General features: G+C 40.8%; 1 protein-coding gene and 1 long non-coding RNA gene across 3 annotated transcripts; one reads left to right on the forward strand and one right to left on the reverse strand.

Moving 5' to 3' along the window:
* Positions 1-3,690: 3,690 nt before the first annotated feature.
* On the reverse strand, positions 3,691-49,363 carry LOC100702007 (fibronectin type III domain-containing protein 5). 2 transcript variants are annotated; one of them, XM_025903063.1, is made up of 8 exons: positions 48,830-49,363; positions 27,330-27,445; positions 19,213-19,314; positions 14,741-14,843; positions 11,818-11,907; positions 11,474-11,640; positions 10,207-10,265; positions 3,691-7,523 (listed from the first exon to the last, which is right to left on the reverse strand). In XM_025903063.1, the coding sequence occupies exons 1-8, from the start codon at positions 48,912-48,914 to the stop codon at positions 7,421-7,423; spliced, it is 825 nt and encodes a 274-aa protein (XP_025758848.1). In that variant the 5' UTR covers positions 48,915-49,363; the 3' UTR covers positions 3,691-7,420. The 2 variants fall into 2 exon arrangements, with proteins under 2 accessions (XP_025758848.1, XP_005452333.1); XM_005452276.3 differs by lacking the exon at positions 10,207-10,265.
* LOC109197022 (uncharacterized) lies at positions 48,492-55,738 on the forward strand. The gene is made up of 3 exons (XR_003216398.1): positions 48,492-48,716; positions 48,790-48,896; positions 54,522-55,738. It is a non-coding gene; the product is annotated as an uncharacterized LOC109197022 (long non-coding RNA).
* Positions 55,739-71,709: the final 15,971 nt, after the last annotated feature.

Genomic DNA, 71,709 nt, shown 5'->3' on the forward strand with positions numbered 1-71,709 from the left:
GCTTGACTTTTCTCAGTTCATGGGCAGTTATTTTGTGCCTTGGTTTTTCCACACGCTTCTTGCGACCCTGTTGACTATTTTGAATGAAACGCTTGATTGTTCGATGATCACGCTTCAGAAGCTTTGCAATTTTAAGACTGCTGCATCCCTCTGCAAGATATCTCACTATTTTTGACTTTTCTGAGCCTGTCAAGTCCTTCTTTTGACCCATTTTGCCAAAGGAAAGGAAGTTGCCTAATAATTATGCATACCTGATATATGGTGTTGATGTCATTAGACCACACCCCTTCTCATTACAGAGATGCACATCACCTAATATGCTTAATTGGTAGTAGGCTTTCGAGCCTATACAGCTTGGAGTAAGACAACATGCATGAAGAGGATGATGTGGACAAAATACTCATTTGCCTTATAATTCTGCACTCCCTGTAGTATCTGGTAGATTTGCAAGTCTCGTATTGAACGTGTGCGATCAGCTGGGCCCATCTGATGTGATCTGAAATGACCTGTGATTATTCAGTGTCTCCTATCATGAGCTAGGTTTTTCAGAACCTCACAAAAAGGTGCAGAGTGCCCATCTTTGAAGCAATCATTTAAAAGACAAAAAGATCTCAAGTTGCACATGTCCATCATTGCATATGATGGCAACAGCTGTGTTCCCCAACTGCTGTTTGCTTGGTTTTTTTTGTGGCATTTTTGCCTTTATTGGATAGATAAACAGTGAAGATAGACAGGAGAGTGGGGAAGAGAGAGAGCAGGAAAACATTCAGCAATGGACCACAGGTTAGACTCAAAGCTAGGCCGCCGCTCTCCCGCTAAGCTAAACTATGACCCCCCAACAACTGTTTTTCCAAGTGTGACTGTATCATAGCTTTACACTAGGGCTTCATGAGCAGTGTTATACTGCACAGCCTACACAGATACATTATAGTGCATTTACAGGATTTTCTTTCAGGCAATTTTGAAAGGTAACTTGTCAGGTCAGTTCTTCGGGTAAAAATATGGCCACTTTTGTGACCCTCAAAAGTCAGGCTTTAGGATCAGCTTACCTCACTGACCCATAAATCTTGCTTTGTAGTATGTTCCTCAGCTGGTGAGACCACTTGAGTTAAAACATGCTGAAAGGTTATGGATGTTTTTTGTCACATTAACTCACAAATTCCCTAAAATTAAATAGAAAACTTTACACCAATTATATCTTATTTACTGTTTGTGCTTTTCAATTACTTGATTTTATTGCTTTAAAAGTTTCCCTCTAGTAAATAAAACTTAAAAACAAAACAATAGTTTGTCTTTGCTGTAGGTTCCAGCAAACAAACTCATATTTTCATTCTGTAATTTATTAAATGAGGATATAAAGTGGATGTTTCACATTTTTAAAGCTTGAATTAGATATAATGACATCATGCGTGTGCTTGATGGGCTTTTCGGGGTTTATTTTAACCACATTTGCCATAATCCGGCCTTGTCATGCATGTGTTAGCAGTGCTAGCATCTATTCAGTCCCATGAGCTTGAGTGCCAGTGTCAGTAATGAGAAATTTCTAAGTGGGAATTATCAGCTATTCGCCCAGTTTGCACAAACAAGTTTCAAAATAATGTCCTTTTGATGAGTTTTAATTAGAGTGCACTGGGACCAGAGGGCCCCACAATGACCCGCCGGGGTTTTAATAATTATGGTAAGTATGAAGATAATTAACTGATGGCTGGAGAAATTAATCACATCGACCACTTGTGAGGAAGGAAAAGTTCAATTATTGATATGAGAGGGCTGGTCTGACTAATTTAATATATTGTTATTTAACGTTTTTTTGATGTACAGCTGATTGCGAGTGGAAGTCGTTAAACCTGAGGTTGTTTTTGAAATGCGGATGCACTAAAATGACTACCTGCAGTCGCTGATTGATTCTCCAGGGCGCTCTTGGTGACTTTTAGGGGGGTCCAAAAGTGAAAAACCTTCATTTAATGGGGGAAATAATGGTTCAGACCTTTCAGGGGCCACTCTTGAACCTTCTCCCATTGAACAAAAGGTGTCCTGACATTTACCTGGGTCATTGGCAGGCTTTGTGCCTCTCAGCGTGCAGACAGGAAGTTCTTTTAGCTGCGTTTCAATGGATACCTGCCAGTCAGCTGAGAATCTCAACTCTACAATCATTCTGAATCCGAAAGGAGAAGAGCAACATTAACATCAATAAAGAAAAAAATCCTTTCTTCTCAAACAAGGCTTTTTTGTTTCAAAGAGCCACCAACTGGCATGACCAAATATCTCAATGAGAGGAATGTGCACTGCAGTTTGACTGCATTTAGCGATGCTGGCTACTTCTGATTCCTCCTACGCAAGTGAAAATTGAGCAGTTTCTTTATGAAGAGTTTCCTAATCTTTTGCCTTCCTCAGACTGTGTCCATGATGTGTTTCTCCCTGGCAACAATGCCTCCTTTCACGTTGGACTCGGCACAGTGAGTCATTCAGCTGAATGTCCCTGGCTCTGAATGATTTTGAGTGGGCTGACCAAATGTGTTGGGAGATTCAACACTGAAACAGCTCTTTCTCTTTGAGAGACTGGATGCTTCACTGTCATTTTAGACATATTTTGTAATAGTTCTGCAAGGTTTTCATGCAGGCATGCAAGGTCAAAATGTTATAAGACTCCCAGGAGAGTTGCGGTTTCAATCCAGCAACACTTCCTGTTGCTGGACGTTTAAGAGTTTTACCTCTTTCCCCCCAGAAAGACGACATCTCACAACATCTCATGTGCCATTAATGACGAGTTCTGACACCTAAGTACATATCGAAAAACTACACAGTGGTGACAACCATTAAAATAAGGCAGACACCCTTACTAACAAGATTTCCCCCAGTAGGCCTTCTAGAAGTAACTAACTATTCCTTTAGGGATTTGAACACTTTTGAAGTATCTTGTTGGACAAAATAAAGTTTGATCTATCTTCATCAATTGAGAGATCCATCAACCAGCATCCCAGTTAATTTTGAAGTCCTACACCTACAGGAAAGATTGAAAAGATCTCAGGGAAGTTCTGCCAGACAGAAATCTTCTGTAGCCTCTTGAGACAAGTTTAAGATTGGTAGTTTGCTAATTGAAAAATCCTACATTGTAAAACTCAAGAGGTTGGGTGCCTCATTCAGAGGTTCAGGACTAAATATTTTGACCGGTAGAACATTGGTCGGCTTTATTTTCTTTACTAAATGTCTCTGATGGTGAAAAAAATATAGAGATTTGATAAATATTAAGGCAAAATAAATAAATACAAACTGAAGACCTCTTCAAAAGTATGTCTGACAGTCTGCTGAGATGGCTCTGGAGCTTGTGGGTTTGAATTCTTCTGTCCGTCAATGAGTTTTAGGCAAAACACAGCATGAAGACTGAAGAGCTGGAAGAAACTAATTTGAAGTAATTGTATAAATGAATCTAGCAGTTAAAGAAATGCCTCAGTATCAAGCTGTGTTATATTCTGTTCTTATAGACCTTATAGAAACTTGGAGTTTGGATGTTTGTGGGTTTCATCCTCTCAAACTCAGACCAGTGAAAGTCCCATTTCTGTCAGTATGAAGAAGTTTAACAGCACATTTAATCCTTGAGATCAGCCTTAATATGAGGGAAAAAGAGCAATTTCCACAACACATCTCAGTTTTTTCTACATGATAAACAAATGTTGGAGTAAACGAAAGAAATCTGGTGGCACAACTCTTTAATTGGAAGAAATAAATTGCACATTACAATTAAGTGTATAAGCGTGTACAATGGATACCGTGCAGTCTCTACACAGTGTATCCTGCGTATCCATTGGGCAAGCACAGTCCACTAACGCCTTAAAATCCAGCGTGTGCTGGTTTGGGAATATTTTAGCCTATTTATATGATCATTTGACTGGTGGCATGACAGATTGTTAATTTGATCTTTAATTTCACTTCAGCTTGAGAAACATGTGAGGGTCCCTTACCGAATTTTAATTGGATGGAATAAAATAATTTAAAAAATACATATCTGGCCAGGATGTGTGTGGGTCGAGCGTACTGTAGAGAACATTCGAACACCTTTTAAAGGCAAACCTTAGTGACTTCTTTAAATGTCAGTGTGGAGGGTGCTGTTATGTATGTCAGATTAAAATCTCATTAACTGAGAATGAATCCCTGGCACCTGCAGGAAAGTGGATGTTTTTTTCCCCCCTTTTAAAGAGGAAATGTGATGGGAGAGTGAGTACAACATTAAAGAAGAGGATTTATCCACAGTCAATGATTCAGTCAACAGCGCTTGATCGATCCTGTTCCCTCGCTCCTCTGCCTCAATATTACCACAGACTTGTCGCAGACTCCCTCAGAGCATCAAAGAGGATGACGAGCCCCGGGCAAGCCGTGATATTTCAGACTGTCGGTGAGGGCGACCTGCCCTTTACCTCCGCAGTCGCTGAGGATTCCTCCACTCCTCTGTCTTTTTGCTTTTAGGAGGAGGGGACAAAACATTGCAGGAACATATTTCACTTTTAACTCAGAAGGTCGACACGTGCCTGAGGTGGAAGGTCTTCCTTCCTGTGACCTCTGACCCGGAAAGCCTTACAGCTGCAAATCATGCTCCGTGTGGGGTGAATTAGTGACATTTCCCTTTATTCAAATGAAGCAGAAATATATGCTTCTTTTGAATGATATGCAGACCTTGCCTCTCGTTAACTGGAGGCCAGGTTCTGATGGTGTTGTTCATCTGCTAACATGTGAAGAATGGGATGAATGATCCTCTGAAAAGAGGATAGTATTAAGCTAAATTCTTTCTTGCTTTGAAAAATAGATGTTTTTAGATTCATAGTCGCTGAAGTTACTGAAATCTTAGAGAAAAAACTTTGTAAGAGATTCTCCATGTTTTTAAGTTTTTTTAAGCATCAGAGCAATCCAGTACATTAATAGCATTAAAACAACCAAAGAACAAAAAGCTCATTTTAGATCTATGATCTTGTCTTAGATCCTCTATCTGCATGGACAGAGATGCAGACGCACAAATACCACTGCAGCTTGCAGAACAAAAAACTGTATGTGATGGAGTTCAGGCGCCACCTTGTGTCCAATCTGCATACAGCAGTTATCAAAATTGATATTTGTTTAAGTCCATTTATAAAACATGGCAGATAAAAGCTTCAAACTCAGTCTTAGCTGCATCAAAAGGATTTTTCTGTTTGAGCAGCAAAAGTGTCGCGTGTTTGCGTGCACTGATGCGAAAACTGATTGATGATAACATCTGCACTCCTGCACACGGTGCCTATTGATTAGCTGGTGATCTGCTAATCATCCTAATGCACCAGTAGGCTCACACTGACAACATTTCATGTTAATTTCCTGCTTGATGAACCCATGGCAGAAAATAATGGTCTTGCAGATAATAGCATTTGATGCAGTTTATGTACACTGGCCTAAAAGCTTTTTCAGAGGACCTTTCCAAAGACAGACAATTTGGCTTTTGGCATGAGAAAATTCACTAAGTGTCCATATTGTGCATAATGGCAATGAGCTGTCATCTATCCAGATATATTATAGGCTTTAAACTCAATATACTGCAACCAGTATATTGAGAATACGTCATCCATCCCAAAACATGGGTTACTCTTATGAGATTACTTGTCAGTGGTTGGCTGTATTGCACAAACCAATAAGAATTAAGATCCACTGGGAACGAGGATCAAGTCATTCCGGTGTGCGAGTTTCACTAAAAACTGAACAGTTCTGTAGGAGGAGAACAAACAGCTGGGTGTGCTGTAGATGTTTACTAAATTTACACTTTATAAACAAATTTAGATGTAAAGAAACGTCTTTCTAAAAAGCCCAGAGGACAACGTCCAGGGATGTCTGGTGTTCGGAGAGTACCTCTAATTGCTTCACATTTTGTTTTCTGTTGGCAAACACAACCGCAAATGGTTTTACCTAGAGTTCATGTTGTTAATGGTGTGATTTACCAGACACTTTATTAGGTACACTGGTTTGGCCTTTCATGATTTGAATTTCCTGTTCAAACACATCCCAAATGTGCTCAATGGGATAGAGATCTGGTGACTGTGGAGGCCATTTGAGTACAGAGAACTCATTGTCATGTTCAAGAAACTAGTTTGAGATGATCTAAGCTTTGTGACATGGTGTCTTATCAGAAGATGGTACACTGTGGTCATAAAGGGATGGACATGGTCAGTAACAATGCTCTAAGCTGTGGTGTTTAAATTATGCTCAGTTGGTACTAAGGGGCCCAAAATGTACCAAGAAAATATCCCCCACATCATGACACCACCAAGGCAGAATGGATCCATGCTTTCATGTTGTTACACCAAATTTTGACTCAACCATCTGAATGTTTCAGCAGAAATCGAGAATCATCAGACCAGGCAACATTTTTCAAATCTTCTATTGTCCAGCTTTGGTGAGCTTATGTTCAGTAGGTCATTTTGACCATGTCTACATGGACTGAGTTGCTTCTGCTTGATTGGATAATTAGAAATTTTAATGCTTAATGAGCAGTTTATCAGACATGCATAATGAAGTGGCCATTGAGTGTAAGTTAAGCTGTAAAAATAGGTGTTTTTGAGGGACAGACAAGGTTTAGCGCTGTACTTTTAAGTGGCTCAGATGAAGATAACTTAGATTTGGCTTTGTTGGTCAGAACAAAGAGAGTCAAAGGGACAAAACAGAAAAAAGGATACAACTAAAAACTTTTAACAAAATCCAAAACAACAAGAGAAGCTGCTGGAAACTTCAGGTGATATATCTTGAGGGTTGTTCACATCATTTCTGTTTTGAGAAACTCTGAAAAAACAAAACGCTTAAACTAAATTTAAAAGGCGATCACACAATTTCAATGTAAAATTAAGACATGATTTAATTAAACTAATTATGAATCTTTTTACAATGTAAATTCCCCACCACCATCTCCTACATTCAAATGCTTCTGTGAATTAGCTTTACAAACACCTTCATCCTATGTACAGATTTGAATCGTGATGCTAATGCTGTGCATGTTTAACTACGGAACATGAAAGTAACGTGAATAAATCCTAATAAATATCAGACAGGATTTCAAATGTGTGGTTCTACAGCGGGTAAAAAGGAAAAGGGATGGCTGAACACCTCAGCGAGATGAGAGAACGTCTGCTGAAAACGAATGAGTCTGAGGCGAGTGGGACTTGGCGCAGGGCCGGACCGACATGCTGGCGAATATTCACACTTCAGTCTTTGACATCAGAGAGAAAATGGGAGATTAGTTTGGCTGCACTTCAGACGAGTCCAGCTTCCTTCCAGCTGTTTCTGAGCCCCCCGAGTCTCTGGCCACTAGAGAGCAGCAGCCATCCACGGTCTCCACAGCACAGCTCCTCGCTCTCATTTCAGTCTGATTTGCATGGAGTGGTTCCTTACGCTGCCCATATTTTACAATAGATTAGACTGAGTTTGTAAATCCTCCTCGCTTGTCCAAGAGGCTCCGATCCGGCACCCGCATCTCAGACCCTGATGATGCTGATGGAGGAGGAGGCCCTGTGCAGCTGAAACAGAAGAAGCACACCTTGAGACGTGAATCACAGACCACAGCATGTCATGCATGTCAGAGATTTACTTGCCAGTCAATGAGCGCAAGTGAGCAGAGAACTAACTGCTCCCAGGAGCCTTTTATTTAAAGACTAACCTATTTAAAGTAGGATGCTTTTATTTTTAATCCATCATTAGGCTTTAGTATTTAAACCTCTGCAGAAATCTGTGTGTGCAAATATGTCCCCAGGAAAGTAGACATTGCCCTAAATGAATTATTTTTTTAAAGGATTAAACTCACGAGAAGTAGCTAATAAACTGTAAGGACACTTAAAAGCTGCAGAAATGCCAGTAAAAAAAAGACTAAATTAAGATAAGAGTGGTGTTTTTATAATTGAATTAACCATTAAATCCGGCCAGTGCAGTTTCAGCTCCGTAAACGCTCAAAGTAACGCTGCCTTTCTCTCGCTTTGACACCACTGGAAGCCGTCCTGTATGAATAAACAGTGCGAGCCGCGCGCAGTGGGCGGTCAATTGACCCGTACATCACAAGCAGTGAAGTCGCAGGTTCTCGCAGCGGGAGAGGCCAATTAGAACAGGAAGTGTGAATTAGCTTCCGACAGACAGATGCCCTGCCAAAATGTTCCGGGACGTTCTCTCCACAAACATTCTCTTATACATATAGACAGGCGACGGATTAAAGGAAAATATTTTAAAACCGAGCACAGCAGAGGACAGAAATCTGTAAACTCCACATTTATGATTTAGAGTCACACAGGCTGTCTCTCACTTCAAACTCATCATGTCACATAGAAGCTTTTAAAGGACTCAGTGGCATTGCATTGTGAAGGGCCGTATTTTAACCCAAGCTGTGAACTTTTCCCAAACCAAACTGACTGTCTCTGTCACACTAAAGTAAAAACAGCATGTCAACCTCTTCGCAACCAGAAAATTGAACTAGAAAACTAGAAAAACTGGTGATTGCACTGCATTTTTTCATGATCGAGTGCTGCAAGTAGTTGGGACACCAAAAGCGTGACCACTTTTGATTGCCTGGAGGGAGGCTACCTGTCTCAAAACAGACTGCAATCACTCTGAGACAACTTGGCAAAAGTTTGCAAATGATCCTAAATGCAAATTCAGAAACACAGATTTCCAGCATGCAATCAATCTGAGTCAGTCTGCACCAAATGAGCATGAATCTCTGTGCAACACGACACTCAATTTAACTAGTACTCCCCTTGTAAAAGCAAGGCTGCTGAGCACCAAGGTCATTTTGCAGTTAAATGAGTCATGAGAGCATCTGCTTCACGAAAATCCACCATTTTTGCAACCTGACAATGAGGGACATGGCTGCACACACACAAAAAAAACCCCCACTGTGGTGCCCGAGTCTGACAAAAAGCCGGACACCAAGCAGCAGGTACACCGTCGAGTCGACATCTTCCTTAGTTGTGGAGTTTGTGTTGCATGCAAATGATGTCACAGGACTTTCGACCACACACGCAATAGAAAACGACCAAAACAGAGTTGACTCGAACCGAGCCGCATTGAGTTGAGCTGAGTTCATACTAGTTGAAAAGGGCTAAAAAAGAGTGCATGTGAATTCCAAGCTGACCCTGTTCAGTTGCAATCTGACTCTGCAGACTGTGGAAAAACACCTTCTCTGACTTTATCTCCAAAACATTTTTGTACTATGCTGAAGAAACATCAACGGAGGTTCATTTAAGGCCTGGATATACAAGTCAGTGTGACTTGTTTACAATGGGTGACCTGGCAGAAGGCAAAGGCTCTTGAGGAAATGTAGGTGGGGTTAAAAAAACAACATAAAGAGCATCTGTAAAAACCTCAAACACCATTTAAGGGATACTTCAGAAATTTTTTTATTTTTCTCCTTTATTGTGCAAATTTTTTCCTTTAATTTGTCACCAGTCTGTAATGACATAGTTTTATTTTTACTTTTCCGGCTAGACTAAACAGTTCCTAGAAACATTTGTTCCCATTACCTCAGTTAGCAGCTGCAGCCTATTCACCATTTAACAGTGGACATTAAATGGAATTTAATGGGTTTCTATTCATATAGTGTTAGTCTAGTCTTATTAACCACTCCAAGTGCTTTTAAGTATTCAATAACCCAAAAGATGGAGACAGCATATTCATCAGTATATGTATGTGAAAGGAAAAAGGCAGAATGAAGTGTCATAAACTCTCCTGAATATCTGGAAACCTTGATTTACTTTTTTTTTTGGAGAAAACTTAATTTTTCTTTGTTTGTTTTCCCAGCTGTAAATGTTCGAAATGTCTCAAACAAATGTTAATAATAGATAAAGATAATCCAAGTAAATACAAAATGCAGTTTATAATGATGACTTCATTTATTAAAGGAAAAAATTCAAACGCATTCAAAACTAGAGCGGTGTAAACAGTATTTGCCCCCTAAACCTAATAACTGGTTGTGCCATCCAGACAGACTACAATAACTGGCAATGAGTCTTTCACATCGCTGTGGAGGAATTTTGTCCCACTCTTCTTTGCAGAATTGTGTTAATTCAGACACAGTGGAGGGTTTCCAGCATGAACGGCTTGTTTAAGATCAGTGCAAAGCACCACAACCTGATTTAAATCCAGAGTTTGATTTCACTCCAAAAACATTTTGTTTATTTCTGCTGGTGTGTCTCTGACCATTGTCCTGATGCATACCAAGTGCTCTTGAGCTTCAGGTCTTGAACTGATGGTCGGACATTCTCCTTCAGGATTTTCTGGTAGAGAGCAGAATTCATGGTTCCATCAATTAAAGCAAGTCGTCCTGAAGCAGCAAAGCAGCCCCATCACACTACCACCACCATGTTTGACTGTTGCTGTGATGTTCTTTTTATGAAATGCTGTTAGTTTTATGTCAAATGTAACTAGACTTAAACCTTCCAGAAAGTTCAGTCCACAGAATATTTTCTTGGGGATCATCAAGATGTTTTTGGTAAATGTGAGACGAGCCTTTGTGATCTTTTTGGTCAGCAGTGGTTTTCTCCTTGAACTCTCCCATGGATGCCATTTTTGCCCAGTCTCTGTCTTATTGTTGAATCATGAACTCTGACCTGACACAAGTGAGTCATGCAGTTCTTTCAATGTTGTGGTTCTTTTGTGACCTCCTGGATGAGCCATCGAAGCTGTTAGAGTAATTTTGGTGGGATGATCACTCCTGGGAAGCTTCACCACTGTTCCAAGTCCCCTCCATGTGTGGATAATGACTCTCACTGAGGCTCACTGGAGTCCCAAAGACTCAGAAATGACTTTTTAACCCTTTCCAGACTGATAAATGTCACTGACTTAATACATGATTTAATAAAAGGGACAGTTACTTTTTCACAGCACCGGATCCAGGCTGCTGGATGGTTACTTATTCTATTAACTCACATAATCTGTGTCTTCTGTTTCCTTCCTCTTAATGACGAAAGTTTTATGATTTGTTGTAACCTTCCTCTGAGAGTTTGTAATGAGGCCGTGAACGTGCAGCCTTGCTTTCTCTACTCAACACCACAAGTGAAGAAATGTTCTTCTATCTGATGTTATTCTCTGCACCAGTAATCTTGCAGATGAGGAAATGGGTGATAAATGAAACGTGGCCATTAGAGGGCGCTGCAACCAGGACACCTGTAGCTGGTGTGTCTAATTAAAGCTGCTCGCATGTGCAAAAACAAAAACAAATCGTCTGCCTGCTCGCTTTAACCGAGGAGATGCTCAGCAACAACTGAGCGAGCGTTTGCGCTGCTCTCTGTTTTCAGCCCGGGTGTTTTATATTTAGCCGTGATGGCAGTAGCTCTAGTTGCTAGGAGATCTCTGATGCAACTACAAAGACTCTACAGAGGAAACAAAATACTCCTGGCAGCCAGGAGCGAGCGTGCATTATAGAGGAGTGCTGCAGTAAGACGAAGAGGGGAGGAAGAGGAGGAAGTTTTAGTAAATGAGTCACCCTGCTGCTGCGGACGGCTCCGTTGTGGTAGATGGGCGAGCTGCCAGCTGAGGCATTGTAGTAGGAGGAAGTGGCTCGGACCAGCGGCCGCTTGGCTTTCTCCTTGGTGCCGTTGGAGTCGTTGTCTTTGATGATGTCGTACTGCCGGCAGAAAAGGGCGATGACGGCTGGCGGTGTGGAAAGCAAAGATGAGTTTGCGTTCTCAAGCACTAGATTCAGGTCATATTAAATTAACACATGAAGTTTATTGTATACATTAAGGCAGTTAATGGAGTTAGAAATGAGAATTATTCAGAAGAGATGCTGAGAGTGTCCACTGGATGGTGTCTGTGGTGCAAGCTGACCTGCCCACAGCAGCAGCACAGTGGTTATGATCAGCAGCTCTCCAGTCTCCAGTTGTGGAGTCATACCCAGGCCCTCCATCGCTGGCTCATCTGAGGACAAAGACAGGTCCGGTCAAACTCTACTCAACAGGATATACTACACTTCTATCTTCTACCAGCAAATCCCATTAAAAAAAAAAAAAAAATCAAAGGCTCACAGTACATTTAATATGGACTATTTTCAGTAGCGGATTGATCCACATTTGCTGTTGTTTTCATGGTAATAAAGGAACATGTGAGTCAGTACAACAGTGTGACTCACTGATGTGTTTTTAATGGCCACCGCAGTGGAGCTCTGAGGCACACAGGAGTAACATGTACTCTATCACACTTTGTAAACACAGTACTTAATGGGATTTTTTCCCCAGATGTTTGTAGTTGCTATGGCTACTTTACAGGTATTATTTTTACTGCTGCTGTTCCACCCTTATACTACAGTGCTATGCAAAAGTCTTGAGTCAGCCCTTTCTTTATATCTTTCTAGGAAAATGTGATTTATTGAAACATGCAAACATGAGGCAAAAACAGAGTTTGTACAACTCTAATGACTCTGTTTTTGCCTCATTAGAGAGTCAGTCATGTGACCACCTTTATTCTTCAGCACAGTCTGAACTCTTTTAGGCAGCTTTCTTGTAATTTCTTTAAGTAGTCTTCAGGAATAGTTCTCCAGGCTTCTTGAAGGACATTCAAAGCTCTTCTTTGGTTGTTTCTGCCTTTTGTTCTATTCTCTGTCAACATGATCCCACACTGCTTCAATAATGTTGAAGTCTGGGCTCTGGGGAGGCCAATCCATGACTGATAGAGTTCAACTGTTAGTTTTTCTATCCAGGTATGATTTTACTGCATTGGCAGTGTGTTTGGGATCATTGTCATGCTGAAAAATGATGCAGGTGCCAATCAGGTGCAGTTCCAGATGGTACTTCATGGTGGATTAATATCTGATGATACTTGTCTTTGTTTATAATTAATCAATTTTGACAAGATCTCCAACACCACTGGCTGAGTTCTCTGTCTTATGGTTTATGTCTCTGTGTTCTATAGTTGCTCTGTCTCCCCTGTCAGCTGTATCCCCTTGTCAAGTCTGCGTCTCTGTATTATGTTTCCTGTTTTACTTTGAAAGTCCGTGTCTCATGTTCATATATCTGATTTTGCTTCCCTTGTCTCGTTAGCCCTGATTTGTCCCAGCTGTGTTTCCCTCCTGCCTCCCATTCTCTGATTGCTCCCTCTGTGTATTTAAGCCCTGTGTTTTCCGCTGTCTGTGTTGTGATCATGCTGTGTGTTCTGCCTGTCAGCCTGTTTGGGTTTGTAATTTTAAGTTTAGTTTTTGGTTTTGTTTTACAATAAATCTAAGTTTGAGTTTACCTTCTATCTCTGTGAGTCTGCACTTTGGGTCCTCCTTACCTCCACTCCTGCCTGCATACAGCCTCACCTGACAGTGTCAGGTCTTTGCTGGATTTTTTCCCCCTGTTTCTTAAGAACGTGACTTTTAGATAGTGTTCATCTGCTGTAGATAGTTTCTTAGGCCTGACACTTCTTTTGTCCTCCACTTGTTCAGTTTCATCAAATTTTTTAAGGACACAGTGCACACCACGCTGAGATATGCCAAGCTTTGAGCTATATCTCTTTGGGAATCACCTTGCTGGTGCAAAAATACTATTGTACTGTCTGTCAAACTGTGTTATCTTTGATATTTTTCACAGATTCAGCAAAGAAATGGAAACAAATGGTGTTTTTATGATAGGCTGCTAATAACAAAGTAACTAAAGATACAAAAGAACTATTGCTCAAGAAGCAAATTACAAAGAAAGTCTGATGCCTTGGAAGTAAAACATAAAGAAATGAGTGGCTCAAGACTTTTGTATACTGAATAACTCATACAACATTACAACTACATCATTTTATTATTATTGCCGGTGTCTGTGAAGTTTCTCAGTCATCCAGGTCATTGTAGTCTAAGGAGCTTGGAAAGAAAAGCGTCTGGACTTCTTTGAGTTGCTTGAAGATGTTTCACCTCTCATCTGAGAAGCTTCTTCAGTTCTAGGGTCAAATGGTGGAGAGTCCCAGATTTAAACCCTGTGGGAGTTTTCCCCCAAGAGGGACAATGGACCCCCTGATGATCCTCTACCTAATCACATGAGCCAAGGTGTGAAAACGGGTGTAGCTCACAATCAGCCAGGGTTTCGGGTGGGCTCATTGTGAAACCTAACCCTACCCTATCATGTGATTTCCTGAGGTCAGATGGCCCAGGATGTGCGTGGGCGTTAAGGTGTCTGGGACGGGATCTCAGAACTGGATTATAGATGGCAGACAGTTGGTGTCGTAAACCACCGCCTCTGTTCATAGATGGTCGTTCACAGTGGACATAGATGGCTTCTTTCAGTCCTCTTTCAAACCATCTGTCTTCTCTGTCCAATATGTGAACATTGGCGTCCTCGAAAGAGTGACCTTTGTCCTTTAGATGCAGATGGATCGCTGAGTCTTGTCCCGTCGAGGTGGATCTTCTATGTTGTGCCATGCGTTTATGAAGTGGCTGTTTGGTCTCTCCAATGTAGAGGTCTGAGCGTTCCTCGCTGCACTGTACAGCATACACCACGTTGCTAAGTTTGTGTTTAGGAGTTTTGTCTTTGGGATGAACCAGTTTCTGTCTGTCTTAAAGTCCAGACGCTTTTCTTTCTAAGCTCCTTAGACTATTATTGCCAGTGTTTAACATGTGCATACACACCTTGAAAACTTGACTTAAAACAGCGTTTCTGAGACACCAAACTTCTGCGTACTTCATGCAACAATAAAATACCTCACATTTGTGTCTGTGCTGCTGTAACACGGCATGTCATGTGTTTTACTTTTGGAAGCCCCCCTCTGGAGTGTGTTTATGAGTACTCACGGTGGTCCAGGACTCCGGCTGGATAGTGGTCGGTCCTCTCCAGAGTCCTGAAGTGGACGGCACGGCTGGGTGGGCTGTCACCGTGCAGCCCAACGGACTGCACCTACATCCAACAAGGGAAAAAAAAGTATTTAGAAGGAATGTTAAGATATTTTTAAGCAAGGGTAGAGCCAAGCTGGTGACAGCTGAGCACAAACACTGGGTGCATTCTTACAGTGGCATTAACAGAGGACAACATTATGTAACGATGGTAAGAAACTGGCTGCCGAGGGTATATTTAGTGAACAAGCGGTGCTTTGGCTTTTGGCTGTGATCCTGAATGATCATTGGAGGACGCTGAGTAAAAGCTTGAAAGGCAACAGAGAGAATATAAATTTGAGCTATAAGCTCATTTGGGGACATTTTCAGTCACTGGGAAAGCTTATAAAATTAGGCTTTGTGTAAAAAATAAACACGTGTTAATGGTGTTTCACATTCAAATCGAGCCGCAGTGGAGTTTTATAACAGGAAGCACTCAGTTTAACGCACACACAGGGAAATAAATCAATCACAGAGATAAAATTACATCCACACGAGGTCTCATTGTGCCACAGAGGCTCTCTCCACCTACACAACACAGCCAACGGCAGTACGCAGCAAGTTTTCTGTGGAGTTTATGAAGTAAGTCCTTGAATTTAGAGTGTTTGTTCTCCTCTAATTCTACAGTCTGATGCCTGCAAAGTGTCCTCTGCAAGCCCTAATCTGTCCCCTCATCCTGGATAACAACATCCAACTCCATTGGGAAATTCATCCTTTACTTTTTAACCTCCCTGCCCGCCAAAGGGAGGTCAGAGGTCAGATTCAGCCCCCTCTGGACCTCACTGGGCAGCAATGCATTGCTCAATGACACTTGCGCAGGACATCTGTCTGCTGACGAGCACATTGAAGCAAGTCCTGCAGCTGAAGGACAGTCTGCAGTCTGCATCAGTCTATTAGGCTATAATGGAGCATAAAAATTTTAATAGCACCACGATAATGGAGTCACATTAGAGACTCCCCCTTCAGAGAGGAGCTGCAGTTTTAGTTTAAACTTTCAGAACAGAGATGTGTCACTGTTTAGGTTAATCAAATACTGACACTTGATTTAAGAAAAAATGCCGTGTCATCGTCTAAGAAAGTTTCTCAGCTGTGATGCAGATGATCCATCTATTTGCTAACCATGCATTAAATGACACCGAAATAATTAACATAATTAAAATGGTAATTAATGTTTTTATGAGAGGTTCAGGAGTGTTTTTCAGCCCCCGATAAGCAATTTGTAGGGTTGCCAGGTTGTGAAAATATCAATTTATTTTACATTTATATGGACTTGTGCTTAAAATATGAGTTTATAATCAGCTTTCAGCTTCATTACACTGAGTAACACATAGATATACAGTTTTGGTCAGAAGTTTACTTCCACTCATCATAGGCATGAATGTCGCGGTAGTTTTGGGCTTTTAATTATTTAGAACTGTTCTATTTCTAGGCTGGGATGATTGTACAGCATAAGTCTTTAATGGCTTTGAAAAACAAGAAGTGAGTAAGTTTCAATTCAGTTATCTATTTATTTTGGATTTTCTCTAATCCAAACAGGCTCAAAAATGTACATACACTCTCTTAAATCTTTTACCAAGTGGTGCTGATGGTTCTGTGATGTCTTTTATCTCACAAGGCCTATTAACTTCTCGTTAGTGATCATGACTGTGTACAGCTGGTAGTTTCTCTTTGCAGTATTAAAAGGATTTGTTTGACGGCACTCATTGGGCTGACCAGTACTCGGAACAATGGGAAAGTCCAAGGAATTCAGTGAATATCCAAGAAGAAGAACTGTAGATTTGGGAAGGTTGTGAAGGTCTTGCAGCCATTTCTAAACAACTGCAGATTCCAAGACAAGTAATTCAAACAAATGTACATAAGTACAAGTTATTCAGATGTGTCACCACTTTGTTGCTACATCATGAAAATAATGTTGATCGTGGACCATCATTATTATTACCTAAGATAGAGATACCTCCAAATTCTTCAACTTCACCTCAAATCAGGACAATGATCCCAAACAGATCAAAACTAGTTTGGGAATAGATAAAGCAGGCTAGCATTGAGCTTCTGGAATGGCCTTCCTAAAGGCCCGACCTCAATCCTGTTGAAAATCTTTTGACTGGGCTTAAAAGCGGGGTCTGTGCCAGGAAACCATCCAATTAGAATGGACTGGCAGAAAGTATAATAGGTGATTTTTGAAGCTAAAGATATTTGATGGCTCTTCTTGGCAGAATTGACAAATGATGTTAAAGTTTTAAATAAAGGCGTAAATGTGTTTTCTAAAAATGTGTAAGTTGAAAAAGTCATTATACTCCTCTCAATATTTTTTTTTAATTTTCGGAACAAGCTGTGTCAGGTCATCAAGGATTTATTTATATGTTACACTGCATGTCCATGAAACAGGCTAAAATGAGCTTTCAAGGTGTAGGTCTTCAAGAGCAGGAGGTAAAACTACTTGTTTCAGACAGAGGATGAACTGAGGAGCTCTATAAACGACCAGTCACAGTTTTTTAAACTGTGAATCATGTAAATGTACTCTAGCTGACTCACAGAATGAAAATAAAGAAGAAGAGGATGATGATAGGTCTCTTTTTTCCATACACAGAGGCAAAAAATCTCCATTTCAAAGCACTTAAAAAGACCAAATCGTCCAGTTTTATTTCTAAATGTGGAGCTTTGTTCATATATCATTTAGACCTCAGGTCTATTTGTACAAACATGATGAACATTTTCTTACCTTATGGCTCAATACTATCAGTCCCTTTTTGCAACAAGCTGAAAATTCTTTGGTCTGACATCTAAAAGATTGTCCTGACCTGGACAGACACATACTCTTGTGACTCAGCTTCATTTTTTTAAGGTGCACAGAGAAGAGCATTAATCTGAAGACATTAAAGCTCTTTTGCAGCAACTTTTGCAGAATACAGGACAACTTTATTGTTTGACCCACATGGTTTGCGTTACCTTCCATTATTGTTGTCAACTTTTTAAAATTTGCAAAGTTAGGAGGACACAGACGGTTTTTCTTTAGTTGTTTCCCATTTTATCCTGCTGGCCGATGTCAAGTCTACTTCCTTCCTTTTTCTATTCCTCTGTTGCTTTAGCCACTTCCTGTTTTATTCTGAAGTCTCAGCCAGTCTTGCACTTCAGTCAGACGTACTTCCTGTCTGTTTTCAACTGCTTTTTCATCATACCCGTGTTCAATCAGTAATCAATCTCCTAATTTTTGAGGTTTTGTAGACATGTGACCGCTAACCACATGATGTTAACTTGTGCACCATTTTTGGATACGTGGCTAAAGCAAAAGTGCCACTTGCTGCCTGTTTTCCTCCATCATTTTTCAACTGTTCCTATCATAACAGCCTAAAAGAAACATTTGAAATAATATCAAGAATGTGCAAGCTGGCAGACATGCCTGTGAGCCCCCAGCAACCATCTGTAACTAAGGAAAAATGAATATTCCCCATCTACCTGGCAAAAACTTTGTTGTGATTGATTTGGTTGCTAGCAGATTGCTGTGGCCGTAGTTTGAATTGTAGTGATGGGCTTGCCTACAAACACCTGCTCTCTAAGGCGCCGTGAAACTGTGAAAAGTGTGACACAGACCAGAAATGGAGAAGGTTTGCCTTCAAAACAAAAGTTGCCTCTTTTGAAGAACGCTGGCTTCTCTTTGAAACTTCTCCATTTTCAGTTCACATCGCACATTATCAAGTTTCACTACCACTTGTCTAACAGTGAGTGGTTTGTAGGAATATATGGAAAAAATACAGGCAACTGGAGCAAGCTTAGGCCTCACTCACACAGACCTAAAGACACAGACCACCCCCTCTCGGTAAACACTGGTTGCTAGGGAGCAGTGTGTATTCCCCAACTGATTGGCAAGTGGTTGCTGGAGGTTTCTGGCAGTGAGACATCACGTGAGAAACCTCCTTAAATTTGCCAGATTGCCTTATTGCATTTCTCAAACTTCCCAGCCATCATTCCTGGTTTTCCAGAGTTTTTTCTTGTTTCCTGGTGTACAGCTGTGGGCTGAACACTTCAGCTCTGTTCACGGTGTGTCCTGCATGTCATTCCTCCTCCTGGGTTTCACAACTGCTCCAAAATACTTCTGAATTATCAACTTCTTCTTCTTCTTTTGCTATTTTGTGTTTTGTAAGCCTACATTTGCATAAGACCTTTTGTAATGGCAGTGTTTATGGGTTACATAGCCAATAAAAATAGTTAGTTACACCATTACACACCTGCCTTTTAGAAAAAGATACCATCCAACTAATCTATACATCAGTCTAATTAGCTATTAGCTATTAAATAGCTATCATTAAATAGGTAATAAGCTATTAAACTTCACCACAAATCATCCACTGACGCAGATATCTGATTCAGAGTTACGTGCGTGTGTGTGTTTCTCTCACCTGGACACTGTAGTGTGTGTCTTCGTCCAGGTCCCACAGCACACACCAGCGGCTGGACGTGTTCACCTCTCGTATGGAGCGCTGCATCAGGCCGTCCTGCCTCTGGAGACAGGATACGTGAACACATTAGGAACACGTGCCACAGGTTTGGAGGCCCATCTCCCCCCACCACTTCCCCTGCCGGTGGCAGACGCCCTCAGACATCGGTGCGTTGGTGGTTCTTTGTGTCCGGGGTTGGGCGCCCAGGTACCCACCGGCTCACTCCTTGGCGGCTGCTTGTCGGGGCCTGGAGCCTGGGGCTCGCTCGGGCCACTTCGGGGATGGGGTGCCCTCGGCCTCTCGGCCCGGGGCTCGGTCACTCAGGCGCAGCTGGCTGCCGGCGGAGCTCACGGGCACGTCACTGCAACCCCCCCCCGGCTTCTGCTCCGCGGCTGCTGAGTGACCCCTCATCTGGGACTCTCCTCAGCTCTTTCTGGGATAGTGACGCGGCTGCCCCTCTGTTGGTCTTCCTTGGTCTCTTGTGTTCTGGGGGCCTCTGGATGTCTGGAGTTTTGATCTCCTCCATACCTGCTTCATGCCCTGGAGGTCGGGGCAGTGGCCCCCCACACCCTCTAGCAGATCATTACATGAAGGAACCTTTTAAAAACAAGCGAGTTCATGCTCACAGGTGTACACACGGGTGATCACACACACAAACTACACCCTTTTGAGCTCCTACCTCAAAGCACACTGTGCGCTGTCGATCTCACGTGCTGCACCATAATGTTTAATATTTAGTATTTACTGTCATATTCCCATATATCATTGTGATCTTGTTTATTACTCTTGTCTTCTTCTGCTTGCTTTCTCTTTTTCTTTCTCAACAGGTGATCCAGGTGATTGATATGTATTTTGTTTTTTTTGTCTGCTTATTCTGTTGGTTTTTGTTTTTTGCCCTTTTTCCCCGTCCCTCTTCTCAGGTTGTTTTTTTTTGTTTTGTTTTTTTTTCTTTCCCTCTTTCTTTCTCCCCTTTCTTTCCACCAGTCAAGTCTGTCCCGTATTCAGCAAGTGAAAATAAAATAAACAATAAAAGGTGAATCAGATGGACCATTACGGCAAGGCTGGGATGGTCCATTTGGTAAAGTAAATCCGTTGGGCATCTTTCTTCGCCTTTAGACAATAATTCTGATGGCAAAAGAACCAAACGGGACAGGTTAAAAAAAAAAAAAAAAAAAAAAGGAACACGTGCCACATGTGGTGGATGCTTTTGCACACACAAAGACATTAATGTGCCACACTTACGGCAAATTTAAATCAAATCTCGGGATCTGATCAGCGTATCCGGCTGACAGCTTAAGTATTATGATCTAATAAAAGCAGTAATGGCCTCGTACCTTGCTCGAGGCAGATAGTGTTGTCTTAAAAGGAGAAGAATCTTTTCTGTTTTCTTTTAAAGTAAACTTTGCTAAACTAATTTACCAGAAAAAAAATCATCATTATGTCACATTTAAAGGCAGATACTTGAAATGCAAGCAGAATCCCTGCAGTAACAAGCAGCTTCGCCTCATAGAAATTCACCTCACACCCATACAGTCCCAGTGGGAGAAATTAGGTCTGCAGGCAAGGTAACACCAGCAATAGTCATTCAAAAGAAACAGAAAAACACATGTTCAGGCAGAGATGCTCTATTAGTATAAGGAGCTGCAGAATTAATGAAGAAATGTCACCTTCTGGATCAGCAGGTAAACAGATGGTGGCCCTGTGGAGATAAATTTTAGTTTTTAACAGCTGTCTTTAGTGAAAATTTGGGGATGGGTGGATTTATAAATTGTAAACACAACACAGACATATTATCATCTCCATTTTTGCAATCAGAAGGTAAAACACAACAAGATAATTATTAATTTAGAGCCATGCTTTAATTCAAGTCCACAATTTAATCAGTTTTAGCTCCATTTTTTGTCTCCACCACCTCCCCGGGGAAATAGCTGAGTTTTCAGCTGCTTTAGCACTGAGAAGATCACATTCACCGTGTTTATTTAAAGATGTCCAGTGATAAAAGGTGCCTGCACAAGAAGACAAAGTCACTGGAAAGACAACACAAAGCAGCATACATCCATAAGGGGCGTGAGAATCGAGGCAAGAACATTTTCACAAGGTTACCCACCAAAGTCTACACTTCATATCTTTAAAATGAGCTCTGGATTCAGAAGGGCACATTTGGTAATATGTAAATACACTGTGCATGTGGATTCAAAATAACAATCACAAATCAAATCCTTCATGTTACGTGAACATAAAGACTGGTGGAGTCCCAGGACCCTGAATTGAATAAGAGGAAGAAAATGGATGGTTAATAATAAAAATGTCTGCAGAGGATTCTCTGCCAGGCACATATCTGCACTATAGAGGTGTATGGAGTAAATAAACTTACTAGTAGTTCAGTAAAATTAAGGAAATGGCAAAAAACAAACAACAACAGAAACACAAGAGCTGCTGCAGCAGGCTTCCACTTGATGTGGCACCATGGTAACAGCAATTAAGATGCATTTTGGTTGTTAATTCCCCTCGGACACAGAAAACAAGCTAAGAGTTTCCAGCATAATTTGCATTTGTGTTTGTGTGTCTGGAATTGCTAGGCCAACACAATGAGACCTGATTTTAGCCTTTAAGGGTGCTGATCTTGATAAAACTGCACATGTGGCAACGCTTGATTGCAGTTCTTGCGGCCAAGTGTGGCACAGCTAGTTATTAGATTTAATTTAATTAATTTAAATTCAACTCAGTTTTATTTATTTGGCGCCAAATCACAACAGCAGTTGCCTCAATGTGCTTTATATTGTAAAGTAGACATCCTATAATAATACAAAGAAAACAGAGAAAACATGAGAATCAGACCCGTACGGTCTTGGCAAGAATGGGAATGAAAAACTCCCTTTTAACAGGAAGAAACCTCTGCCAGAACCAGGCTCAGTGAGGGAAGGCCATCTGTCACAACTAGTTGGGGTTAAGGGGAAAAAAACATGATGAAAACATGTTGTGGAGAAGAGACAGAGATGAATAATAACTAATGATTAAATGCAGAGAGGTGTATAAACACATAGCAAGTGGGGAAAAAAGTGAGTGAAGAAGAAACACTAAGAGGGCAATTACTCTTTCACACATGCCCAGGTAAGTTTGGATACATTTTTCTTCTCCTAATAATCGAAATTATAATTGAAAAGCTGCATTTTGTATTTACTCTGGTTATCTTCTTCTGATAGTAAATTTGTTTGATGATCTGAAACACATAAGCGTGACAAATATGGAAAAAACATAAGAAATCATGTTTTTGTGTGGCTAAGTTTTCCAGACAACACGAGACTTGCGCGAGACTTTAATTGCTCTGATTGGAGACTCTTTATGAAGGAACCTTTAACTGTCTTCTTTTTAACTGCAGACATCCTGATGATTGCTGCTCAGAGATAATTGGTGTTCACACAAAAGCACCGGCCTGCATTCTTGTTTTTGAGATTGTAGAAAATGGCTCATCATATATTCAAGCTTTTCATTATTGTCATCTCCGGCCATTACACACCAATTACACCAAATATTCCAAAAAGCCACCAGCTCGGCGTCAGAACAGGTCATAACGAGGCTTTTTTAACAACTGCTTGGTAAGCATCATCTAGCGACAGCTAGTCCAATTTTCAAATGAGAAAGTTTCCCAGATTGCGAACGTGCCTGCGGAGCACTGAAGGCTGAGGAAGAGTCAATAAATAGAAAGCTGGCAGGACGCTCGAGGCTCTCCAGATGTCTCGAGTGGAGAGTCAAAGTGGTGTTTGCTGCTCCTCTGGCAGCCCTGCAGGCGGCGAGTCAGCCAGGACGCTTTGATCGTCCTGCAGCACTAAAAGTCCGTCATATAAAAGTATATACTGAATCCACGGGGGTTAAAAGGGTCGTTAATCAGCACCAGTGACTCAGCTGTGATTGAGGCGTTACCATTTTGGAATAAAAACTCCAAATCCATCTAATTTTGAAAAGTGCTGCTGACGTAACTCAAGATACTTTCTAATTTTCAGGCTTTGTCAGTTTACCTCTTAGGCACATTTAATTCTGCAGTTTTAAGTAAGACACTAAACCAGGAAATAAAAACTAATGGACACTTGTCACAGCCATCTAAAGGTCTGTGCAAAAGTCTTGAGCCACCCCTTTTTCCTTTATATTTTTGTGCCACAAAGGTCGGCTCCAAAATAGATAACTGCCTTTAAAAAAGCTGGTCATCTTTTTAATATATAAATTTTCTAACTGTAGTTAACATGGGAATACCCTCTCAGCTTTTTAAAAACGTAAAAGTAAAACAGATTTTTTCTAATTCTTAACAAGCAAAAGAGCGTTTTATACTGTTTGATGACAGAAGAAAGTAAAGCCTGCAGGTTTGAGGTGCCTGCTGAGAGTCAGTCTTTATATTTTCACGGTAGGTAAAATTAAACGTTCTACATTGACAGAGTCTCTGGTTTTAGTTGATTTCATAAGTGTTTTATAATCCCTGCATCAATTTACAGGATGGCAAAAATAGGATTTTTGAAGTATGCAGTCCGGTGAAAAACTAAGTAAACCCCATAATTCAGTAGTTTGTAGAACCACCTTGATCAGCGACAACTTGAAATAATACATTTTTGTGTTTCATATCAGTCTCTCACATCGTAGAGGACTTTGGGTCTGCTCTTCTGTCCAGCGGTGCTTTGCTTCATTGAAGTTTGAGGGCATTTATTTATGCACAGCTCTCTTTTGCCACACCACAGCATTTCAATCAGGTCGAGGTCTGCACTTAGAGTTGGTCATTACTTTGATCCACACTTTAACTGCCTGACAGTTGTCTCTAGAGTACTTTGGTATGCAGAGGAGTTCATGATCGACTCAATGACTGTAAGTTGCCCAAATCATTACGCCTCCACCTCTATGCTGACAGCGGGTATGAGGTTTTTGTGGTGATACGCGGTGATACGCCCAAATGTCTGCTTTTACAGAGGTGCTCACACTCACTAATGATCAGTTTATCAAGTGGATTTGATTATCAACAGCTGGCTGCTACAAACCCTCTTAAGTCCTAATCTGTTCTCTTGGAATTCTCTACATTTGACAATGGAAGTAAATATTTTCTTGTTTTTGCAGGGGGTTTCGAGCTTTCTTTTAATTTTGGCAGCCGTCTTATAGTTTGATTTGTCAGGGTTCAGCTTCAGATACTTTAAAAAGGAACAGAAGGCGCCTTTACTTCAGTAAAATGCGACCGTGAAGTCTGCAGGTGAGCACGAAGTTTGGGTGCATCGCTATTTTTAGGTCAGGAAAGAAGTCAGCGGCAGCCTAATGCATTTCAGAAGGAAAGTGGTGCAGATAAACAAGTCTCTTCTCTGATGTTGTCACAGTCTGACAATCTTCTTCTGGTACAAACATCACAACACAAGTTTAAAACGGGTGCTGTCTGCAGGTTTTATTTGATAAGCATTGCCCTTGCACTAATCATCAATTAACCCTGTGTGTTTAATATTTGAAGTCATAGAAACCAGGACTGCTGGGAGTCTCAGACACAGAAACTTAAACTGGGTTACTTCATGTGTTTGTGTGTGAGGTTGTGTAACGTGTGAATCTTGGCAGCCAGCACCGTGGGATTTGGAACAAGTTTAGATGAGTGAAGCAACTCTTTGTCTGGGCACATTCACTCGTCCTGCTTCTCCTTCACAAACAGAAGGCTCGGCATGTCACCGAAAGATACTGTGAATGAAATAATCCCACAAAGCAGCCACGTTTGAATCCTAATCAAGACTCAAGCCTGATGCGAGACCACTCTTGCAATAAGGAAAATAGAAATGGTAGAAAACATACTTGATTGACAGAGCAGCCTTTTATATAACAGAATTTTTTTGCCCTTTTGTAGCAGCTCACTCTGATCCAAGGCAACCTTTGATGACTAACAGTGGAAAATACGGGCTCGGTAGATAAAACCTGCAGCATGGATACCCGCTGCATCCACCTGCTACCATCACCTCCCCCATTAATATTTGAGTAAGGGTTTTTTACATAAGTGCTTTCTGAGGTTAAAGCAGGAGATGTTTTACATCCCGATCCTGTGTTTTCTTGAAAATGCCAAAAGGTTGATGGATTCTGACTCAGATGTGAGGTGACTTGGGAAAAAAAAAAAAGAAAGAGTAAGAGTTGTTTGGCATCGACACCGCTGTGGATGTTTCTCCTGTGAGACGAGTCCTGGCCAAATAATTTCCACTAATGGAGACGACTCCCACTCAGAGCTCAGCTAATGTCTCATTCTCCTTTTGCCAAAACTGTAGGTGGTGAAGACTGATTAAAATGAGCCAAGCTGAGCTAGCAGCCGAGGTTTTTAAGAGATGTCAGACGGACAAAATGTTGTTATGTAACAGCAGAATTAATGTGAAACGTCTCTTACAGTGATGCAAACGTCTTGTACGTTAGGTGGCAGTTGTGTTCTTTAAAGGTGCTACGTGGAAGGACTGCAGCGTTTAATTAAATGAAATGTAACCAATTAATCGATTCATTCATGAAGGAAAAAGAAATACATTATGAACAATCATATTTTGTTCAACCACTCATTAATGCAAATATCTAATTAACCAGTCAGCTGGCAGAAACTCAATGTATTTACACAAGTGGACATGGTTAAGACGACCTAGTGAAGTCCAAACTGAGCGTCAGAATGTGGAAGATTATGTTAATGTGCCGTGGTTGTTGATGATTTAAGTATTTCAGAAACTGCTGATCTGCTGTGATTTTCCTGCACAACCATTTCTAGTGTTTACTAGTGATCTGAAGAAGAGAAAATATTCAGTGAGCATCAGTTCACTGAGGGAAAATGCCTTTTTGATGTCAGAGGAAAATGACCAGTGTGCTTTGAGCTGATAGGAAGGCAACAGTAACTCAAATAACCACTCATAACAACCAAGGTATGCAGAAGAGCATCTGAACAGCAGCAGAAGACCACACCTGTAAGCTGAGAGCAGTCTGTATTTCTTCTTCCAGATGTTTGGGTCAGAAGGAGGACAAAATACACTATTGTTCTACTGTCAGCTGTCTGAAAGGCACACAGACAGCTTTCACTTTGTGTATGGAGTTTCCCTTGTTGACTCTAAAATTACACAGTGAAATCTGTATGAAGTACAGCTGAACACAGTATCTATAATACTAGACCCAGCAGTAATGAGTGAATTCATGGCTTTAACAAAGCATGTGCTACCAATGTGTCTGTCGCTTTCAGCTATTTGTTGGAGTCTTTTTTTCCTGAATTAATTAAATACCTGCAACTTCATATGAACATCTCCGAAGCCCATTTTTGCATTGACACACCGTTATGCATATGGCACAACAGCTGTGCTACTTAATTATTTATGATAAATTACCCCAAACACGGGCAGAGCATATGACTTTTGTTAACCTCACACAGGTGAGCTGACACACCAGTGCACAGCTGTGGATGTTTTACTTGTGAGCGATCTTTTCCCCCTCAAATCCACGGCAGGATCTTTCCTCCTGGGGGATATTTAAAGGTCGATTACTTCAGTTATCAGGTTTTTCTTGCTAATTGGATACTTGGAAAGTCCTTCTTTTGGTTGTACCTTATGTAATTAAGAGATTTGGTTTTTTATTATTACCTACGTCAACCAGTACCCATCCTTGACATTAATGAGCTCCTTAAGAATTAAAATGTTTATGAGCAAATTCCTCCGAGAGGTTTCCAAACTTTCCCACCCCTCATGACTCAAAGTGTCTTTGAGCCGAATGCTGACTGCCTGCCCGGCTAATGAATGACGCAGCATTTTAATAAATCCCAGAAGACAGCAGCAGGAGGACAAAAGAGAAAGAAGTGAGCCCTCGTGAGATCGAGATGAGCACGAGAAATACATAATTCATCTTTGAAAAGTTTTCCAGCCCTGAGCATGGCAGCGATCCAGCTTTTCTGGGCATTCAATTCATAATTTGGATCCCTGCAAAATTAATCTGCCTTCAGCTGAATGAGAGGGCACATCAGGTTGTATTTGACATTCAGTTTAAAAAGAAAAAAAAGCATGGTTCATTGGCCGTGCGTGCTCAGTGTATGTATGCAGCGATGATACGAGGCTGCTGTATTGTACCTGCTGTGAGATGGCGTATCCAATGACGGTGTCTCCCTGAGGGACGTTCCAGGTCACCATGGCCGAGTGTGCCCTCAGCTGGGTCACCGATACATTCACTGGGGCTGCTGGCACAGCTGTTAACACACACACACACACACACACACACACACACACACACACACACACACACACACACACACACACACACACACACACACACACACACATTTATATTGTTTGTTAGGGACGGTCAGTGAAGGCCAGGTAACACATGCAGTCTGCAGAGCATTTAAACTGAGATGATCACAAATATGTGGACACACCAACATTACTTGCAATTCATTTATAAACTATGGGCTCCGTTCTTTTTTAAGTATTTATTTATGCCTTTATTTGATCAGGATAAACAGAGCAAGTGGAATGAGAATGATCAAGAGCCTTAATCGAACCAAGGAGGACCTAAACCTTTGGTCCATGCAATATATATCAATCAGTTATAACATTATTACCTGCCTAAAATTGCATTTGTCCACCTGACTAATCGAGGCATGGACTCCTCTAGACCCCTGAAGGTCTGCTGTGCTATCTGGTACCAAGATATTAGCAACAGATCCTTTAAGTCCTGTAAAATGTGAAGTGAGCCCTTCAGGGGCCAGACTTGTGTGTCCACCACATCCCACAGATGCTTGATTGGAGTGGATAGTAGGGCTGGGCCATATCATACTGTTCACGGTAATACCGGTATAATGTTAGGCAATGATAAGAAAATGAAATATCGCGATAGAATATGGGTAAAACGCTCATGCGCAGTGCCTTTGTTTTCATACACACATGGTGGAAAAAGCATGGCAGAGACAGAGAATGAGAAGGGCGAAAGCGGCTCGTTAAATGAAACAGATGAACCGGAATTGGTTTGTAAAAATGGCGCAGCTTCAGTGGTGTGGAGCTGGTTTGGCTTTCGTCCATCAGATACACACCAAAGCACATTTTTTGGTAGAGCATGCAAGCGGGCTGTCGTTATTACCGTTATTACCGAACCGATTTCATGTGGTACATGGCGCTCAAAAATCTGTCAAAAAATGTTTTAGTACGACTTTGCTAAGCTACAGTCTGAACTGTCTCTTACGCCTGATGGATTGTCAGAGCATTACAACTACCGTAGTCGGGAGCCTCGCGGAGTAATACGTACTGTGTTTCAACATAATATTATGGTATTGTGTGTATAACCTCTTTTTAAGTTTTGTGGATATTATACATGGTTATGCTGAGGATATGTCAGCCAGTTTCCACTGGAAATGCCTTTTGGTTAAACTGTCAGCAAGTAATTTGCATTTGCACTGTTAAATTTTTATATAGCTACATAAAAAAAACAGCTGCTTGTTTAAGTGAAAATACATTGATGGGGTTTTTTTGCACTAATAAAGTTGTGGAGTTGTAAAGTATTTTGTCTCGTGTCAGTTATATCGTCAGTTATATCGTTATTGCAAATTTTCAGATATATATCGTGATAAATATTACTGGCCATATTGCCCTGCCCTAGTGCATAGTGCATCCTGGTATCAGGTGTTCCCCAGGTAAATGACTCACATGCACCTGGCCATCCACATGATGTAAAAGAAAATGTGATTCATCAGATTAGGCCACCTTCCTCGGTGGTCTAGTCCAGGGGTGGGCAATCTCAGTCCATGAGGGCCGGTGTCCCTGCAGGTTTTAGATGTGTCCTCGAACCAACACAGCTGATTTAAATGGCTAAATTAACTCCTCAACATGTCCTGAAGTTCTCCAGAGGCCTGGTAACGAACTAATCATGTGATTCAGGTGTGTTGACCCAAGGTGAGATCTAAAACCTGCAGGGACACCGGCCCTCGTGGACTGAGATTGCCCACCCCTGGTCTAGTCTGATGCTCACATGCCCACTGTTGGTGCTTTTTGTGCAAGGGTCTGCATGGGCATCGTGAGTGATCTGCAGCTATGCCGCCACATACACAACAAACTGTGATGCTCTGTGTATTCTGTCAGAACCAGCATTAATGTTTTCAGCAGTTTAAGCTACAGTGGCTCGTCTGTTGGATTGGACCACTCGGGCCAGCCTTTGTTCTCCACAAGCATCAGTGAGCTTTGGCCACCCATGACTCTGTCGGTGGTTCACCGCTGTTCCTCCTTTGGATCGCTTGTGATAGATACTGACCACTGCAGACCAGGAACACCCCACAAGAGCTACAGTTTTGGAGATGTTTTGACTCACTCGTCTAAGTCATCCTCAACTTCGCTTAGATTCTTACACTTGTCCATTTCCCTGCTTCTAACAAGTCAACTGTTTTTCACTTCACCTGTCTGTGGTCATAACGTTGTGCCTTTTCGGTGTAGAAACATCCAGCTGCACCAGATGTTTTGTCATTTGCTTCCAATTACTTACAGGGGCATTAGCGAAGGCTGATGCTGATTTTCGATTTAAAATCTTTCCCATAGTAAAACTCAGCTAAAAGTTTAAAGTCAAATATTAATATCTCTGCATCTGCGAAGTGTTCTAAAAGCTTTCAAGTCTTTATCTCTGTCAGGAAAATCAATCCATTAAAGATGGATTCACTCATATGAATAATGTACTCCAGCCCCTTGGCCTTTCATAAAGACCGTTCTCCCATTTATTCATAAAGAAATACAATTTAAAAATGGCTTATGACCTAGAACACATGCTGTGCATTTGCAGAATTATAAGTGAAACTGTACTCAACTGTAAAATAGCATTATTAGGATAATAATTTAATGTACTCTGCCAAAAGTACAAAAGTATTCGTCGCTGTTTGATCGGGTCCACACCTGAGTGTCAGGACTTGCTCCAGTGGATCAAACAACAGATTTGAGAAGTCCATGGATCTATTCCAGCCCATATTTCGTCTTTCATAGAAATTCTAGCAATTATTTGCAGTCCCTTCATTTTAAAGAGGCCATATGCTAACTGGGAGGTAACTGGATATCTGTTTAAAATGACATGGATGGATAATTTGTAAAGGACAACCACAGGAACACGCTGACAGCTGCACAGGGTGTGTCTATATATAACCAAAAGTTATGTCCAACACCAGTCCCTTCATGGATGTTGAAAGATGAAACTATTTTGTTACAACTGACAAAAGTTTTTGATGTCAACAGAAACAAACATTCATCCGTTTAACCCTCGTTTCACTCTGGTGTGTGAAAGCCCATCAAAACTTAACCCTGTCATGCATGAATTATGACAACCTCAATCAGGATTTTTTTCTTAAGTATTTTTATTCATCTTTAGGCATAAAAAAAAAAAGATTTTTGAACTTCATTTTTTTAAACATGTACTTTTCAAATAGTTTTTTTACATGTTCACTTAGTCAGTCCTCTGGCTGACCAGTGGGTGGCAGGGTATGGAGTGACACATGTGTCCAATGTAGTGGTTTATGTGCAAGTATACCATCAACACTGACACGAATACAAGAAAGCAGCCTTTGAATAGCTGTCCACTGTAATGACCACTATGCGTGAAAGGGTTAATGCAGATATTTGGTCATAAAGCACAAAACCAAACACAGCATATTAGCACACACACCTCATACCAGCCGTCAGCACGGTGGTAGAGGGGTCATGAGGACATCTGTCAGACAGCTAAAGCTTGTGTCACGGGTTGCCAGGGCAAGCCGTGTGAGAGTGATTTAGGACCCAGGAAGCGGCAGCTCTGGTGCAAGTGAGTTTAATAAACAAAAGTAGATACAAACAGAACTGGCGAGGGTGAACATGAAACTAAGAAAACCTAAACTGGGCAAAACTAACAAAACTAACCAGAAATGAAGATGCAGGGAGGCACAGGAAAATACACGGGAAGACGGACGGAGAGAAGCAGACGAACCAGCAACGAGGACGAGGTAACACACACACACACACACACACACACACACACACACACACACACACACACACACACACACACACACACACACACACACACACACACCAGGAATCAAGGGATGGGAAACAGGAGGGGAACACACCTGGACGACATCCCAGCTGACGAGGCAGGGGAAACGTAAACAGAACACACTGACATCAGACAGAGACCTTCAAAGTAAAACAGGAAACACACCGACTGAACACAGACTGGGGGACGCCGAAATAGGAACATGAAACGTGAAACAGAAGAGTACAAAAACCCAAGATAACCAAAACCACAGAATAATCATAAACTTAACATAAACACAGAGTCACAGACTCCGGACTATGACAGCTTGGCTTAAACTGGGTCATGAAACAAGACAACAATTCCAAGTACAGCAACACATCTACAACAGAATGATTAAAAAGGAAACATCAAGGTACTGCAGTAGACCAGTCAAAGTCCAGACCTCAACCTGTCTGAAATGCTTTGGCAGGACCGCAAGAAAGCTGTGCATAAATGAAAGCCTGCAAATCTCAATGAACTGAAGCAATGCTGTAAAGAAGACTGGGCCAAAAGTCTTTCACAATGATGTGAGAGAATGATAAAGTCATGCAGAAAACAATTACTTTGAGTTACTGCTGATAAAAGTGGTTTACAAACTACTGAATCATGGGGTGTAATTAGTTTTCCACATGACTGCAGAGAGACCTGCAAAAGCGTTCTTTGTTATGGCTCTCTATATATCACAAGTTATTCCTGCTTTTCTGGCCGATTTATAATCTCGAGCTTGTTTTATATCTTGTCAATAGCAGGAAAGGACTATAGTGCCTATAAGGTAATTTAGGTAAGGCTGTAATTTGTTATCAGCCTTATGAAACAAATCATAAGATCGTGTTAGACTTTGATAATGATCAGAGTGTGATTTTAGGTGTTGGAGGGCCACTGCAGAAGTCTTTAGTTTGAGAAGAAGTCAGGCACAGGAAGGAATTACCAAACTTTAGATGTTCTCGCAGGTTGTATAACCTTTGGACAGAGTCAGAATAACAGTTTCCACCTGAGGGTGTGCTGTGCTATGCTACAAAACTGTTGGATCCAGCTTCATATATTATCATGACAGCGCTACCTGTCACCTGTCTCTCAAACTAGTCGTCTAACTCTCAGCAAGAAAATAATTACAGTGTTTTGTATTTCTTGTTTTGTATTTTGAGTTTGAATGATGAAGAAATCAAAGAAAAGTAAGAAAAACCAAAAGTCTTTCTAACTGATTAACCTGAACCTTGGAAACATGAGATAATATTTCCTTTAAAATCTTATGTTAGACAGGTCTTTTAAGATGTTGTTAAAAATGTTTTTATCCCCCAAATGACTTTCTCCTAAACCAAACTGAGTAGCTTTCTTCCTAAAACTAACCAGACAGAGGCTGAAAGACATTCTTTATCGTTTGCTTCCATCAGTGTCCTTTAGTACGACCGCTCCTCCCGCACTCTGATTCAGATTGAAGTGCCAACTAAATGGCTGAAATGTAAATGTATGTTCACACCCACGCACATACTGTACTTACAGGCGTGAATGATTCTCTGGGGGCCGGTTAAAACTGATGGGAAATCTGAAGCACTCACAAATGAAGTGTGTGATTTCTTTTCTCTTTTTTGTATTTTAATGTTACTAAATCATCAGGAAACATCATGACCTTCACTGAGAGTGAGACAGGGAGAAAGTAGACTATAAATGGGAGTTTAAAAAGGGATATTTGCTTTTAATGGAGAAAACAGAAATGGAAAACAGGGGAAATGAACATTTATGGGTACAGTAACAGAAAGTGGATGATTAAAGGACTAAGCTTTAACAGAAAATGGAAACTAAAAAGCAAACAAACCACAATTTGTTTGCATTTATTTAGTTAAATCTACGAAGAAAGTCAAAGAAAACAGTTTGACAGACAAAGTAACATTTTTCCCATCATTCCCTAAAAGCTATTAGCTGAAGATTTGTCTAAACCTGACAAGTGAAGGACAAAAGAAGATGTGTCAGGCCTAAAAAAACTATCTACAGCAGATGAACATTTTCTGAAAGTCACTCTCTTAAGAAACAGGAAAAAAACCAGCAAAGACCTGAAACAGGCCTAAGAGACGCATCTGAACCTTCAGCTGATTCAGCTACTGTTCACTGAAGCCTCATCAGAAATGGTCTCAGTGGAAGAACTGGACTGAAAATCAGTGGCAACTGTTGGAGTGATGAGTCACTAGTCACTAATAGTATGTATGGAGGAGGTCAGGTCAGAAGTACAACAGTGAGTGTCTACAGCCATCTGTAAAATACAGTGGAGGCTTTGTCATGGTTTGGGTCTGCATTACAGCCAGTGGTGTTGGAGATCTTGTCCAAATTGATTAATTATAAACAAAGAAAAGTATCATCAGATATTAATCCACCATGAAGTACCATCTGGAACTGCACCTGATTGGCACCTGCATCATTTTTCAGCATGACAATGATCCCAAGCACACTGCCAAAGCAGTAAAATCATACCTGGATAGAAAAACTAACAGTTGAACTCTATCAGTCATGGATCGGCCTCCCCAGAGCCCGGACCTCAACATTATTGAAGCAGTGTGTGATCATGTGGACAGAGAACAGAACAAAAGGCAGAAACATCCAAAGAAGAGCTTTGAATGTTCTTCAAGAAGCCTGGAGAACTATTCCTGAAGACTACTTAAAGACATGACAAGAAAGCTGCCTAAGAGAGTTCAGACTGTACTGAAGAATAAAGGTGGTCACACCAAATGTTGACTTTCAAGCTTGATAGAATTGTACAAACTTAGATTTTGCTTTATATACTGTATATAAATGTAATTTGCACGTTCCTATACATTGCTGAACCTATTCCACATTTTCCTAGGAAAACACAAAGAAGTGACGGGTGACTTGGGACTTTCCACAATACTTCAGACTAAAAAACAGGCAAAACGTGTTAAAAAGACAGAAAACAAGATGAAAGGAGCTTCAAAAAAGTGAAAAAAGAGAATACATAACACAACACCACAGAAAGCTGAAAAAGTGAAATTTACAGTCAGAAAACTTCCAGGAAAAAAATGAAAGTAAAAACAAGAAGAATTCTAAATAAGTCAGAGAAAGAAAGTTTGAAAACGAGAGACACAAAGACAAACCCTGGAACAATGAAAGGAAAAGACAGATGAGCAGCCATCCCTACTTTCATCTTACTGATGATAAAACATCTAATGGACTCAATAACTACTTCAAAAGCCATCGATGAGTCTAGTCTGCCCACTCCAGCTCCTCCTCCTTTACTGCGGGACAGGAATAGCACCCCACATTTCTCTCGTTAGTTTTCTCATCCTCAGAAAGCAATTAATGAGCACCCACTGGTAGAGTGTGTGTCCTTGTGTGTTGGTGTGTGTTTGTAGTATGGAAAAGACACAAATACACGATGATGAGGGAAAAGGAATCAGCGCAGCAGCCAATTAGGACATCAAGGCTAAAAAAAAGGACATTAAAATGCTGTGATTTTGCATTACACAGCACTAACTTGCATTCCTTTCTGAAAAATGATGCAGCATATTGTTATGCTTCAGCTTAAACTGCATTTTATTCAAGAGCAGCAAACTCTTATTTCATGGCGGAGGAAAAAATTATGGTTTTCAATCATTTTTATGCAAAACTGAGTCAAACTAAAGACTAAATCCTTGACTCTTACTTTCTGCAAACCAGCATTTATTTGTTTCTGCAGTACTCAAAAAACAAAACTTATAGATTAAGGTGTGTGAAATGGTGTCTTAAGTAGCATTATACTACCATTGTCAGGATGCTGTGACTTCTGTGCTACTGTTTCAAACTAAATCTGAACAAACCTCTACTCTGGACATCAAATATTTTTTGCAGAAAAACTAATTAAAAAGTGAGGTCTGCATTTCTTTTGATGTTGTTCTGGGGTCTTTTGTGACCTCTTGGATGAGTTATTGAGTCGCTCTTGGAGATATTTTTGTCAGCCAGCCACTCCTGGGAAGGTTCACCACCTTTCCATCTGTGGATAATGGTTCTCACTGTGGTTCACTGAGTCCCACAGCTTTGGAAATGGCTTTTCCAGACTAAAAGATCTCAGTGACTTTGTTTCTCATTTGTTCCTGAAACTCCTTGGATCGTGCAATGATGTCTGGCTTTTGAGGATCTTTTGGTCTACTCCACTTTGTCAAACAGGTCCTATTTACATGATTTCTTGGTTTGAGAATAGGTGTGGCAGTAATCAGGCCTGAGTGTGGCTAGAGAAATTGAACTCAGCTTTCCAAAGATGTGATATACCACAATTAGTTTATGTTATAACGGGGCCATCTGAATGTTGCAAAGGAAATTGAGACTCATCAGACCAGGCAACTTTTTTTTTTCCACTCTTCTGTTGTCTAATTTTAGGTAACCTGTAGACTCAGTTTTCTGTTTTTAGCTGACAGAAGTGCCATCCAGTGTGGGCTTCTGCTGTTGTAGGCCATCTGCTTCAAAGACCAACTAGTCACTTAAATCACCTTTCCTCCCCTTTCTGATACTCAGTTTGAACTTCAGTGGGTCGTCTTGTTAGTGTCCACATGCCTAAATGCATCAAGTTGTTGCCATGTGATTGGGCGATTAGATGTTTGTGTTAATGAGCAATTGAACTTGTGTACCAGAGTGTACAGTTCATCATAGAGTGTGCAGCAGCATGCTGTCATTTTAGAATGACACTAACCAGCAGTTCACACTCTCTGCAGTGATTCAGCTTTAGCTTAGTGAACATAACGCTGCCTTTTATTAATTATTTTTGGAGTCTTTCATTTCCTTTGAGGATGGCTTAGCCTTAGTTACATTACTACTACATCATCAGACAAGCGTCTGAACATGTAGCTTCATGCGGAATCAATTTAATCACCGGAGATCCATATTTGTGCATGCTTTCTGTTAAACTACATTAACTATGAATCATATATGTTGTTTATACTGGTATCCAACTGTCCTCTGAGCAGTCTTCTTCTCTCTGCCATCATTGCTCTCAGGGGAGAAGGTGGTGGGGGGGCAATTTTTGCTGCTTAGAGGAGGCAAAACTATTTAATGAGGGCTGCAGTTTTCTCCATACAAAGGTCATGTTTTGAAACATCCTCTTTATTTAATTCATTATGTTTTTCTGCAAATGACATTTTAGGCACATTCTGTATGATGCTGGGCTAAAAAATAACATCATATTTGAGATAACTGGATATTTCTCTCATGAACAGGTTTCCATACTGGGTAATAATTACCCGACTTATCTTCTGTTGCCAACTTTTTGTGCTTGTCCTCGTGATAAACAATCAACGCCAGTAACTTAAAACCTGGTGGAGGCGTTACTTCAAGTGTTGCAGCTGTCGAAGGGTGGATGTGGAGCCTTCTCATAGATTAAATTTGACCATATCAGGTTGGTCAGTTACCCGATTTTGTTCAGGAAATCTACCAAAGTCCCCGCCATTGATGGACAGTGATGAAGTTTTCCTGATTTTGCAGCTTCACACCAGCGCAATTGATTTGGACTAAAGCACTAAAAACACGATTCAAGTGGAGACTGTGAGCTTTAATTAAGGTTCTTAACAAAAGTATTGCATCGATAGCGTGAGAAAGTAATGGGACAGTTGACTGATGTGATTAAAAAGCTGGCGATCACCCACTTTAGTTCTCTACAGCCTCACAGCGCTGGTCTCTAGCCTGATTACGCAATCCTCATGTCAGTGCCACCTTGTCTGGAGGAACGACAACCAAAACAGAAATGCCAGCACTGCCTTTGTTTTGTTGTAAGACAACTACAAAGAACACAGCTCATTCCCAGGCTGGCGGAGGAGCCGAGCACGACAAGAACTCTCCAAACCGAAAGCATCTGGCTTGGCTCTGTGGACTGTGACCATGAATGTCAAGCTCTATCTCAGGCTAACAATCTAACCACAGCTCATTATGCAACCCAGCTTTCCCACACTCCCTGCAGGACACCCAGGCCTGCCTGCCAAGACCGCTTCAGAGTGGTTAAAGGGAAAAATCCACAAACTGTCTGTAGCATGACGCAAAACGATCATCAATCTGCGATAAGGCAGAATCCTGCTCCTTCTGTCTCCCTTGTCTGCTTCCATTTGTGACTTCTTACATTTCCCTGGTTGCCCTTTGACAGCTGACAAGGAAGGATTATAAATCTGTTGCATCCATCATGTGTAGGTGGAGTGAATGAAAGCATGGCAAGAAGCACAAGTAGGTGGGAGTCTTTTTTTTCAGTTGAGAAAAAGCAGCATTTTACTCAAACTGTCCTGTGGCTGCACTGAATTCTGGTCTATTTCCTGATGCTGTGGGCGTTAGAGTTGGCCAGTGTGCTCATTTTCTGACAAATTCCTCCCTCTATGATTACTGAAGACCGTGGATGCAGAAAAAAGCTCTTGCACTTTACAGCTGAGGACCTGAAAAAACAGATGTTTTTCAATTTCTCTTGCTTTAAAAAAACCCCCCAAAACATTTAGGTGAATATCCAAAGATTACAGTTACATGTGACCATGTGAGTTGTAGATATTTTTCTCTCAATGAGCCACAGCAGCCTGTGGTATTCTTCAGATGAGATGCAAATTTTAAAGCAACAACAGCAATGAGAACATGCTGTAGGAGATGAAAAAAACACATCCACATCCACTGAAAATGTTTTAACTTGGGCAAAAATATATGTGGTTGTACAGGAGCTCTATGAAACTAGAGCAAAACAGGAAAGCAATTGAGAGAAAAATCCTTGTGAGTTTCTTGTGAGATCACTGACAGGTTCAGGATGGGATACGCACTACCAAAACTAGACCCCCATGGAAGATTTCCCAATCTGGACCGATCTGTTTTTGTATTTAAGTAATTCACGTCTAAAGTTGGGTACAGTAGTAGGTTTAATCTTAGGGTCCGGCCTTTATCCAGCAACACAGCTATCCATGTCAGTTTGGCGATTCCCACCTTGAAAAAGGTGCAGGGCTTTTTTCCACCACAAAGTTATCCTACCATCAGAGCATCCTGTCAGGCTCTGTGGACTGTGACCATGAATGTCAAGCTAACAAGCTAACCACAGCTCATTATGCAAGCCAGCCTTCCTCCGCTCCCTGCAGGATATATAAAGACCTGCCTGCCTAGACTGCTTCAGAGTCATTAAAGGAAAAGTCCAACAATTCTCCATCAGTGTGACTTGGAGCTGCTTATTTCACATGGAGGCACCTTACTCTATAAGTCATTTCAAGGCCAGTTAGAACTCAAACCCATCACAGACTTCTGAGCATAACTGTTTCCAGATCAAATTTTGTGTAGCAAGACGTTAATGATGAAAACCCTCATCATAAGCATTCGACATCTTAAAGTTAACTTGAACATTAGACAGTAAAGTCTCCAATTGGTGACTTTTATGAACACTTCATGCTTTCATCACTTATATTTCAAGGTTAGGTCTGGCTTTCAGTCAGTTTTCTAGTTCATCCCAATGGTTTTATGAAGGGTTGAGGTCAGGACACTGAAGGCCACTCAAGTTCTTGTGCGTCAAGCTTCTTCTGGAGCTAATTTTCAGGGATTTCCTTATTATCTACATACATTTGTCCACAAACCTTTGCCCACATGGAGCATCTGGACATGATGCCAGATGAGGACTTTAAATAGACAGTATTTAGGCATTTAAAAAACAAACACATGTACACGTAATGAAAATATGCGGTGAAAGCGCATCCTCCTCCTCCTCACACCCTCCCTGTCTCTGCCAGTGACAGCCAAGATCCCCCCCGAACTCCCATCGCGCTACGGTTGCTAAATCCCAACCGCTTTCATCTGCCAGCGCTGCAATGGAGTGCTCACGCACTGAATAGACTTCTGCAATTACATTATACACAGCAGAAGAGAGGAGATGAGAGGGGAGGCTCGGATGGAGTCAGGAAGACAGAGGAAAAGAGATAGAGATGAAAGAGAGGTGGATGAAAGACGACAGGAATATGACAGAGCAAGGAATGAATGAGTCAGGAGGGGGAAAAAAGAGATGGGAGAGCGAGAAGAAAGAGCAATTATCCTGGGCAGATATCAAGAGATGGGGACAGCGGGGTTTTCAATCTTTGGGTTTGGAGAGAAAAGACAGACGAAGGGCAAAGTGAGATGGATGGACGGAGGGGGGGAGAAAGATCAATGTGCAGGGAAAAAAAATGGAGAGAGGGTGGAGGGACAACGAGGGTGGGGAAGTAGTATGTGGATATTGATTAAATGATGAAATACAGCAGTGATCAGATGGATGTTAGAGCACACACACACACACACACACACACACACACACACACACAGTTCCTACATGCCCTTGTTTGTCCTTCATGTTTGAGTCAGGTTTGTCTGATTACATATTTATGACCATTCATTTTTAACTTCTGGAATATTTCAGGACACATCTGGCTGCTTTTAAAGTCTGTGTTTCAAATGAGCCTAACTTGAGATTTTCATTTGTTTTCTAAGATTATACATACACAACAGGCAATAAAATAAACTGACTTAATAAAAAAAACATGTCAATAGCACTCGACTCTTTTTAATCAAAAACGCCCCCAAAGCAGAAAAGAGCTAAAACAGCGGTTGATTAAGGGCTTAACTAAGTTTAAATCTAGCTTAGTCAAGCTTTATTTATTTTTACTGATCATTTAGAATAAATAAACTATTGCTGTAATTACAATTATGTATGCACAATTATGTATTTAGAATTTTTAAGTTTCTTGTCAAGGAAAAGGCGACTCTCCCATTTATCTATAAATTATAAAAGGTATGATTCAACTGGAGCCTATCCCAGCTGTCAGCCTACCCCGCCTCTCGCCCTATGACAGCTGGGATAGGCTCCAGCGCCCCCCGCGACCCTGAAAAGGATAAGCGGAAGCGAATGGATGGATGGATGGATGGATGATTCAACTGAGCCAATCATCCAACCAACCAACCAACCAACCATCCAACTAACCAACCAACCAACCGACCATCTATACAACAAACCATCCATCCCTCTCCAGCTTATCTGTGGTTGGGTTGGTAACTATAGGTAATCAGAGACTAGTGATGCGCAATGAGCAGTCACTTCCTGTATGGACACCTCTTTAGCCTCTAGCCAATAGCCAATTTTGGAGGGCTTCCAATTAATCCAGGGTATCCGGTAAATGGATAACAAACAACAGACAATGTCTATTCAAATCTGATTCCTCAGATTCTCTACACTGTTCACTCTTTACATCAGGGGTGTCCAACTCCTGGCCTCAAGGACCGGTGTCATGCAGGTTTTAGATGTGTCCTTCATCAAAAACAGCTTATTTAAACGGCTAAATGACCTCCTCAACATGTCTTGAAGTTCTCCACAGGCCTGGGAATGAACTAATCATTTGATTCAGGTGTGTTGACCCAGGGTGATCTAAAACCTGCAGGACACCGGCCCTTGAGGCCTGGAGTTCCCCACCCCTGCTTTAGATAGATTTATAAAAGGGTCTCTTTTGTCCTCTACAATACTTTTGTCAACACGTACCAAAACCTGCTTAAACATGAACAGTCAGGCTGCAGGTGGATTACAGGTGTGAACGAGGAGGTTGAGAATTAATTTAGAGCCAATCAACCTCACCCGGATGTGGAAAACCAGGGCTAACCATCTTGGAGTCAGTGGAGTTATTATTTTGTTTTGTTTTTGGTTTTTTGATAATGTATATTAATAGAAGTGCCACCGCTTAGAATATGCTATGTAAAAAGGGTGGGTGGAATAAGCTAACTCTTTAGTCTACAGCTTCATGATCAGTATTTTGGGTTCTTCCTGTTTAATTCAATTCTTTGCTGCCATTTGTTTATGTTTTATTGGTATTTTTTGATTGTTCTTGTCATATCAAACTGTAGTATTGAGCAAAATAAGTCGAAAAAAAACTCTGGTTTTGGAGTCAACATTTTAAAATAAGTTTTTGTTGCAAAGGAGAAAATGCACAACTTTTTTTCCCTCTACTGATTTTCAAAAAAGTAAAAAAGAAACGCATGTTTGATGCTGCCAGTTATCAGCAAGAAAATGCAGCCTGTTCTCAATCCCAGGGTTTCAGATACCTTCTTTTGTCAAAGCATGTCTGGCATCTGCTTTTGCACACAGTGTCCTTCTGAGCCTGCAGCAGCATGTTTGACCTGCTAAAGGTTGAAGGTAACTAGTTTTTGTGGCACATTCCTTCAAAAGCCGCCCTGGAATTAATAAATGCCAAAAAACGTTATTGCATTTCTCCAAAGCAGACCTCAGAATGCAGAATAATCACCCCTTTTTCAGGTCTTGGAGTTTCTCTCACAGTCTCTCACAGCTCTGCTTCTGCTCAGTTTTGGAAACAGTAATCCTAATCCGGGTTTTAACAGGAAAATAAAATGATAATTTAACAGAGATGTGAAGTTCGGCCTGGATGTGCTCACTCTGGAGAATTTCCCTCATCTTCCCGTCCTTATTTGAAGTTCAGAAAAAAAACACCCACGCTGTGGTTTGATCTCTCCACACGGTGCTCTATCTGTGTGTTGTACTATGAAATGGACGAAAGCCAAATCTACTAAACGTGCATTTTATCGTCGGCCTCCGACCTCGTGTTTCTCTGCAGGACCACAAGATGAAAACAAAAACAAGTCCGGAGAAGGCAGCTCGTCCTGGAGTACAGTACTCTGTGATGTGTGACTCGAGTCGGACGTTCAGCTGTAAATCACGGCGAAGAAACAGTTTGACGATTGACTCAGACAGCCTAATCTCACTAATGGCTCCCTACCACTCTCTGAGATGGATGGATGTCCGTGGATGTGCACGATCTAATATAGTAACATCCTCTCCATACTGATTAAATATACAGTATGAGTGCATTATGAGACATTGTTCCCCTCACTCCTCTTACATAAGAGCGAGACAGAATGAAAGTTGTTGTTGCTTCACTTTGTGGTCGTTATGTCTTCTGTCCCTGGCTACCTTTGAGGTCATTTCATGCTGCACTAACTTTCTTTGGTGTCTCTTTGCAACTGTTTGTGTTGATTTCCATAAAAGTCTTTATTCACCACTCATTTCTTTATGTTTTGCTGAGAAAACAGGAAGTTAGGATTTATTGAAACATGTACAAACATATAAGGCAAAAAACAAAACAAAACAGAGTTTGTACAATTTTAACGAGCTGAGAGTCAATATTTGGTGTGACCACCTTTATTCTTCAGCACAGTCTGAACTCTCTTAGGCAGCTTTCTCGTCATTTCTTTAAGTAGTCTTCAGGAATAGTTCTCCAGGCTTCTTGAAGGACATTCAAAGCTCTTCTTCGGATGTTTCTGCCTTTTGTTCTGTTCTCTGTCAACATGATCCCACACTGCTTCAATAATGTTGAGGTCCGGGCTCTGGGGAGGCCGATCCATGACTGATTATTGACAGTGTGTTTTTCTATCCAGGCATGCTTTTACTGCATTGTCATGGTGAAAAATCTTGCTTTTGTTCATCAGATACTTATCAGATGGTATTACAAAGTGGATCCAAATCTGATGGTGCTTTTCTGTGTTCATAATTCATCAATCAATCAGAGTGGAAAAGTAGCCAATGTCCAAAGAAACACATTGAAAAACCTCCAGAAAGTCTTGAGAACTATTGGTCCAGAGACAGAAAGTCCGGCCCCTTGGAAGCAAAATATAAAGAAATGAGGACTGGCTCAAGACTTTTGCACAACATTGTATGTGTTCCTTTCTGTTCATTTTCAAACTATTTTTTGTCATTTTGTGTCAATTTTCATCCATCCGTGACTCTCTCTGGTCACTCTGTGACTTTGTTGTTCTGGATGTCTTCATCGTGCTTGTGATGATTTTGTGTTCCCGCAACTTCATTTTCTCCTTCTCTGTGAACCTTTTGCAAATCTTTTCAGTCCTTTTGTGTCATTTTTCCATCATTTTGCCTCAATTTCTTACTATTTGTTGTCATTCTTTGCCACTACTCATTTTTTAGGATGCTTTCCATTCTTGTAATAATTTTGCATGATTTTTCATTTGTTTTGTTTTTTTACAACTGTCTGTTTTTCTGCTTTGTGCATTTTCTTGAAAAGTTTTTTGTGATTATTTTCTGTTTCTTTTCCATATTTTTTGTGCTTTCTGTGTCTCGTTATGATGAATTTAGGGTCATTTCTGTGTTGCTTTTCAATATATTTGTTACAAGGACACTTCATTTTTTTGTTGTTTTTTCATTTGTTTAGTGAATCTGGAGACACTCAGCTTTTGCGGTTATTTTAAATTTTCTATTTACACTGTGCATTTGCGTTGTTTTCCATTACTTTTGTGCCTCTTTGTACACATTTTGTGCTCTCCATTATATTCTTGCATTACTTTCCTGTTTAGTGTAACTTTTATATTGTCGCCTTTGGGGAAATTTTCAAATAGTGACTTTTTTGTTACTATTTGTGTAAATGTCATTCACTGGATGTCTGGATGTGACCAGGTGCTCTACTCTTGTGATAGTTTTTGTGATCATTTTGTTTCTCTATCTACGTGGCAGAGCTATGCTTGTTGCTTTCCATACATTTTGTGTTTCTTCGTGATTATGAAAGATTAATTGAACCCTAGTGGCTGGCACTAAGAGCCCTCCTTACCCCTGGGCGTGTGCCCTGCAGGCCCTATTAGGAATCCTTTCATGAGAATGGCGATTTACGTTTGCTGGCATAGCAACTGTAAACTGTAAAGGGGTGGACATGGTTGGCAACGATTCTTAGTAATATCCCCCACACCATAACACCACCACCACCGCCTTGTATTAATCTTGTTTATACCAAATTCTGACCCTACCATCTGACTGTTGCAGCAGAAACCAAGACTCATCAGACCAAGCAACATTTTTCTAGTGTTACATTGTCTAATTCTGGTAATCCTGTGTGAATTTTAGCCTTCTATGTCTTCTGCTGCACTTGAGATGCTCTTCTGCATACCCTGGTTGTAAAAAGTTGGTATTTGAGTTACTGTTACCTTGTTATCAGCTCAGTTCTCCCTGAACCTCTGACATCTGACGAGTCACTTTCACCCAGAGAACTGTCACTCGCTCCAGCCATGTGATTGGCTGATTCGATATTTGCGTCAATAAACAGTTAAATAAGTGTACCTAACAAAGTGGGCAGCGATATGGCACAAGATAATAAATTTCTGTTCCATTTTGATTGAATCTACCAAAAGTTGCCAATTGTTTTCTGATTAATGGCCACACTCATCATATAACAGCACTTTTGAACTGGACCCAAGTGTCAGCAATTAGATGAGAATTTTAATTTGCCTTCAGGACGGTCAAGTTGGTCACGTCCCACAAGAACACTTCAAAGTGCTCAATCATGGAGCTGCAGTGATGTCATTTAAATCATCAGGTTGCCATGGAAAGATAAGGACAATCAGCACTGAGCTGAGGCAGTTATGTGAGGCTGAGCTGAGTATAAAGAGAGGCTTCGCTGCTGGAATAAAACAGCACTTTACCCTGCTCCTTTTAAAATAAATACCTCCTGTGTCTGCAGTTGGTGCATTTTTATGATCCCCCTACGAGCTCCATGCTCAGCTTTCTGCTTTGTTCTCCTTTCTGAAGACCCGTGTAGGACAGCTTTCGTCTCACTCCCGAGGTTTTCATCAAGGAGCGGTGAGATGCAACAGAGAGAAACACAACTGCAAATGGGAATTTATTCTTGGCTTTGACAGCATACAGACTAAAAATATTGTCGTTTTAGGTCCAGTTACTTGGCTAGACTTTTTAGCCATATCCCACGTAAGCTGGCAAGATCTTTGCCACGCGATAAAGAAAGCTCAAATATATCGACTCCTTTACAGAGCACACACACTGGCCTTTTAACTATAAGTTTATAATGAAGGTCAGAGCTGTTGGTGATGTCACAGTGGACTGCATTATATTAAAAAGTGTGGCTAATACTCTCCTTCCTCTGTTAGAAACCCTAGCTTGTAATCACTGTAGAGTACAGATGCAATAACAAACTCATATTGAAGTAGTGCCAATCAGAACTAGACACTGAGTGCATGCCAAATAAAGCAACAAAGTGGCCTCTGCTGAATTCTCTGCTGGTACAAAGACTAAAATGTCCCCCAAAGCTATTCAAAATATCAGCTGAGCATGTGCATGTGCAGCTTAAGCAAAGGACACAAACCTGCACGTTTTTAAATTTTAATTTTTGGAAAAATGTAAGTAGACTGACCTTGCACATCGCCCACATTTACTCTTAATATCCAAATTAGTTTAGACTAAACACTCCTTGACCTGTAACTGTTTTCTCAGTTTCCTTAATAAATAAGACTTGGGATAATATATTCTAATTTTATTCTGTCATTCTAGATGTGGGATATTATTTCAAGGTTGACAACTTAAGCAAAAATTGGTTAAAATGAAAAGACGACTGATTCAGCGATGCGTATTTCTTGCCTCAGAGGTTTTCAGAAACACATTTTGCTGGAGCATCTTCTTTATTCGTAAGAGGAAAATTAGCTCCAGTGTTTGTTGAAATCTGGGACCTCACAGTCAACATAAGCTATTCCTCTGCATGGTTATACAACCATGTAGGAGAAGGAGAGCACAGTGTAGTATTGGAAGTCAAGCATCCGTTGCAGTGATGCAAATATGCCCCTATGGCCAAGCATATCGTTATTTTGTCAGAACCACAGGCATCCAGGTTCATGCATGAAGTGTCCTTTCGAGTGTGCACCCAGACAGACAGGGTTGTGGCATCGAGCAAAAGGATCTGGCACTCCCAACTCATCATTTGCCAACATTCCTAAACCTAACCGAGTCAGGTTTTAGTGCCTAATGCTAACTACTGAAAGCAAAAGTTAAAGGTGACTGAAAAAACAAAACAAATAAGCACGTGAAGAACAAAATAAGCCAAAATGAAAACACACGATGCACTGTCTCCTAGCTGACAAACCTGCAGCCTCCTAAGGCAGACTCGGTAGGTCTCTAAAATAAGACCTTTATCTCTTTTTGTCAGAGCAGCAACACCAGATTCCTGAAATCAGGAGATGCAGCTGATAAATCAGCATTTCAGACCAGAATCATACAAAGCAAAAAGAAATGGTCATGCTCAAATGAAGACTTGTCACACGTTAAATGACTTGTCAGGCACAAGTCGTGAGCCGAGCAGTGTGTGGCTTCAGAGCCAGATGCTCAGTTCGAGGCTTCATAACAGGACTTCACTAACTGTCGGGAGATGTAGCAGTGACTACGTCCATCTTCAATCTGTGGTGAGAATGAGAACATGACGGCACCACCACAACAAAATATTAACTGTGGGTAATGTAACTCATTCCACATAATCCCCTGTAGTGTCCAACCTTCATAGGAAAGTTAAAAATCCGATACATTAGCTGATAGTTATTTATGAGTTCTTACTAACATGTCGTAACACTAATATGATATAATTGTTTTACTGACACAAAAAGTGGTTGATTATGTGTTTATGCCGGAAACTGCTCGGGTTGGCAGCTGGTTGTCGTTTGTGGTCTTCCAAACATGCGTTGTGCGAAACTATTCAACATCATTTGCTTTTTAGATTTCAATTTATCGGCTAATACTGATATATCAGCAAATAGCTAATATGAGGCCGTCCTGGCAGAGCTAATCCCCGGGATGCATTTTTTAATTTTTACTTTCAAACAAAGATATAAATTGGATCAAAAATGACTGATCATGCCTGTTGAGCAAAGATTTTAGATTTGCATATGTTGGAATTTTAATTTTCTGATTCAGGTTGGTCCCTAGTTTAACACCCAGTGAGCAAATTCCATTTGTTTCAGTATTAAAATCTTTTTTATTTGACTGAAGACTCTTCAGCCAGTTAACATTGCTTATAATCCTGCTCAGAGTCTGGGATAAGTTAACATCCACCTCTTTTTATGGACTTTGTGTGTATATAAGGTATGCAAAACAAGATACTTATAAAACAAGAACATACATAATCATAAAGGACAAAGCAGCTCATTTATTATAGTCCCCCGTGTGCGGGTAATGCATTGTTAAGAATGTAACTCACACTGAACACAGATTGTTCTGCCAGCCAAAGCCTTTTGTTGAAAAAGCACAATTTTCAATCTCATAAAACATAGAACAAATATTTTTACACAAAGCTATAACCAGGTGTAATATCACCTGCTGCTTCAAAGTCATGAATCAATCTTTTTAAAATAAGATGCCGGTCGCTTCCTGAAGTGCCTCTGTCTGTGATTTATGGTGAAGGAGGGAAAAAAGGCTTCCTCCCGCAGCTGTTTGTCATGACTGGAAATCTGCATTTAAAATTAATGGGTGGCAGAGAGCAGGAAAATGAAGCGTGGTTGATGAGCTCCCGTAAAGACATGACGTCTGTGACGTGAGCTGAGCAGGTAAAGGCCGTTTGGGGGGGATATAAAGACACAGCAGCTCATTGGATAAATCGATACAGAACCTTGTAAGCACAGATTAGCTGCTCTTTGGTATTCATCCAAATAGAAGCATGTTAATTCGGTGCTATTTGCCAAAGGCTACTTTGGACTAAACCTCACGGGAAGGCGCAGAGGAGGGGGGATGTGACCAGTGGTCTGGGTGATTTAGGTGCATTCCTGCAACAGCTAATTAAACAGAGCAAAGGAGGAATGAGAGAGAGAGAGATTGCTTTGAAATTCTAATCCCCTGATAGGGATTCAATTAAGGTTGGGGCACTTTTACAACAGCTGTTAGTCTAGTTGAAATATGAGGCGTAAACAGAGCGCAGCAAACGCTCCACTCACCTCAAATCAAACAGGTGGACACACAAAGCAGTGAGTCAATGTAGAGTCGCACCGCTGTCACATATTTAAAGCTGTAGATGATAACGAAATATTGATCATCTTTCCGGGCCAACAGCTTATTATTACTGCATATACTGCCAGTTTTTACAGGCTAACATCCAGGTTTTCCCTCTTTTATCCCACACGGTATTTACACTGATGGTTGTTATTTGTGTTTGGCATCTTTGCAAACTTTTTCAGTTTAAAAATGATGATGTGTGGGCTTTCAGCTGTCCATTTTCTGTGCAGAACACCACGTGAACAGTATCGATCATACAAAAGAATGAAAATAAAGAAAAATAAAAGCTTTTTGTGCAAAATGCAGACCTAGTGCCTGCACACTGGACTCATTCTCTTCCTATTTCTTCTTTTATCACGATTAACACACACACATATACATATACATATATATGGTTTTTTGTTTTTTAACACTGCATTTAAATCACCATTCCACTTCTTACTTCTTATCAGTCAGACGGAGGTATTTCGAGAGCCAAAGCAAGACGAGGCTCTTGTCCTTGCTCAGATATAACAAGGACATCAGGCTCTTTTTAAAAATTCGATGTTTTTCCAATGGAGTTTTGAATGGAGCGTGATTAAAAAAGACAAAGCTGCTTCAAATTAGCTTAAATGGAGAGAAACAGCGTGGTAGCCATGTGTTCAAACACCTGTGTCCCATCATGCCGCAAAATGTAATCATTATGTGAGTTATGCCAGCTGTTTGTACCAATCCTGTCACAATTTCCTAAAGTTTCTTATATTTAGATTAAATATGAGACACAGAGAAGGAAAACGGGACACTCACTTCCTCCGACCATCCCCGGGGTCTGCCAGCAGGCCAGCAGGAGCAGCAGCATCAGCCCGAGATCCAGGTGAAGAGACACGGTCATAACCTCCTCCTGTGTCTCCACGCACAAATACGCACACACCACCACCACCTCTGGCTCCTTCTGCACGCCTTCTTCTCTTCCTCACCTTCTCACCTCCTTTACCCCACCTCCCCCTGCTGCTTTTTTACTGAAGGTCTCGCCACGGGGTCACCACTGTTTCTACATCACCCGTCATCTTCTGCTGCTGCTGGTGGTGGGCACAGTTTTGCCAGACCGCACTGGTCGGACTCCCAACTTGCGCGAAGTAGGTCAGTAGGTGTGCAGCCTAAATCCCAGCCTCTGCTCTCTCACCGAGGGCACGGAAAAGCGCAGAGCGGAGCCGGGAGGAGCAGGAGAAGGTGGAGGGGGTGGGAGAAGCTAACAGGTAGTCTCCGTGTCTTGCGGTTTCTGGTTAAATGTCGGAGATTTCTCCGCAGCAGGTGGAAGGTCGGAGCTCGGTCATTTATGAGGAGAAACTGCGCTCATTCGGGGTTCGTGTGGATACATAAGAGGACGGTGGGGCTGATGCCGAGGCTCCCGACGTCTCTCACAGGAGGACGCAGGAGCCCAAAAGGTGGTCCCGTCTCATCCGGAGAACCGCAGGCTGGTTTAAAAATCTGGCAGATTGCGGGGAACCTCCGAGGATCAGAAAATATCTGTGTGTGCGTGTGTGTGTGCAGGAGCTTCAGCCGGGAACTCCTCAAGTCAGCCGCAAACACAGCCGATCTGCACCGACACAAATCCTGTCACTACACAGAGCATGGAGGATGATGAGGATGAGGAGGGGGAGGAAGGAGAGCGAGAGAGGGAGGGTGGGAGGGAGAGGACGAAGAGGTGGGTTTCTGTTCGCGGAATAACCTGCATGCTGCTAGAGACGAGCGCTCTGAAGTGCCAACTGTTGATTATGTAATAAGCCTCGCAGCACTGATCTGAATTCATTCCTTCAGAGATCAACAAGTACAGCCACGAGCCCATCTGCCTCTGACTGGTTTTAAACTGGGTGCTGTTTAACCCTCAATTCAAGTTACAGCCTCCCAGTGGTCTGTGACTCATACTCACTGGTTTTCTATTCGAGCTATAGCTGCCGTTTTGTTACCTTTAGCCATAGCCTGTATATAAAAGATGGACATAACCACTGAGGACTGTCAGAATTTTCAAATAGTTGTTAACTTATTTAAAAAAAAAAAAATAAGAAAAGAAATATCATTTGTGGAACTATTTTTTTTTTTTTTCTCTTAAGCTATACACTCACTGGCCACTTGATTAGGTACACCTTGCTAGTACTGAGTTAGACCTTCTTTTGTCTTCAGAACCACCTTAATTCTTTGTGGTATAGATTCAACAAGGTGCTGAAAACATTCCTGGGGATTTTGAGATTGTAGCATCACACAGTTTAATGCAGATTTGTCAGCTGCACATCACAAGGCAGGATGGATCCATGTTTTCATGTTGTTCGTGCCAAATTCTAACCATATCATCTGAATGGTATTAGAACAGGTGATGTCTTTGTAGTCTTCTATTGCCTAACTTTGGTGAGCCTGTGTGAATTTTAGCCCCAATTTTCTGTTCTTAGCTGACAGGAGTGGCATCTGGTGTGGTCCTCTGCTACTGTTGAGATGCTGTTCTCCACACCTTGATTGTAACAGGTGGTTATTTGAGTTACTGTTGCCTTCCTATCAGCTCAAATGGTTTATTACCTATTCAGGTTGTGTATCATGTTTTTAAAAAGCACCTAAGCAACTATGTACTTCTTTTCAAAAGTAATTAGTTACTTTAATAATCAGTAAAGAAACTGGATTACGTTTTTGGAGAAGTAATCAGTAATTAGTAATTAATTACTTTTTCAAGTAACTTGACCAACACTGTTGGTTAGTGAAGTCCAGTTTTGAAGCTCCAGCTGAGTGTCTTACTCGCCCACTGGCTGATGACTCATAAATGACAAGTGATTAGCCAATACAGAGGCTGTACTACCAAGTATTACTACCAAGACTTACTTCTAGAAGCGCTTTGGTATAAGAAACTCACTGACACCAAACCTCTTACTATTCTACAGGAAATGAATTTGTGAGATCTGCCTGTTTGCTTTCTTTTTTACATAAAACACAACAAATATGGTTATTTTTCTTTATATGATGAGTTGATTATTGCCAGCTGCCTTACAGCCACTAATGTGATGGAGTAATAATAACTTGCACCAGGTTTTCAGCATTTTCATGACTTTAGAAGCAGTTTCGACAAACAAATATGAGAAAAAATAAAAGAACACGTGCAAGTGTGCTGCACAATGTTTGAATCACACGTTATGCAAACAGCCCTAACCCTTTTATAAAGCAATACTGAACAAAAATAGCACAAACCATTTAGTGATTTTCTAAAATGTAGTATGGATTTAATGACTTGAAATACTTTTCAACACATGAACGCATATTAAAGCTTGCACAGAGGAAGACAGAACCCACGAAACTGCACCATTATGTCTCACAGTACCGACTGTAGTTAGGCAAATATAGTTTCTCATTGATATGCTGGTTTTTCACGGGCCACAGAATTGTCCTTTAATATTTTAACCACTACTCTAAAGCGACTTGGGGTTTGTTATTAAGAGCTTTATTTCAATTATAAGTCTCTTGAGATACATTATGTACAATTCAGAATAGTTTTTTCTTTAAAAGATTTACTGAAAAAAATGACGCAACTACATAGAAATACTATAATTCCGTGTTGCATGATTATAGAATTACACTATAAAGCCATCTCATTGTAACAATGTTATCCTAAAACTGTAAGTAGAAAAAAAGCTGCCTTTACATAAGCTAACTATGGGAGGTAGAGCTGAGTATACGGACATATATGGACTTCCTTCTGCAATATTACATTGAAGCTTTAGTTATGGCAGCTATGAAGCTGTAAAACCTACTCAGTAAACAGAGTGCATGCCTCTCAGCCCTCTGCAAAGCCTTTATATCACAATTATGGTTCTTCCCAGATGTTGGATGGTGTCAGAATAAAGTTAGCTCGATATGTTTACACGGTCTTGACTTTGTTCAGACTCATAACTGACTCGAAGTGAAGCAATCGATATTTTCAGCTGATATTTTAATTTTCTTTTGTATACATTAACTTTAGTGTAGTTACTGAAGCTTTACCTTCAATATGTGAATATTTATGAGCTTCAGGCTCTGAGTACATTGGGAAGGTTCAAAATTTGGTGCTTTGTCTTTATTACCTGCACCAAGTCATTGGTCATTCTGTCTGTAAATATGAGAGCTCAAAAACTTTGTCGTAGGCATAAAGTGTTCTCACACTGTGGTGAAGTATGCTTTGGAGTCTATTGCTGAGACAGGTACTTGCAAAATGCACCAAAGACTTGAATCCTAGTGAACAGATTTGGGACAAAAGCTTCATCTGAAGCGAACCTCTGGAAACAGTTGGAAACTATTTGGAACTCAATTAAAAAAAAGAAACTGTTCAAACATGCATATAAACAATGTCAGCAAGAATGTGAAAAGACTTACAAGCAAAGCTCTTATTCATAATTACATCACTTTGTGTGAAAACGTGCATATTAAAGCTGTTAGATTGTTTGACCACACCTTGATTGCTTCAGTTGAAATCCACTGTGGAAAATAACCGAGGCAAAGACGTGAAACCTGTGTCGCGGTCTAAATACTTGTGGACCCAGCAGTGAAATACCTCTCTAATAAAGTCCTTGTTTAGATGCTGTAGGGCAGCAGCTGTCTGTTCTGACAGCCTTCACTCGTCATTTATCCTGAGCTGAAGATTTCGATTTTTAGCACTGCGAGAGATACTTCACTGCAAAGCTACACAGGTTGACATTTTCAACATAACTTATTGATTCGAGATCAAAGGCAGCGCGAGCTTTTCTGGGATCAAACAGAGTCAAATGTCTTAAAAACCTCAGAAAGGGTGAACTAAGGAGAGATCTGAAAGTACACGTGTATTATACAGGGAAACAGCATGAGAATCAGACTGCTCACCAGTATTGGGAATGAGCCACATCCTGTTTGAAAAGTGAAATTCATGTACTCAGCTGCAGATAAACCCTTCTTCCTACTAATAATTCAAGAAGTCTTTCTGCTCGTGTCTTCTTAGTCAGTCTCCAGCAGTTCATCCAAACTGCTTCAAAGTTGGCGCGTCAGTGGGGACAACAAGTAAGTGTAGTGTTGAGTTTGATGTTGTCATGAAGAGTGTAGATTTAGACCAAGATGCAGACTCATAAACAGAACTGAATAAAAACAAAGCTTTATTTGGGAGAGCAGAAAGTCCAAAGGCAGCCAGTAACAGAACCTGACAAACTCAAACTGGAAAACACCGGAGGAAAGACCAACAGAGAGCAAACAGTGAGCACAGCAAGGAACTTATGGCAAACTTTATATATACTGAAGGTTAGTCAGAAGCACAAGACACAACTGAGGAAAACGGGTGAAGTTAATCAGCCATAATTAGACCGGGGATGAAAACTAAATACAAAGCACACCAAAAGACTATCAAAGTAAAACAGGAAGTAACATAACAGAGGAATGCCTAACATGAGACTGAAGCTTAACAGGGAGAACAGGGACAAAGTGATACAAGGACTATGACCATGAACATGACTTAGACAGCAAAGCTAAAACTTAGAAGGCCTGTGAATAAATCACAAAGAAACTAATCGGGTGGCATCTGCTGAAGAATATAAATCTCAAAGTGCCATAAACGATAAGCTAAGAGTTTATGGCACCAAAGTTGGGAGAGCGTGATGCATGATGCCTCTTTTGTCGTACGGCAAACAGTGAGTATAGCCAGACAGCAAAGTGATGGGTAGGTGGAGGTAAATGGCCTGTATTTGTACAGCGCTTTACTTAGTCCCTAAGGACCCCAAAGTGCTTTACACGTTCAGTCATCCACCCATACTGGTGACGGCAAGCTACATTGTAGCCACAGCCGCCCTGGGCCGCACTGACAGAGACAAGGCTGCCGGACACTGGCGCCACCGGGCCCTCTGACCACCAACAGTAGGCAACGGGTGAAGTGTCTTGCCCAAGGACACAAGGACCGAGACTGTCTGAGCCGGGGCTCGAACCGGCAACCTTCCGATTATAAGACAAACTGTCAACTCTTGAGCCAAGATCGCCTAGCAAAGACGTGCGCTTGCTCACTAGCAAGAGGCCGTTCATGTGTTGTTTAGTGCTGTCTTGCCTACGTTTCACCTCTTTCTGCATGACCCACATGGAGAGGCATTCGGTAGCGTTAATGTCACTTTCTCAGCGGTGAGACATAAGAAAATCTCAATGTTTAAAGAGTTAATATGAAAGTAAACCACCTTGTTTTGCCTGGAATTTAGGCAAAATAAACTTCCAGCTGTGCAGGGTAATGACAGTTAAACATGTAAAGATGGTGATCATTTTTTGAGTGTACATCCCAATTTTGTCATATTGCAGATATGTGCTTTGCCTCGTGCCTTAATGAGCTGGTATGTTGTGTGGACGTGGGGTTACAAATTTCTTTACTTTAATTTTTGGGGAGTTTTCGAGGATTAAGTGAAAGTTTAGTCAAAGATGTTTTATGTCTTAAAGTAACTTAAACTAATTAACGTGACACACAACCAGTGTTTTGCTTTGTTGACAGGAGCCAGGTGAGGTGATTCAGACATCTGCTCACAGTGCCTCCAGGACGCCTCCCTGTGGTGGTTATTTTGAGCCACTGGGAGGAAGACAAAAGTGGGGAAGATCAAAAGCATGCTGCAGGGTTTAAATATCCCATCTGGTATGGGAACGCCCTGGGATCCCCCTGTAAACACTGAATCATCTGCTGGAGAGATTTTTGATCTAAAGAGGCAAGAGAAGACCAGAAAGGGAGGGGGAGAGAGAGCCTGCAGAAGCAACATAGACGAGCATATAAGAGGAAAATATCTGAGGTCAATCAGCAAAAAGAGCCACAGATAAAAAGGCTGCAAGGCCTTCATTTTATGTCTCTACAAAGGATTATTTCACCCCACAAAAGAAGCACATAGTAGCAGTTATTCAGTTGTTCATAACTCCAACTGGACACTTAGGTGCACCTGTTCAGCTGGTGTATATATGTAATCAACCAATCCATGAAGACAACTCAGGGTATTTAGGTACATAGATCAAGACGACCTGAGCATCAGAATGATTAAAAAGGTGATTTAAGTAACTTTGAATGTGGTATGGTTGTTGGTCTGAATATTTCAGAAACAGCTGATCAGCTGGGATTTTCTGGCACTCTTGTCTCTCTCTGGGAGAAGATGTCTTTTTGATGTAAGAGGTCAGAGGAGAATACAAAACTGCTTTAAAGTGTCAGAAAGGCCTCAGTATCTAAAATAACCACTTGTCAGAAGAGCATTTCAAGAACAGCAGAAGACCACACCAGGTGCTCCTCCTGTGAGCTAAGAACACCAAACTGAGGTGTTGGCTAATAACCTTGGACAATAGAAGTTTGGAAAAATGTTGTCTGATCTGACGAGTTTCGATTTCTGCTGCTACAATCAGATGGTAGTGTCACAATTTGGTGTAAACAACATGAATGCATGGATCCATCCTGCCTTGTGATGTGCTTACAGCACATCTGCATCAAATTATATGATGCTACAATGTCAAAATCGCTGAGGAATTTTTCCAGCACCTTGCTGAATCTATGCCGTGAATGACTGAGTCAGTTCTGAAGGGGTCTAGCCCAGTATTACCAGGGTATACCTAATAAAGTGACCAGTGGGTGTAATTCTTCCATAATGAATCAGATTCGCATGCAACAGGGGGTCCAACCGGATAGTAACAAGGTGTACCTAATAAAGTGGCTGGTGACTGTATATGCTGGTGACTGTATATGCTGGTGTGACGTTTTTAATGATGGCGATGTTTCCTACTGAGAATTTGTCTGTTTGCTTGTCCTACAGCTTCTCATAGTTTTTACTGGAACTGGCTCATTGCTGCAGTGAGGATAATGGACAGTTGTGTGAAATACTCCATACGCATGTTTTAAACATTGCAGGCTCTGATTTTATTGTAATTTTCCACTTCAAATCGCTGCGTTGTGATGTTCTGGTGAGAGCCATGACTAAAAAACGCTGAGAACCCAAATCTGCTGCTGCAGAAGCCTCAACTTTGAGGGTTTTTGCACAAACTACTTTAAAAGTGACAGATCTACAAACCTTTTTACCATAAGCCACATTCAATCTTTCTGTCACACACATTCACGCTCCGATGGATGCATCAGGGGCAGTCTGGGGGTTCAGTATCTCACCCGAAGACACTGACATCCAGACTGGAGGAACCTGGGGATCAAAACCGCAGCCTTCTGATTGGTAGATGGCCTGCTTCCTTCACTCTGTATTGAATAAAAGATTATGGGTTTGGATGTTTTGGAGTTGGCTGATGTGACAAAGGTTCTCCAACTTCTCTAACAACCGCGCTCATCACAGTCTATTAAAAACACAGCTGCTTTATTAAAGATGTGATGATGAGCTCTGCTTTTCCATTTCTGCTCCCGGGAGGACTCACTGGCAAAAATTAAGCTTTACTTTCTTATTTATGGCAAAATGCAAATGTGTGTTTCAGCTGCGTGGAAAAAAAAAAGCAGAAGGGAAGAGCCCTTAAGTGAGTATGCAGAGTAAAAGGATTAAAGATGCCTCTGGTTTGACTGTTACACAATGCAGGGTAAACTTATTTGACACATTTTAAGCCGATTTTTGGCTTTGAATATTTAAATTTGACCTAATTTTGTTGAAGCTTCTTTTCAGTCAGGCCTAAAAATTAAAGATGCACCAAAGAATTTAATTATTTTGCTTCCTGAATATATTTCCATGCAGCTCTTAATCACTTTGGCAGGTTTTGTGTGTTTGTGCTGGGATAATTAAATCTGAATAATAGCAATGACAGTACATCCCTCCTTTGACTTTAATGCCCATGGGTCATTAATGGCAGATTTTGGGTGAGCTTTAAATCCAGATGAAGGTGCACAGCAGTGGCACGCTCTTGTTTACTCCTGCAGCATTTCAGTGTATCCATTCTGTCCACCAAGGGGCGCTAGCAGCCTGCACTTAATCATTTGTCCTTTGGCAGTGCCAAGATTATGAGTCAACCAACTTGAAATCATGTTTTCCTTCAGCACAGCACAGAAATCCAGTGAAGAGAGGCTGGTTCATGAAGGCCAAGCCTCATCGCACAATAGGATTAGCCAGAGGATTTGTCGACACTATACAAGTAGGAAATGGAAAGAAGAGCCGAGGACTGAAGAAGACAGAAAAAAAAAAGCAAAATCATTCGACGGGAAAGTGAGCTGAAGGAAAGGTCTTTAGTTTTACAGATATTTTGTCAAGAATCTGACCTGATTTGAGGATGCACCGAATTTCAATTTAATCCACAATAACTGTCAACTATTATATTTAAGAGTGAAATATTAGCATTGTTTCAACATTGCACACATAATTATATTAAAAAAAAATATGTGTGCAGACTGGCAGACTGTTTTCCCATCAACATGCACTTGTAATTTCATTGGTTTAATTAATTTGCTTAAAAATGAATTTGAGTGGTAGCATTAATGTTACTTTTTAGGTATTTTTTTTTTTCATTATTTCATTCAATTCAGTTTAATTTATATAGCTCCAGTTCACAATAACATTCATCTCAAGACACTACAGTGTTAGAGAGATAAGTCCAGTAATTAAATGACCACTATGAGCAAGCACTTGGTGACAGTGGGGAGTAAGAACTCCCTTTTAACAGAAAGAAATGTCCGGCAGAAGAGGGTGAGGGAAAAGAGAAGGAAGAAAAAGAGAGCATAGGTATGTGTGGACAAGAAACAAACCATGGGAGAGAGAAGGCACATTCTGATGGCAATAAAGCAAAACTAAGGGATGGTTCAGCCCTAACTATATACTTTATCAAAAAGGGAAGTTTTAAGCCTGATCTTAAGATTAGAAAAGTGTCTGTCTCCTGAATCCACATTGGAAGCTGTTTCCATAGAAGAGATACTTCCATAGAAGGATTTCAAATAAAATTTTGGATTTTAAAGGGATCTAATGAAGCTATTATGACAGAAATACACTCACTGGTGACTTTATTAGGTACAACTTGCTACTACTGGTTTGAACCCCTTCAGAACTGCCTTAGTTCTTCATGGTATAGATTCAACAAGGTTCTGGAAATATTCTGCAGAGATTTTGACACAATAGCTTCACACAGTTTGATATAGATTTGATGGGTCTATACTTTCAAGCTGTTTATGCTAAATGGTGACTCTACCATCTGAATGTTGACCAGGCAAAATTTTTTCAACCTTATATTAATCCAGTTTTTATGAGGCTGGGTGAACTGTGGCTTTAGCTTCCTGCTCTTAGCTGACAAGAGTAGTTCTCAGTGTGGTCTTCTGCTACTGTTGAGATGCTCTTCTGCATACCTTGGTTGTCACAAGTTATTGTTTGAGTTGCTGTTGCCTTCCTATCAGTTCAAAGCAGTCTGACCATTCTTCTCTGATATCAACAGAAAACTGCCGGTCATTGAATTTTTCTGTTTTTTGAATCATTCTCTGTAAACCCTGGAGTTTCTGAAATACTCAGACAAACAACCATGCCACATTTAAAGTCCCTTAAATGATCTTTCTTCCCCATTCTGATGCTCAGTTTCAAGTTCAGCAGGTCATCTTGACCGTGTATCGACACCTAAATGCACAGTCTCTACCATGTGACTAGCTGAATAGATGTTTGCAGTTGAACATGTGTACCTAATGAAGTGTCCAGTGAGTGTATCATTCTAGTCCCTGTTAATACTATTGCTGCTATTGCTTGCTTTTTGAAAAGCAGCCTGATAATAATACATAACAGTAATCCAGCCTACAAGTAATAAATGCACGAACTAGTTTTTCAGCATAACTCCGAGACAGGATGTTTCTAATTTTAGCGATATTGCGCAGATGAAAGAAAACAGTCCTCTCTCTTTGTTTTATGCACAAGGACATATCCTGGTCAGACATGACTCAAAGATTTCTCACAGTGCTACTGGAAGCCAAGGCAATGCCATCTAGAGGATTCAGGATTAAAATCTATCCAATATTTGCTTAAAAATATCACCCAAATGCTAAAGGTTCAGCATAAAATACAAGGTAAACACAGTGTATAAACATTTGTTTGTATGTTTTTAACATATTAAATGCAAAACTAGTTCATGACAATGACTTATTAAAAATACCCCTCTGTCAGAAAAGCACTGTGCTGAAGGGTTCATTCCCATTCTTCACAGCTCAGCGGTCTGGGCCACCTCAAAGAAACCCTCAGAGATGTGAATGCAAATAATAATAACACATTAGAAACAACATCAAGAACTACGCATCACAAAGCCTCCCTGCTGGGGTTTAATAGATAAATTAATGCTCTTATTTAAAGATCGCCCTCACTTGATTTTGGCTTCTTGATTTGCCTTCTTATCTTATTTTTTCCTGTATTTTACACATTTATGCAGCCAGCACAAATCAGAAACCGCCCACTCGAGGAAAAAAAACTGCTGGATCTTTACTGGAGGGCGAACAGAAACGCTTGAAATTACAAGGCCTAATTTATTTATTTTTTCTCTATCCTTTGCTAATGATGAAAGCCAGCCATGCGTGGACTAAGTGAGCAGCTCCGCATATGGTGCTGCAGCCATGAGGAATGTCAGTTTTAGTGGGCAGCAATCGTCTGCGTGCCCGTCCTGCATGATTCACCACGCTGCTTCAACATGATCTGCAAGAATAAAAGAAATCGATTGATGAGGTGGAAACCTGAAGTAGACACTGTCCAGAACTTTATGTTGTCAGAAATATAAATAAATGAGGCTTTTATCTCCATAGCAGCATTTTATCCACACATAGGGGAACCAGTTATAATGTCATACAGGCATGAGTACCAAACAGCTCATCTGGCCCGATCTCAGCTACAGCTACCTCATGCAAACATTAATGTCACCCCCTTATGCTGAGCTTTAATATCGGTTAACTGTGCACTTTTGTTGATTGCCTGTTGTAGATGGTGTAGATGTAGAAAGAATTTCCTACATAAAACAACCTATGAAAAGAGCTCGTAAGTGCCATTTACAGCAGTTCCATTATATTCAAGAGAAAGCCAACATTAGTATCGACGATCATACTGTTAACTATTAATATTTTTATTTGACTGATATGATTCCCATTTTGCTGTTTAGAGCTGCTGTTTTTAAGTAGATTTATAAATAAATCTGATACAGAAATATGTACTGTAGAGGTGAAACTTGCAGCTTGTAACGTACACTTTTTCTCAAAGAAACAACATGGTCTGGTTAGTCGCCACAGTGGGTAGCTCTGCATGGTTGATTTGGCAGATTTTTATATACCAGATGCTCTGCCTGATGCAACCCTGAAGAGATTTGTCTCTTCGCCCAGGATCAAACCGGGAAAAATGATATTCTTCATACCTTGAGTCGTTTCTCTTCTTCTCCAAACCTTTTCTTCCCATCGTTCTGCTGCAAGTTCATCTTATTTTTTAATATGTCCAAATAATTTATTACTTCATTAATGATTATAACTATGCAGGCTTTCAAAATCTAAACTGATCTTCTTGTTCTTGAGTGCAACCAGTGGTTGGCATTCCACTGTGTTTCCATTCAAGAAGGCGTCTCTTCATTGTAAGCCTCGACAATGATACCCCTGCCTGCTCCAGAGTGTTCTTGACTTGGCTAGCTGTTGCGAAGATTATTAACCGTGTAAATAATTCTGTCATCATCTGCTTTAGTTTTCTTCTTTGGTCTTTTAGTCCTTTTGGTGTTGCTAAGATGGCTAGCGCACTCTTTTTTAAAAGGAACCAGCCTGTTGCTTTGGAAACACACACAAGTTTTTGTTGTCTATCATTTTCAGATTTTCAGTCTAATGATGGCCTCCCTCACTTGCATCGGCATCTCTCTGGACCTCATATTGAGAGTACAGAACAGCTACCAAATGCAAGTTTGTCATGGAATAATTAGGCTAATGATCTCAACTGGCTCTCAACTTTGGGGTAACTACGGTGGACTGTGTATAACTATGGCTGTAATTCCTAAAGAGTAAATGCAGGGATGTCAAACTCATTTTACATTGTGGGCTACATACAGCTGGACCAGTGAAACTCCTTCTGTCAGGGTAAAGTTTTTTAACTACGCATTTAATCCCTGACAAGTGCAATATCAACAGTATATTTCAGTTTTTATTCATGATAAGAAAATGCCATTGTAGTAAATTATTGTAATTATAAAAGATTTAGTTAATTCACGGAAAATTACCTTTTTTAAAACTTTAGACCCTTTGTTTAAAAAGAGCTACATTTTTAATGACTATTCTTTCATGTAATTGTTTATCTGTTACTCATTTACTTTGGTTTAGTATGAATGGCAATGATGGAGGTCTTTATCCGTTCCAAAGCTCTAGTCTTTGCTGAGTCGATTCTGTCCCTTCTCCTTAAGTTTGAGTTAATGCGATAGTTTTCTTAAACCCCTTAAATTAAGGCTAAAAGTCTACACTTCAAACAATCCACTGTGGTGGTGTACAGAAGCAAAAAATGGTGGCATTGTGGACCAAACTCTCTACAGGTTTATGTTGGCTGTCGAAACAGCAGGTACCAATGCAAAGCAGCAGTGATGACATCCCAGAGGGAGAGATGAATGAGACATTTTGCAGTTTAAACAGACTTCAAAATGAGAGGGTGTGTTTTGTATGAGGAGAGAAGCGTGTGTGACGTGGTGTAGCTGCTTGAGCTGGCTCGCAGGCTTTTGCTCCATTCAACTCAAAAAAATGTGCAACGAGTTTGAGCCCATTATTATCGTGACCTTCATATTGGAAGTAGAGTTTCAGCGCCACTCCAGCTTCATTAAGCCAAACTAATTCACCCAAGTGACTCATCTTCATCTTGCCTGACACTAAACTGTTCATATCTGTCCGACTATCAAACATCCCCTAATCTGGTCTAATCTATGTTTAATACCTCAAACCAGGATTTCCTTCTGCTGCTTTGGTTGTATAGATTTTGATCAAAATCCTCAAATCTGCCAGGCGCTCTGATCTAAATGTGCTTGCATGGATTTGTGATCCCTGAGAAACACTTCCCATAAACATTTAATACTTCATATAAACTGTGCACATGTTTGAGGTATTTCCCAGCACACCTTCTGCTGGCTCTGGTAAATGCAGAAGAGCGCGCGCGCGCGCACACACACACACACACACACACACGCACATACACACAGGCCCTTTGCATACAGTATGGAGACACTCAGACGTGCACCCACACGCTAACAGTGACACTTCCAGTATATTCAGGGCATCAAGGCTTCAGTCCTACTGACACCCAGGGGAACTTGTGTCCTTTGTCAAAGCAACTGGTTCTGTCGCAATGGCAGCTTCAGCTAGAAGGCAGCCAGACTGTGTGTGTCTGTGTGTTTGTGTGTCTGTGTGTGAGTGCGTGTGTGTGTGTCTGTGGATAAGAGACACTATGAAGGTGAAATAACTGTATGTGTGCTGTATTCGATTGGCAGGTCTACAGTAACACCTACAAACCCAATCTGCATAAAATGCAAATGCAAAAGTGCTCTCAGCTGCCAGGTTTGATTAGCATGTGAGCTACAGCTGCTGCTCGGCTAGTGCTTAGCAACAAGAACGGAGACAAGATGCATCAGCACTTAATCTCTTATCCTGAAAACATTTTCCCGGCAGGGACTGCAGCCAAAAAAGGAAAACAATTGCTGTATGTCAGAAACGTCCACATTTAATTAGAAAGAGCCACTGAGAAAACACTTATCAATAATCTGGAGTCATGGAGCAGTGCCAAATCTTACATCACGCCAGCATCCAGCATCCTAAGGTTAAATCAGTGGTTTTCGTTACAGTTCCACCGTAATTAAAAAAAAAAAAAAAAATCCATTATACCCTTTATAATTTAAGACGCGATTTGCTTCATTCTGTCCTTTGCTTTGTCACCTTTTTCTTCAACAGCTACTAACTAAAAATCCCAAAGTATACACAGGAGAGTGCATCTCCCTGCAGTCCATCATTGTAGGGTCTTTACCTTACAAAATAAAGTGCCTTGAGGCACCTGCTGTTGTGTTTTAGAGCTAAATAAACCTGAATTTTCCTACATGAGTACAGTGTGAAACACTAAATTTAACAGGATTTGGTCAAATGAAATTGACTTGATTGGTACGCATTCAGTTTACAGCAAGCATATTTTCCTTAATGATTAATTATTTGAATAAATAAACCTTTAATTTTATACCCAAAAGTTGATTCTGTTCATCTGGACGTAGCATTTTCAGTGGGAGAAATGTTTCGTCACTCATCCAAGTCACTTCTTCAGTCTCAGCTGACTGCAGGTTTTCCCAACCTTATAAACAGTACATTTGCATAATGACTGAAACTAGCACCATTGAAAGAACAATGGGCTGGGAGGTCAGTTCCTTGATCAATAATATGCAAATTCTCATGACAATTGATCAACAACCACTGATCAAAGCTCATTGATCAAAGACCACTGATCAATGACCATGAGTACAGAGAGTTGGCCTGTCAAGGAGGCCATTTTTATGAGATTGGGGAAACCTGCAGTCAGCTGAGACTGAAGAAGTCACTTTTTGGGGATTTTCCTTACCTGGATGATTCAGCATGCATCAGGACTGTAATTGCCACGTACTAGGTTCAAAACACATGGGGATCTTTTCAGGCACCGGCACCAAGGCTGTGGAACTCTCTTCCGTTGTCTTTACGCTGTTTAGACTCCATTGACTCCTTTAAAGAGCAGCTGAAGATATTTTTATACAAATGAGCTTTTAATTAACTTTTTCATTGTTTTATATTATTTTATTTATATTTCTGGTTTTATTGTGAAGCACTTTGTGATTTTTATCTGTGAAACGTGCTATATAAATACATTTTATTTACTACTTACTTACTTATATTTCAGTGATATTTTACTCAAAATTATGGCTTTGTGTTTTTAAAGGCAGGAGAAAGCACAGTCAAGTGAACATCTTCCAGTCGTTGCTCAATTGAGAGAATCTCTCTTAGTCCTCAATCCAGCAGTTTAAAACAAGATGGATTACCAATGACCCACATCCACCCAAAATGACGCCGTCTTCTGTCAAAGTTCTTCTAGTACTTCTTGGGGTCTGGTACTTGAAATTCTGTATGCAGCTCTTCTCCCCAACTCTATTGGCTCCTGGTGGCCACAAGTATGGTTGGCAGATGACTCACAGTCTCAAGGTGAAATTGGACTCAAGAGATTTAAGATGCTGCGGTCGCCTGTAGTAATTGGAATCTGGGTTTTGGCACAGCTCCTTCTTTGTGACAGATTTCACTAAGCGACAGCCAGCAATCTCTAAAGACCACTCGACAACAGGTCAGGGAATACACATTTTTCCTAACGTCGCTGACTGGTCTCTAGGCCTGTGTGAATACAGCTTAGGCAACTGCTTTTTAACTCTTTACCTCTCGGATGCCTACAAGTGCTGAACTGAGTGGTTTCTATCATATAACATACTTAGAGAACACAATGACTGAGTGTGCATCAGAGGTTCGTGAGGGTGATCAGATTATTAGGGATCCCTTGGAAAAATCTGGAATCTGTTCCAATGCTGTCAATCCACGTCTTTATAGATATGTGGTGAGATGTCAAAACTCGTCATTAAGGGTACAGGGGAGTTTATCAAATGCCTCCTTTATAAATAGAATAGAATAGAATAGAATAGAATAGAATAGAATAGAATAGAATAGAATAATCCTTTAATTGTCCCACAAGGGGAAATTTGGTTGTAACAGCAGCCAGAAAGACACATATACAAACAAACAGTACACAGGACACAGAACAGAAACATACACAATTTTTCTTACATATTTACATTAAGGACAATGGTTACTATATACAGAGAGTACTGTACAGTTATTAAATTAAATATAAATAACTACAGATAAGAGGCAAACCAGGTTGTAGTGCGAATCGGTTAATTAACTTATTGCAGTTACAGTGCAGATGTAAACATCTGTTTGTTGGGAGCAGCTCTGATTGTACAGTCTGACAGCTGCAGGGAGGAAGGACCTGCGGAAACGCTCCTTCATGCATCTAGGGTGCAGCAGTCTGTCACTGAAGGAGCTCTGCAGTTCAGCAACATTTCCATGCATGGGGTGGGAGACTCTGTCCATCAGAGATGTTATTTTGGCCAGAGTCCTTCTGTCTCCCACCACCTGCACTGGGTCCAGGGTGCATCCCAGAACAGAGCTGGCCTTCCTGATGAGTTTATCCAACCTCTTCCTCTCAGCTGCCGATAAACTGCTGCTCCAACATACCACACTGTAAAAAATGACAGATGCCACCACAGAGTCATAGAAGGTCTTTAAAAGTGCTCCCTGTACTCCAAATGACCTCAGCCGCCTCAGCAGGTAGAGTCTGCTCTGACCCTTCCTGTAAAGAGCATCAGTGTTGTGGCTCCAGTCCAGTTTATTATTCAGGTGAACACCCAGGTACCTATAAGAGTCCACTATCTCAATGTCCACTCCCTGGATGTTCACCGGTGTCAGTGTGGTGGGTCTGCGTCTCCGGAAGTCCACCACCAACTCCTTGGTTTTCCCGGCGTTGATCAGCAGGTGGTTCTGCTGACACCAGTCAACAAAGTCTAGAGTCCACTGTCTGTACTCTGAGTCGTCCTCACCTGTGATGAGGCCGACTATGGCAGAGTCGTCAGAGAACTTCTGTAGGTGGCAGCGTGGGGAGTTGATGGAGAAGTCTGCAGTGTAGAGGGTGAAGAGGAACGGTGGGGGGACGGTGGGGGAAAGAGTAAAGGCTGAGTGCAAGGACCTCTGGAAATGGCCTGCACAAACTCTCTGATGAAGACTGTATTATATTCATGCATTTTGGGATAAACAGAATCCAATCCTATAATACCTGGGATAGGCCCCAACCCCTCCCTGTGACTCTGAATTGGATATGTGGAAGAAAATGAATGGATGGATGGCAAACTAAAATAACTAAATCGTCCATATTCACACATAATAATCTAAAAAACCTAATATTTTGCATGGCCTCCTTTAGCCTTGATAACAGCTTGCATTCTTGCTGGCACTGTTTAAGGGGGAGAACATGGACGGCTAGATAATCTCTGCAAACACACATCTACATACAAACACACAAAGTCTTTCAGCGGGGCTTAAGATTTACAGAGTTGTTTGTAAAAAGTAAATAGAGATCATTTGCTAATCAAACATTACTTGCTTCAATCATTCCTTTGAAAAACTGCTTTTCTAATGTGAAGATTTACTGCTTTTCCTGGTATTCGTTTATAATAAAGAGAATTATTTGATGGAGAAAAAAGGCAATAAATCCGAAGACTTTATTTGGGAAGTACAGAGCAGATAATCAAGAAAATAACTAGCAGATTAAAGGAGAGTTTCTAGCATTTTTTTTTTTCAAATCCATGCCACTCTGGCTGCTTCAGTCGACTGTACTTGAGGCCCCCGAGGTTGTCTGGAGTGTTTGTGCATTACGGGCCCTCTAACTTTGCTAGCGTCAAAAACTGTCCTTCTGAGGTTCAGTGATGTTCCTTCGTGTGTGTGTGTGGTTGTGTCTCATCTCCAGCCTCTGGCATGATCAGGTCCAATTTCTATCACTGTGCTCTTTGGACGGACTAAGAAAAATGGTTTGCTCTGCCTCTGCAATGCACCAGTCATCCGTCTATTCGCTCATGCATCCTCTGTTCGTCCACCTATAGATCCTTCTGTCCATTGATTTATCCATCATGAGTCCTCTGCGCTTTAAATCATCTCCAGATGTGCATTCTTGTACTCCCTGCACTGCAGCTACCACACCCATAATCCCCTGGCTCATATCACTGCAGTTCAGCACATGGTTGCCCCTTGCAACATCATCATCCTCATCTGATTTCACATCTGCACATACCCCGCATCTTAATGCGTCAGATCACATCGAATGGCATGAGTCTAAAATCCTATCGGGACTGTTCCGGAGGAGCCCACGTGTCGATGAGTTGTGATGATTAAAATAGATTTCAGTCATAGAGTGTTTGCCGTGACTCAGTACTAATGTTCTGTCCTGTATTACCACCGAGGTAATCCTCGGATTGGAGCAGACACCCTCAGAGAGAGACTGTGCCACTTCCAACGCCTCTGCGTGTCTGCGGAGAGCAGACACACGCTGAAAATGTAAGCAAGGAGCACAAAAATCAACACAACTGCCGTGGTGGTTTTAAAGCTGAGCGGGGCAAGATTTTAATAAGATACTACAATTTTATCAGCACAGGCAAACGATTCATGAATCTGCCCTCAAGAAATGACAAATATCAGTTGAACACCATCAAGGCAGGTTTGCAGTTTAAAACAGTGACTTTGAGGTATTTGATGAAGTCTGATGCTCTGCAAAAATGTGTTTAATGTTATTATACTAGCATTTCCGAGAAGGTAGAAATGTTATAATAGGTGATAAATTAAAGCAGGAATTTCATGTATAATCTTATGCTTGAGAAAAAAGGATGTTTTTCTTCCTTTAAGTCTCAGGAAAAGCTCCAGCAATAAGGCCTGCTTCTAATTTTCAACCTATTCACACAGCAAAATATAAAATAGTGTTCATGGAGACAAATTGTGCCCTTTTTTTTGCTTGGAATGAGCGTGAGGACTTAAATCTGTACTCTTCTTAAAAAAGAAAAATCGCCATTTCACGGAGTCAACAAATATACTGATGCAAAATGTTGTTGATGTAAATTTAAAAAAGGAGGGAAATGTCATATCCAGTATCATGGGAAAGTCTTGAGCCATCCTTCATTTCTTCATGTTTTGCTAGGCAAATGGGAAATAGGTGCAACAATTTAATCAAACCTGTGCAAACATACATGGAAATAAAGTATATAAGGTCTGATTTAGACTTCTAACCTATGTAAGTGGCAGATGTCGTTATCAGCAATTACTGTGTGGTCGTGCGCCAGTGTTTTATATGCGGTACCAGCCGAGTGAGGCAAATAAAGTACTGTGACTTTTTCCCCTCCTGGGTAACAACTATTTATTGTTGACAGTGTTTTTTCAAAGGCAAATATATTCGTCCCTGAAGTTTTTCCACTTATTTGTGCATTTCCCTCAGGTCACTTCTGATAATTTTGGCTGTCTCCCTCCAAGTAATTGCTGATGTTCGTGAGTTGATACTATTACTCTTAATGCTAAATTTAACAAATGTAGTGAAAAAGTACCTAAAAATACTCAAGATGAATTGACAGCACTGCATCGACCCAACGTGTGGTTACATCTCTCAGGAGGTGCATGTCAAGTTATGACGTAGAATTTCTGAGTAGTTTGCGGTTACTACATAACAACGTCACCAATTTCATGCTGAAGTGTAAATCCCCAGTAAGTCCAAGACATAAAAACGACATCTAAACTAATTGCCTCCCCAGAGCCCGGACCCCAACATTATTGACGCAGTGTGGGATCATCTTGACAAAGAACAGAACAAAAGGCAGAAACATCCAAAGAAGAGCTTTGAATGTCCTTCAAGAAGCCTGGAGAACTATTCCTGAAGACTACTTATAGAAATGACAAGAAAGCTGCTTAAGAGACTTCAGACTGTGCTGAAGAATAAAGGTGGTCACACCAAATCAGAGCAGGCAATGTTTTTCTAATCTTCAACTGACCAGTTTTGGTGAGCTTGTGTGAATTTTAGCCTAATACTAATCTAGCATGGTCTTATTAAATTGAACTCTTGTTTTTTTTACCGTTGGTGCATTTTTTGTGTGTGCAGGCGTGAACACAGTAATCGCACTTGCGACCAAAATAACTGCACCGAGACCCCTTTGGGGGAGGTGCTTTCTGTACGGTCCCAACAAACTGGTACTACTATGTGCAATGGTCTGCACAGGCTAGCAACTAGCTGTGAAATGAATGCAAATTCTCAGTGTTCTCCAATAGTCCAGAACACAGCACCATCTTACTGTATTTACTGCTGTTGCCCCCACCTCAAACACATCTGGTCACTGAGAAGAGTGAATATTCTCGGTTTGTAGGGATGCATTTCGGTCTGTTTGGAGTTCACTTGGGTTTTTCTCTGTGTAAAAACTGACCAAACCACACAAAAATGCTACAAGTTTACAAACTAATCAACTGATCTTGACCAGAATAAACAAACTATAGGAGTGAAAACATCCTAAGTTTCCTGTTTGTAGCTCACAGGAGTGGCACCTGATGTGGTCTTCTGCTTCTTCTTCAAGGTTTAATATCCCGTGTGTTCAGAGATGCTCTTCTGCATACCTTGGTTGCAACAAGTGGTTATTTGAGTTACTGTTGAAGAATTCTGACCATTCTCTTGTGACCTCTGACATAAACAAGAAATTTTCTCCTGGAGAACTGGATATTTTCTCTTTTCCAGATCCTTTGCTGTAAACTCTACAGATGGTTGTGTGGGAAAATGCCAGAAGATCAGCAGTTCCTGAAAGTCTCTTAAATCACCTTTTTGCCTCCTTCTGATGCTCACTTTGAACTTAGGCAGGTCATCTGGTTCATGGCTACATGCCAAAATGCACAGAGCTGCTGCCATGTGATTGGCCAATTAGATACTGGTGTATTTAATGAAGTGGTCAGTCAATGTAAGTAAAGCTCCGTTGCACCGACTTGATTTTTACATAAAGTGTTTTATAAATAAAAGAACTACTATTTCTTCTTCCAGTAATTTAATTCAGTGTTGATAAGAAATTCTGTGGCATTTAAAGGCCAAAGAAAAACTACAGCAACTTCTTTTGAAGGCCTTAAAAACTGAGGCGACAGTGCTCTCTTTCTAATAAAACCTCCAAACTGTCATGTTTTTTAAACATTTTTAAACAGTTGGGATCCAAAAAAGAGGCAAGAATTTATCCTAATGTTTATCTGCTAAGCAAGTTAGACCCTGACAACTGTGAAGGAGAAAAAAAACGAGCCCTTAAGATGTTGAAGTCTATTTTTATTCATGCTTTTCTCTTCTTCTTTCAAGGTAGACAACATCTGCATTTCCTAAGGGCGTTTTGGTTTTTCTAAAGAGGATATACTTTGATAAGAGATCTGAAGTAATCTGCAGCTTTGGAGTCAAGATAAGGCCACGTTCAAGTGTTGAGAAATGTGCAACTTTGGAAACTTATGAGACCTGTTTTCCATACAAACTCGTGTTCATTGCTAAAATCGCTCCAGGAGATCAAGGTTAATATTTCATTGCATCCCCCTTCAGAAGACAACGAGATGGGAAACAAAGCCTCCCTCCTGACTCTGGTCATCAATGTGTAATATGTTTTCTTTTTCTCCTGTGTGCCATCAAATAAACTAAACTTCCTTACAGATAAATGCCCAACATATCTTGCTTTTGTGTTGTTTTTGAACACTAGTAAAGTATGACCACAGCATTTGAGCCCAGAGGAGTCGCACAAACTCAAAGCTCCTCACCAAACAAAAGTCTATTCATCATCGGTTTTTGCCAGGAGGCAATGTGTACCCATTATGGGCCGCATTGACCACATGAACAGAAAGGGTCAGACAGTATTTTCCATTAGGAGCGTGGAGCAGCTTTAGAGTTGAGGGCGAAGGCTTTTAGAGCATGCTGAACACTTATGAGTGGTTTATTGTTCCCAAGACACAGGAGTGCTCCGGTTAGAGCTATCGGGGATAACTTCTCAACATAAAAGAGGATAGGAGCACATTATAAAAAGGAAATTGGTTCAAAAGGGCTTATATGTTGCTCTTTATGATTGTCATCATTTATGTTTAAGTAAAGCTTCATCTTTATCACCAAACCGTATATCTACTTCTTTTTTTCCCACTACAGGCTTCGAAAAATAATGTTTTAATACCAATAAAATAGGAAATCATGGGAGGTTTTCATGTCCTAACCCAGATTTAAAATATTTCAAGAAAGAGTGGAGAGGGTGTATCAACAGCTCCTGTAACAAATATTTACTGTAATCACTATTTATAAGAGGAAAAAAAGATTCCCAGCATTAATCCACCACCTTGATCAGAATTAGGTTTGAATAACCATCAGAGTAATTTGATTTTGGTGTGACAGAAAGGAACCCTGAAATGGGGAGCCAAAGGAAAGATATGTGGATGGATGGATGGATGGATGGATGGATGGATGGATGGATGGATGGATGGATGGATGGATGGATGGATGGATGGATGGATGGATGGATGGATGGATGGATTGAAAGGACCTTGACATTTGTGATTCTGAGTCAACATCTTAATCTGTTTCATGGATTACAGTGCTGATGGTTCTAGAGGGACCTGGTCCCTAGTTTGGCCTGTTGGTTGATTTTATTAGAACTTATTAGAACTTCCATTAGGCTGCAATCTAAAATGATTCAATTCATATCAGAGAGCCAGTAATATAATGATACATTTTACAGATTCAAGCAGCCAGACAGAATTGAGAAATTGTTTTGAAGAAACCTGTCTGGTTTCTCTGCATTACTGCGTCTTCTCATCATGGAGTTTATCTGTTGAATCTGATAAGCAGGACTAACAGCACTGACAACAGAAGCTTGAAATACAAAAAACCAACACTAAGTGCACCGGTTAAAAAAGGAGTATCAAATCTTACATGGTAACAACAGTAAGACAAACTTACACTTCAGGGGGTAAAATGCTTTGATGTTTATGTATTTGAGTTCTTGGAAAGGGGCTAATGAAAGCAACAACATCAAATTAAAAATTACACTCGCCAGCCACCTCATTATAGATACGTGTTCAATGAGTTGCTGCCATATGATTGTCTAATTAGATATCTGCATTAACAACCAGTTGAAGTTCAAAG

This window comes from Oreochromis niloticus, linkage group LG23, assembly GCF_001858045.2.
Source record: "Oreochromis niloticus isolate F11D_XX linkage group LG23, O_niloticus_UMD_NMBU, whole genome shotgun sequence".
In the NCBI taxonomy this organism is placed as follows: Eukaryota; Metazoa; Chordata; class Actinopteri; order Cichliformes; family Cichlidae; genus Oreochromis; species Oreochromis niloticus.

Bases quoted from the DNA above. Each gene is read 5' to 3' on its own strand.
- LOC100702007 (XM_025903063.1), bottom strand. From the start codon at position 48,914: ATGACCGTGTCTCTTCACCTGGATCTCGGGCTGATGCTGCTGCTCCTG. The intron at 19,315-27,329 runs GTACAATACAGC...TCCTGTCTCCAG, and splicing joins GATACGCCATCTCACAGCAG to AGGCAGGACGGCCTGATGCA. The intron at 14,844-19,212 runs GTGAGAGAAACA...TGTTGGATGTAG, and splicing joins ACACACACTACAGTGTCCAG to GTGCAGTCCGTTGGGCTGCA.